Source organism: Cricetulus griseus, chromosome 5 (genome assembly GCF_003668045.3).
Source record: "Cricetulus griseus strain 17A/GY chromosome 5, alternate assembly CriGri-PICRH-1.0, whole genome shotgun sequence".
Lineage (NCBI taxonomy): Eukaryota > Metazoa > Chordata > Mammalia > Rodentia > Cricetidae > Cricetulus > Cricetulus griseus.
This window is the reverse complement of record NC_048598.1, coordinates 180,026,028-180,098,116: the sequence shown is the minus strand read 5'-3', so window position 1 is coordinate 180,098,116 and position 72,089 is coordinate 180,026,028. Positions and strand designations below refer to the sequence as shown.

General features: G+C 40.7%; 7 gene segments (V, D, J or C); all 7 read left to right on the top strand.

The window, feature by feature from the left end:
* The first annotated feature begins 586 nt into the window (after positions 1 to 586).
* LOC113838509 lies at positions 587 to 1,277 on the top strand. The segment is given in 2 exon segments: positions 587 to 659; positions 760 to 1,277. Coding segments are annotated over 2 exon segments (576 nt in total).
* A 6,687-nt stretch (positions 1,278 to 7,964) lies between these two features.
* LOC113831850 lies at positions 7,965 to 8,532 on the top strand. The segment is given in 2 exon segments: positions 7,965 to 8,010; positions 8,114 to 8,532. Coding segments are annotated over 2 exon segments (465 nt in total).
* Positions 8,533 to 16,379: 7,847 nt separating this feature from the next.
* Positions 16,380 to 16,946, top strand: LOC103158685. The segment is given in 2 exon segments: positions 16,380 to 16,425; positions 16,507 to 16,946. Coding segments are annotated over 2 exon segments (486 nt in total).
* Positions 16,947 to 21,886: 4,940 nt separating this feature from the next.
* On the top strand, positions 21,887 to 22,478 carry LOC103158682. The segment is given in 2 exon segments: positions 21,887 to 21,932; positions 22,015 to 22,478. Coding segments are annotated over 2 exon segments (510 nt in total).
* A 9,580-nt stretch (positions 22,479 to 32,058) lies between these two features.
* Positions 32,059 to 32,625, top strand: LOC103158650. The segment is given in 2 exon segments: positions 32,059 to 32,104; positions 32,186 to 32,625. Coding segments are annotated over 2 exon segments (486 nt in total).
* Positions 32,626 to 49,078: 16,453 nt separating this feature from the next.
* LOC113838507 lies at positions 49,079 to 57,435 on the top strand. The segment is given in 3 exon segments: positions 49,079 to 49,124; positions 49,229 to 49,539; positions 57,382 to 57,435. Coding segments are annotated over 3 exon segments (411 nt in total).
* Positions 57,436 to 57,478: 43 nt separating this feature from the next.
* Positions 57,479 to 58,045, top strand: LOC113838506. The segment is given in 2 exon segments: positions 57,479 to 57,524; positions 57,606 to 58,045. Coding segments are annotated over 2 exon segments (486 nt in total).
* Positions 58,046 to 72,089: the final 14,044 nt, after the last annotated feature.

Sequence of the window (72,089 nt, the reverse complement as noted above, 5' to 3'; positions counted from 1 at the left end):
GGCAGTGGGACCAGTATTTATCCCTAGTGCACAAAAGGGCTTTGGAAGTCCATTCCATATAGAGGAATAATCTCGGCCTAGATACATGGGGGAGGGCCTAGGTCCTGCCTCCAATGATGTGACAGACGTTGATGATCCCCCATGGGAGGATTCACCCTCCCTCGAGAGTGGATGGAGGGGGTGGGATGGAGGGGCTGATGGGGGAAATGGAAGGGAAGGTGGGAGAGAAAACTGGGATTGGTTTATAAAATATGGTTGATTTTAATTTAAATAAAAACCAATTAAAAATTGTTAGATAAAATATAAAAAGGAAAAGGAAGTCTATAAAGTGTGGTGAATCCTTAATATTGAAATGATGTTCACAGAGATAATTTACTCTGTTGTTTTCTGTATCTGTCACCAGTGTGACAGGTATCTTATAACTGCTCTGAGCAGTGCCCTGTTCCCAGGTCCATCTCCAGAGCCTGCTCTAGCAGGAAGACATGCAAATGTGGCTTCTCTCTGCCCATGAAAACCAGCCCAGCTCTGACCCTGCAGCTCTGGCAGAGGAGTCCAGCCCTGGATTCCCAGGTCCTCCTGTTCTGTGATCAGCACTGAACACATGCCACTCACCATGGACTTGGGGCTTATTTGGCTTTTCCTTGTCTTTACTTTAAAGGGTAATTAGTGGATAGGAGATACTATGTGTTGTGTAGACATTAAGAAGAGAAAAATTAGTTTCTGTGTCAGTTTTCTGATCAGAATTGTATGTGTTTGCAGGTGTCCAGTGTGAGGCACAGCTGGTGGAGTCTGGAGGAGGCCTAGTGCAGCCTGGAAAGTCCCTGAAACTCTCCTGTGCAGCCTCTGGATTCACCTTCAGTAGCTACTGGATGAACTGGGTTCGCCAGGCTCCAGGGAAGGGGCTGGAGTGGGTCGCACGTATTAATGAAAACAGTGGTACCATCAACTATGCCGACGCTGTGAAGGACCGATTCACCATCTCCAGAGACAATGCCAAGAACGCCCTGTACCTGCAAATGAACAATCTCAAGTCTGAGGACACAGCCTCCTATTACTGTGCAAGACGCACAATGAGTGAAGGCTTCTGTGAGCTCAGACAAAAAGTTCCCTGTAGGAAATGTGGTACCAGCAGGGGGCGCCGAGTACCAACAAAGCTCTGGGTTCCTGAAGAGCCTGTTCAGAGAGGCAAACACGGATGGACACTTCTGTGCCTTGGCTTCCTCTCCATATTTCACACAGGGATTCTCTCTACAGGTGTGGTGTGTAGTAATGCTTGAAGGGTCCTAATATTTATCAAACATCCATTTAACATTGTATGTGATTTTATTACTTATATATTATAGTTTTTCCCTTCTCCACTCTGCATCTACGCCTTTTTCTTCTCTCTTCTCTCTGATCGATTTTTCTGTCCACCCCTACAGGCCCCTTTGTTTTTTTGGCCTTCTCTCTCCCTCCCCCCTCTTTCTCTCTTGTATATACGTATTAGGTGTGTGTGTGTGTGTGTGTGTGTGTGTGTGTGTGTGTGTGTGTGTTGTGTTAACATATGATGCTCTGTAAAAACCTGCAACATATTTCTTGAGACAAGTTCTATAACTACCTGGAATTGACAACTGGCTACACTGGTGGCCAGTGAGTACTAGTGATTGTACTGTCCCCGTATCACTTAGATGCCATAACTTGTTGACTGCCAAACCCGGCTGTTTTGCAGTTATGAAGATCTAAGTTTTGAGTTCAGAACCCACTCAAGCAGTCCTGTGTGGCAAGATCTTGAACTGCAGAATCTGTTTCCACAGCCCCGTTACAGTTGCTTTTTAAATTTGTAAGGAGATCTGACCTGCACAAAGTGCAGACCGTCACACAAGGCAGACGTGATTACGTGTGGTGAGCAGCACCAGATCTTGAAGATCAAAACAACAAGAAGATTATTAGCCCTAGACTCAGGGCAGCTCAGAACCAGTGACAGTCTAGGGGACCATGTGCATCTCATTGTCTCTGTGATCACCACACTACCCACACAGAAACATAGACACATAGCTTAAACAGTGTACTTTTTAAAGTTCTCATCCAATGCTGCAATTTATTCCAATGGTCAAGTTCTTCTGTAGTATATATGAGACCTTGATTCAAATGGTAATATTTCAGACATAAGTATCTCATTTTGATTAATAAATACTGTGTTTGAAACATGACTACTTCACGTTGAAGGTCAGGACACTGTTTCTCTCATCAAAGAGTTCAATTCCATTTTGCTTCTCATGGAAACTCACTCTGTTACTTGTCGAAGTTTGGAGTCATCAGGACAACAGGAAGCTCAGGGAGCACTGAGTAGAGAGGTGACGTCGTCATGATGCTGACATCTACCGGCCTCCATCCTCCAACCGGGCTGCTTCATCTTGACGAATGATGTGGAAAGAAGAGACTGCATGAAGCCAACATCTCTAGTCACCAAAGAAATGGATATTAAACCCAAAAGGATAAGGTGCCTGTAACCAGTGATGTGAGTGCCATGTACCCAAAGAGGGAATCAAACCAAGGGTTGAGGGGATGGAGAAGGAGTTGGCTGTGCTGTGTAAAAATGGGTGTTTGCTAGTAAGACATCAGCAAGCACTGTGTGGGTCTCAGAAAATGACTCACACTAGGTGATGTGACCCATCAATCTCACATCGGGGTGAGTAGACTAAGGAAGCAGAGTGGGTGCAGGAAAGCAGGGTGAAACTCGAATTAATAAAAGACCCAGAGACTGATATTGAAGTTCAAACTTCAAGCTGAGGGTCACTGAAGCAAAGCAGCTACCCAATAGCTTCTTACCTCTACCTCAGGCTGAATGGGTTGATCCTGTCTCCATGAGCTTTCACCAAGCCTCAGACTAACCTCTGCTGAGCGTGGCTGGAAAAATGAATGCCTCTTATTGAGACACTGATTCTGTCTTATAAACTCCCCTAATGTTGGGATTAAGGTGTGAGCTTTAATTCTATTATAAACTAATTCACTTTTGTGTAGATCTGTGTGGCCTTGGAATAAAGGAGAACATTCTATCTCTTAAATCTGACTCCTAGGATTCAAGGTGTGTACCATCACCTGCGAGCATATGGCTGCTGGGACTAAAAGTTTCTGCTTGGTTTCTAAGGCTTGTAGCTGCCTTTGCTTTTCTTAATCATCAGGGAAGCTTTAATAAATCATACATTATATACCACTATAAAAGAGAAATATGGAAGGGAGAAAAAATGAGACATGGGCGTACGATGGGTCAGAGGGTCAAAGGAGAGAAAAAGGAAGCAGAGATAGGAAAGTGGGATGCATCCATGTAATCAAAGTATATTTCAAATGAGCATGGGTTTTGTTTGTAAGTAGAATGCATGACATAGATGAAAATACAATATTTTCATATAGCATTGGATGTTAATGTACATATACCTGTCTGTCCTTGTATGCGTGTCTTTGTGTAGAATTATCTCAGTTGCTGTATGACTATATAAGTTTGGGTTCAGTTAGCTTGATAAATGCAAATTTCTCAAAAATTATAAATAGTTTACATTACAAAGTTTATCAGAGCATTGTCTGACCAAGGGAGCTTCTGAGGGCTTAAGTGCCCAGGGAGACTGGGATTGAGGGTTTGATTTAAGGGTAAGACTCTCCCTTCCCTTGAACAAGTCTCTGCAGACATTCCAGCTCCCCATCCTGCCTAAGATCCCAGTGACTCTCAAACACCAGAGACTGAGGACACAGCTCAGCTGACCCTGCCTTCCACATTTCAGTGTGAGGCAGACACTGTGTTGCTCATAAGCACAGTCTGCTCTTATTTTTACCTTCTCATTCAGGTGTGTGGCGTTGAATAAAATAGCGAGATTCCAGAAAATTCTGTGACTCTACTTCACACTATACGTGAGAATGACATGCTGTCCAGACTCAGAGGGGTGTCAGCTGAGGGTGTAGATTTCCTATGCTGCTCCATAACCTCTTCCGTCTCTTTCTGTGTTTACTTTGATTTAACCTCCCTACCACAAAGTTCTTGAGATCCCTACTCAGTGTCTTAAATATCATTTCTGATCACTAAGAGCAACAAATCCGGCCCTGAATACACTTCTTGATTTTTCATATATGTGCAAACGCATTTAGGATATGATACCGTGTCCTAGCCTCATGGCATGAGCGTGGACTCACTGTAAATATTTCCATTTTTGCTTGACAGGCTTGCAGTATGTGACTGATAATATTTCTTCTATATCACAGGTGAGAAACTCAGAACTAGTGAAAACTTTCTGAGTATACCTTTTGATTTCCACTAATACGCAATAGGCAAATATCAGACACCTGAAAGGATAATTATAAAACTTGCCCTGTGCCTCCTTTTATCATCTCATGATTACCCATCCAGTAGTAGAGAAGCAACTGGGGATTTATTTGCATTTCCTGACACATGGAATTAGCAGCTCATAACCACCTATAAGGACAGATGCATTGAGTTTGTAACCATGAAATCTAAACTACCCACACAGAAATACATATTCATAATTAAAATAAAGCATTTCTGTAGTTTTTCATCTTCCAGCTCTGGTAGGTATTCAATTTATGAGTTCTTAGGTAATACAGATGAGGTCTGGATTCAAATGTTAATATTTCATAGCCATATTCCTCATATTTTGACTAATAAATACTGTTTTGTGATACTGCTATTCAGTTTAAAGATTATGAACATGTATTCCCTGATAAAGTGCATACCTGAGATCAGCAGGGTTCTCAGATACCCCAGGGAACACAAAGTTGAGAGGTGATGTTCTCATGAACAGACATCTTCTTGACCCCCATCCTCTGATTGGGCTCCTTCTTCTTGACCAACCCACATAGGTATTAAAGTTTTCATAAAACCAACATCTGTATCACCAGACAAATGGATATCTCCCAGGGCAGGGACTGTAGGATTCACCTTCATGTCCAGCTTCTAATCTGAGTGCTGTGGATCAAACTGAGACACTCATATTGGAATGCAGGCCCCATTCCACAAAGCCATCTCCTCCATCCTGAATTCTCTCAGTACACAGTGTACACATTAATAAAATTATTTTAACCTATAAAACAATACATTTTATACTCGTATCAATACTAAAGTTTACTTTAGTCACAGACACTCCTATATAAATTATATTGGCTTTTGATACAAGCACATACATTACATGTCATTGTATATAAAATATTGTGTTTTCTAAGAGTTTACAATGAAGATATAACATATAAAGGAAGCATTCATAACCCCACCTAGACTATACACTTATACACTCTACAGATTGTATTGAAAATAGGAACAAAAACAGTAATGAATATATTTGATCAAGTACTCTTTTAAAATATATATTCACAGTTTTCCATGGATCTTATTTGCTGAAATTGAGGTATTTTAGCTTTATGGGGACTCTTACCACACCCAAATAACTCCATTTGAAGGTAAATGCAACTCTATTTCCAAACATGACTCTGAAGTCCTGAGTGTGCTCTAAGACTGTGTTGCCCCCAGAGGCATATCAGTGAACATGAGGGAAACTTAGGCTCAATTACTTTGGGCTGGCATGACTGTAGAACTAGGGCTGGCTTTGGAGTTGCTGGATGTAGGTGATAAAAGAGAGAGGCTCCTTGAAGGTCAGACAAACAGCCATACTACACAAGAATTCATGTAATTGGGAGGTATAAAAGCACATTATTTTAAGAGAGAAAAACGCAGTTTCAATTATTGATTTTTAAACCAATTATTGCCAATATGAAAATGAATATCATGAAGCCAGTCTTCTAAATATCTTTAAAACTCAGCAAGTTATAGAATTGATCACATTGGTTGACAGGAAGGTTTTGGAAAAGATGAAGGAAGGGAAATAAGGATCAGAATATTTTGTGTGAAATAAAATATTTTCCAATTAATTATTTAATTTTTGAAATGCTCCATGAGGTGGTTGGTGGAATACACCCTTAATCTTATCACTACGAAGACAATGACAAGAAAATATCTCATAATTCTATATCAGTTTGGTATACATAGATAGTCCAGGTCAAGCAGGGTGACCCTGTAAAAAGATAGGAAGTAAGAGATTCAGTTCATCTACCTATGAATATCTCTTTCTTCCTGTTGATACGATGTTGTGTGTGTGTTTGTTCATGATAACATAGCCCACTAAATGAGTATACATGTGTCCAGGACATAAGTAAGCTAATGACTGATCAAACACTTAAGAATAAAAATCCTCCTATCAAATAGAAGAAAATTATACAAATGATTGCCATTAGTATGAATACTTTACCTTAGAAAATTGCTTATTCTTAGTGAATTTCTTTAGGGGACTCATGGAATAGAGAAACTCAAGGAACAAGGAAATATAGAATATTAACAAAAACATGTTCTAGAGTAACCAAAGACAAAAGTACTTGCTAAATAGACTCATGCCAAGTTCTTCAATATAATAAGATCAATGCGCATTAATATTTGTAATAATTCTTCCCAGATTTTTGTTACCACAATGAAAATATCAGATAACCCCAATATGAGACATACTGAGAATAACGACTGAAAAGTGTTCACGTAAAACTCAGAGCACCAGGCATTGGGGACCCTGCCCTCACAGTATAGGAGGCCATCATGTCTTGAACAGGATGGCTGGATCACTAATGCTCAGACCAGTCTCTACTTCTGCCACTCTGAGGACAAAGACTATGCACACACATAAATGGAGACAGATGTGGGGTTTCCCACCAAGCAGCAAACAGACATTCTCTGAGAGCTGACTGAACTGGTTGGCTCCATCTCTGCACTCACTTCCCCAGTGGAGTTTATTTCCAAGGCACAGAGCAAATTCTTCTCTTCTGTTGTCTCACACAGCATACTGAATACTGGGAAGGTGCATTCCTGCCATGTAGAGAATCCAGAATGAATTTGAGACTGTGTCTGTTGGGTTTTCTGATTTCTGTTATATAGGCTTTGGAAATAGAAAAGAAAAGGCAGGAAAAGACATCTTAAGTGAAGGAGAAGAGGAGCAGGGTACAGGGAAATAATGGAGTTTTGAAAGGAAAAGTTGGGTGTGTGAGAGAAACTAGATGGGTGTGTAGGAAGTGTGAGAACTGCGGAAACTAAAATTAATGTCATATAAATGCCAGAAATTTGTGTGCTGTTATAAAAATTTATGAGGTGTCCCCATCACGTTGACTATATGAATATGGAGAAATAAAAATTGGCCTAAGACAACATAAAGACAGTAATGCATTACCTAGTGTGAGGTAGAAAATGGAAAGGAGAGTGGGGATTATAAAGTGATCATAATGAAAACTTCAGGATATGAAAAAGTGAGTACAGCAAATATAAAAATGTCTTCATAGCAACCACTGAGAGGAAGAGAAGCAGTAAACAGGAATTCTCCATGTGTAGACGTCCTGAGGCCTTAGGACAGCATTCTGTCAGAAAAGCGTAAAATCCAGAAAGTCTCAAGTGTTCCTGTCGAAGGGAAGGATTTCTGTTAGAGGCAGCAATGAACCTGTCCACTCTCCACCTCAGGGAGAAGCCGTGTCCAACACAGACAGAGGGAGAGACTGAGCACATATCTAAAAACACAACTCTGGTTGGAGATTTTTAAATTCTCACTAATAATTAGGAGACATGACAGTGTGGAAACACAGTGTGTGCTGTGTGTTTGCTGCAAAAGAAACTAAATTAAGTGTGGTGAATTCTTCACATGGAAAGTGTGTGCACAGAGAAACGTTACTCTGTCAATTTCTGTATCTGTCATCAGTGCAACTGATTTCCTTTATCTGCTCTGATCTTCCCAGGTCTGTCTTTAGAGCCTCCTATACCAGGAAGACATGCAAATGAGGCTTCTCTGTGCCCATGAAAAACAGCCCTGCCCTGAACCTGCAGCTCTGACACAGGAGCCCAGCCCTGGATTCCCAGGTCCTCCGTTTCTGTGATCAGCACTGAACACAGGCCACTTGCCATGAACTCAGGACTCAAATTGGTTTTCTTTGACCTTATTCTAAAAGGTAACTTATGGAGACAAACTGCTGTGTGTTCTGTTCACATGAGAGAAAAGAAAAAAATTAGGTTCTGTGACAATTTTCTGACTAGAATTCTCTGTGTTTGCAGGTGTCCAGTGTGAGGTGCAGTTGATGGAGTCTGGTGGAGGCTTAGTACAGCCTGGAAAGTCCCTGAAACTCTCCTTTGAGGCCTCTGGATTCACCTTCAGTAGCTTTGAGATGGACTGGGTCCACCAGGCTCCAGGGAAGGGGCTGGAGTGGGTCGCATACATTAGTAGTGGTAGTAGTTATATCTATTATGCCAACGCTGTGAAGGGCCGATTCACCATCTCCAGAGACAATGCCAAGAACATACTGTTCCTACAAATGAACAGTGTGAAGTCTGAGGACACTGCCACATATTACTGTGCAAGAGACACAGTGAGTGAAAGCTGCTGTGAGCTCAGACACAAACCTCCCTGCAGGGTGCTCAGGACCAGCAGGGGGCGCGCAGAGCTCAGGTTGCTCTGGGTCAAGAACAACCTGTAGAGAAGGGTATAAAGTAATGGACTCCTCTGTGTCTGGGCTGCGGCTCCATGTCACAGTTGGGGATTCTTTCTACAGGCATGGTGTCCCAGAATCCTTGAAGGCTCCACAGGTTTATTTACTCAAATTTGAGTTATCTGTGGATGTGTGTGTCTATTATAACATTTCCCTCTGTTGCTGTCTCTCTCTATGTCTCTCCCTCCTTCCCTCCCTCCCTGCCTGCTTCTCTCTCTCCCTCCCTCTGTCCCACTCACAGATATATATAAATCCCTGTGTGTGTGTGTGTGTGTGTGTGTGTGTGTGTGTCTGTGTGTGTCTGTGTACATGTTGGTATGAGGTGACTTCCTCTATCACTCTGCTCCATGTGTTTTGAGATAAGTTTCATCACTGGCTCTGGAACGCACAACCTGCCTAGATTGGTTTCCCAGTGACACTGATGACACTGATATATATCTCAGAGGTGGCCTTACAGAGGACTCAACACAGGTCCTTGTTCTTGTGTGGTTAGAACTTGAACCACAGAGCAATCTCTACAGCCCCGTTATACATGTTTATTATGAAGTAAGTCTCTGATTTGAACAACAGACATAGATCACACAGGGCAGATGATTCTCTATGGGGTCCAGGATCAGATCCTGAAGAAACAAAGTACTCTTGAGATTGTAGAACCCTAGACTCATGGCAGAGATTCAGTAATATTCCTGTTAGAGAAGGACACATCACTGTTTTAGATGCTGCAATCGAAGCTCAGAGAACAAAAGCAAAAGTTTGCAAATGCACTTCCTGAAAACTGAAATGCTTCTAAAACAGGGAAAGCAACAAAGGGTGGAGAAATCCTAGGAGGAGGGCAGTGTACAGAGACCACACGCCCATGGAGAATTTTATTAGTTATTCTTTGGACCATGATAAAGTACCTGAAAGAATTTACTCATGAAGTCTGTTATTTGCTTTTGTTTTGCTGGAATAAGGTACCTTAGCCAAACCAATTTAAGGAACCAAAGGTTAATTTTAGCTTAGGGCTTCAAGGAAAAGTCTGTAATGGTGGGGAAGGAGGCGGTCAAAGAGCTTGAGGAGGAAGCTGAGAGCTAACATTGTAACCACATACAGGAGGCATCCAGAGGACCCGGAAGTGCAATAAGGCTATAAACTCTTAAAGATGCCTCTAGGGATGCATTTCTTCTACCAAGTCTGCACGTCCCAGAAGTTCCAAAACCTCTCACTTAAGGCACAAAAGAGAGGAGTCATTCGTTTGAGCTATGGTTTTTCCTTGCTCTAAGTCTCAGACCAGGTCATAGAGAGAAGTCAGGATGACAACCTGAAGCTCCCATGTACAGTCCTGAGGCCCTACACCTGCTAGGTAAGCCATGTCTGAAAACTTCTATATCATTCCAAAACTGTTCCTCAAACTTGGAACCAAGTGATAATGCTTATGAAACTCTGAGTGCTAAGAATAAGAATTCATATCCAACCCATAGCAGAGTGCAGTCCCCAAGTCAGGAATTTACACAATACTACCAAGTCACATAACCTTCCTAAAAAATGGTCAAAGACATGACTGAATCATTGCTCAATGAAGGCAACAAATGACAAATGAGAATGTGAAATGTTGTTCAACATCAAGCTGAATAGTTTTAATAATACATTTATAGAAAACTTTCTCCTAAATTTCGAGAAATACCCCGTGTGAGGATGATGATATTAGTCATACCTTTCTAGGGGAACAGAATCAGTGGGATGAAGATGTGGTAAAAGGGGCATTATTAAATTGGCTTACATGATATTGTCTCAGGCCTCATACAGAGATGCTAAGTATATAGCAGTTGCTCGTTTCACTAGACTGGATATTTCAGTACTCCTAATCTGATGCTGATGGTTTGAGGATTCTTCAAGAGCTCTTGGTATGCTGTCTATGTTGGAACCGCAGGCTGCTGATTTTTTTGTTTTGATTTATTATTTCAAATACAGTGCAAACTTGCTTCACATGTGAATCCCTTCTCCCTCTCCCTATCCTTCCCCAAACTCCCTCCTGCCCCCACCCAACCCCCTCCACTCCCCTGGTAGGTATGTCCCTTGATGGGGGCTCCCCAAAGTCCACCACATCATCCAGGGAGGGGCCTAGGCCCTCCCCCATATGTCCAGGCCAAGAGAGCATCCCCTCACTTGGGATGGGCTCTCAAAGTCCCTTCTTACACCAGGGATAAATACTGATCCATTACAGGGGCCGCATAGAGTGCTCAGGCCTCCTCATTGACTTCCATGTTCAGGAGTCTGGATCAGTCCTGTACTGGTCTCCCAGACAGCAGTATGGGGTCCATGTGCTCCCCCTTGTTCAGGTCACCTATTTCTGTTGGTTTCACCAGCCTGGTACCAACCCCTTTGATCTTCATTGCTCCCTCTCTGCAACTAAGTTCCAGAGTTCACTTCAGTGTATATCTGTGGGTGTCTGCCTCTGCTTTCATCAGCCACTGGGTGATGGCTCTAGCTTGGCATATAAAGTAGTCATCAGTCTCATTTTGGGAAAGGGCATTTAGGGTATCTTCTCCATCATTGCCTATATTGTCAGTTCCTGTCATCCTTGTAGATCTCTGGAAATCTCCATAGTGCCAAATCTCTCCTCGGACCTTTAATGGCTCCCTCTGATACAATATCTCTCATCATGCTCTCCTCTATTCTTGCCCCACTCAAAATTTCTGCTCCTCCATGTCCTCCTCTCCCCTCCCTTTCTTGCCCTCTCATTCTGCCAGCTCCCTCTCCCATACCCACAAGCTCCCAATTAGCTCAGGAGATCCTGCCCTTCCCATTCTCTGGAGTCCATGCATTTTTCCGTTAGAGTCCTTGTTTCCTTGTTCCTTTTGTGAAGAGGATTTTAGGCTGGTAATCCTTTTCTCTATGTCTAAAATTCATATATGAGTGAGTACATACCATGTTTGTTTTTTGTGACTGGGTTACCTCACTCAGGATGGTTTCTTCTAGTTCCATCCATTTGCCTGCAAATTTCTATATTCCTTTGCTGTTTTCTGCTGAGTAGTACTCCATTGTATTCATGTACCATATTTTCTCTATCCATTCTTCAGTTGAGGGGTATCTAGGTTGCTTCCAGGTTCTGGCTATTACAAACAATGCTGCTATGAACATGGTTGAACATATGTCTTGGTGTATGCACGGGCATTATTAGGGTATATGTCCAAGAGAGGAATTGCTGGATCTTGAGGTAGACTGATTCCCTTTTTTGTGAGCAACCACCACACTGATTTGCAAAGTGGTCTTACAGGATTGCACTCCCGCCAGCAATGGAGCAGTGTTCCTTTTTCTCCACATCCTCTCCAGCATAGATTGTCATTGGTGTTTTTTATTTTAGCCATTCTGGCCGGTGTAAGATGGTATCTCAGAGTTGTTTTAAGTTGCATTTCTCTGAGGGCCAAGGATTTTGAGCACTTTCTTAAGTGTCTTTCAGAAATTTCAGATTCTTTTGAGAATTCTCTATTTAGTTCTGCACCCCACTTTTTAATTTCATTGTTTTGGGTTTGGTGGCAAGCTTCTTGAGTTCTTTGTATATTTTGGAAATCAGTCCTCTGTCAGATGTGGGGTTGGTTAAGATCTTTTCCCAGGGTGTGGGCTGTCTTTTTGTCTTACTGACTGTATCCTTTGCCTTACAGAGCTTCCTAGTTTCAGGAGGTCCCATTTATTAATTGTAGAGCTCATTGTCTGTGCTACTAACATAATGTTCAGGAAGCAGTTTCCTGTACCAATTAGTTCAAGGTTATCTCCCACTTTCTATTCTAGATAATTCAGTATTACTGGATTTATGTTGAGATCTTTGATCCATTTAGACATTAGTTTTGTGCATGGTGACAGTTACGGATCTATCTGCAGTTGTCTGAATGTCTGAATCCAGTTTTACCAGCACCATTTGTTGAAGATTCTTTCTTTTTTCCATTGTATAGATTTCACTTCTTTGTCAAAAATCAGGTGTTCATGCATGTGTGGGTTAATATCAGGGTTTTCAATTCAGTACCATTGGTCTATCTGTCTATTTTTGTGCCAATACCATACTGTTTTCAGAACTAAAGCTCTATAGTAGAGCTTGAAATCAGACATGGTGATGCCTCCAGAAATACCTTAATTTTCCAGAGTTGTTTCAGCTGTACTTAGTTTTTTATTTTTCTATATAAAGTTGAGTATTGTTCTTTCAAGGTCTGTGAAGAATTGTGTTGGGATTTTGATGGGGATTGCATTGACACTGTAGATTACTTTTGGCAAGATTGCCAATTTTAATATGTTGATTGTACCTATCCAAGAGCATGGGAAATCTTTCCATGTTCTGGTATCTTATTTAATTTCTTTCTTTAAAGACTTAAAGTTCTTACTGTACAGGATTTTCACTTTTTTGGTTAGCATTACCACTTTATGTTCCTTGTGGATATTGTGAAGGGTGATGTTTCTCTGATGTTTTTCTCATCGCATTTATCATCTGTATATAGTAGGGCTACATGTTTTTGAATTATTTTGTATCCTGCTACTTTGCTGAAGGTGTTTATAAGCTGTAGGAAATCCCTGGTAGAATTTTTCGGGTCACTTATAGAGACTATCATATCATCTGCAAATATTGTAAGTTTCATTTCTCCTTTTCCAATTTGTATCCCTTTGATCCCCTTTTCTTGTCTTGTTACTCTAGCTAGAACTTCAAGTACAATATTGAAGAGATATGGAGAGTGTGGACAGCATTGTCTTGTTCCTGATTTTAGAGGAAACGCTTTGATTTTCTCTCCATTTAGTTTGATGTTGCCTGTTGGTTTGGTGTACATTGCTTTTATCATGTTTAGATATGTTCTTGTTATTCCTGTTCTCTCCAAGATCTTTATCATGAAGGGATATTGCATTTTGTCAAAGGCTTTTTCAGCATCTAGTGAGATGATCATGTGGTTTTTCTTTTGCGGTGTGTTTAAATGCTGTATTACATTGATGGATTTTTGTATGTTGAAACATCCTTGCATATCTGGGATAAAGCCTACTTGATCATGGTCGATGATTTTTCTGATGTGTTCTTGGATTCGATTCCCCAATATTTTGTTTAGTAGTTTTGCATCGATGTTCATGAGGCATATTGGTCTGTAGTTCTCTTTTTTAGTTGTATCTTTGTCTATCTTGGGTATCAAATTGATTGTAGCCTTACAAAAAAGAGTTTGGCAATGACCCTTCTGCTTCTGCTGTGTGGAACGATTATTAGAGTTGGTATTAGCTCTTGTTTGAATTTCTGGTAGAATGCTGCAGTGAAGCCATCTGACCCTTGACCTTTTTTTTGTTGGGAGGCTTTTGAGGACTGCTTCTATTTCATTATGCATTATAGTTAGATTTAAACTGTATATCTTTTCTTGGTTTAATAAGGTGGTGATATCTATCCAGAAAATTGTCCATTTTCTTTAGATTTTGAATTTTCTGGAATACAGGTTTTCAAAGTATGACCTGATGATTCTCTGGATTTTCTCAGTGTCTGTTATTATATCCCCTTTTCCTTTCTGATTTTGTTAATTAGTGTTCTCTCTCTCTTTCTCTCTCTGCTCTCTCTGTTGTCTCTCTCTCTCTCCCTCTCTCTCTCTCTCTCTCTCTCTCTCTCTCTCTCTCTGCCTTCTGGTTAGTTTGGATAGAGGTTGGTCTGTCTTGTTGACATTCTCAAAGAACCAACTCTTTGTTTCATTTATTTTTTGTAATTTTTTCCTAGTTTCTACTTTATTGCTTTCAGCCCTCAGTTTCTTTATTTCCTGGCATCTACTCCTCTATGGTGAGTTTGCTTCTTTTTGCTCTAAAGCTTTCTGTTGTTTTGTCAGTTCTCTATAGTGACTAGTCTCCAGTTTCTTCATGTGAGCACTTAGTGCTATGAACTTTCCTCTTAGCACTGCTTTCAGAATGTCCCATAAGTTTTCGTATGTTGTGTCCACATTCTCATTAAATTCTAGGAAGTCTTTCATTTCTTTCTTATTTCTTCCTCAACCCAGGAATGGTGCATTTGGGTGTTATTCAATTTCCACGAGTTTGTAGGTTTTGTCCAATTTGTATTGCTGCTGAATTCTAACTTTAAAGCATGGTGATCTGATAAGATACAAGGCATTATTTCAAGTTTTTGTATCTGTGGAGTTTTGCTTTTTTGCCAACTATGTGGCCAAGTCTAGAGAAGGTTCCATGTGGTGCTAGGAAGAAGGTATATTCTTTTGTGATTGCATGGAATGTTCTGTAGTTATATTTTATTCCCAAATGGGTCATAACTTCTGTTAGATCCTTTTTTCTTTGTTTAGTTTCTGTCTGGTGGTCCTGTCTAGTGGTGAAAGCAGGGTGTTGAAGTCTCCTACTGTAAGTATGTGGGTTTTTATGTGTGGTTTGAGCTTTAGTAATGTTTCTTTCACAAATGTGGGTGCCGTCGTATTTGGAACCTAGATGTTCAGGATTGAGATTTCATCTTGATGGACTTTTCCTGTGATGAGTATGAAATGCCCTTCTTCATCCCTTTGGCTGGCATGGGGGCTCCACAGGATGATCAGGGCACTCTCCACATTGAGAACACCCTGACACCTGTTCTTCTTATACAGAGATATGTTTCTACTTCAGCAAACTATCAAAGCTTTGAAAAAAGGCATTTATAGACTCTAATGGCCACCATTTGAGATTTCTTATCCATGTTTGTCTCACTGATAGACATGGGTGTATCTGATTATCCATTCATTCTGTCATTGAAAAGTCTCATGACATTTTAGGATTACTTTAACCCCAAATCTATAGCTCTGATAGTATTATAGTTTCCCTTTGACATTCACAACCTAATAGTCGTGTCACACAGCTGATGACTGCACAATTATTTCGTGGGACCCTAACATGGACAGTTAAACGCATCTGTGCATTGATTGGTTCTGATGTGTTCCATTGTTTCCTGTGGATATAGATATGATTTTTTCCATTGTTTCCAACGACAGGAATACAATTCTGGGCTCTGTATCTTACACGTAAAACATGGGTCTTCAGAGATGCCTAGCAGTGAAAACAGATGATTTCTGTTTAATTACTCTGAATTTATTTAATTACTATAAATCACCATAGACCATGAAGCATTTTAAATATGAAGAGAGAGAGATTTCTTATCTATTTCTGAGGTCCCTCTGGGAAGTATTAACTAATATAAAGACTGTGAGATTAGGCTTTGGAGAAGTATACACACCTAAAATATCACTCTCTGAAACCAAGACCCACAAATGTGGCACCATGGCCAGAGAGGGTTAAGCTGCAATCCAATTCCCTCATGTCTCTTTTCAGATAAACATTTAATATCAAGTATACTAAATGTTTGTGACTTGCTCCCTCACAAGCTGAATTTTCTAGATGAGTGGTAAGAATACCATTAACTCAAATGACACAAAGAGAAAAAAGAAAAGATTCCTACAATGTTATTATTCTGGTTTCCCACCACTAAGAACTAAAATACATCCTGTGACTAAATCTACTTGATTTTACAACAATATGCACTGAGGATGTGGTACTCTCTTTGCTTGCACAGTGTGCATGTGGACTCTCTTCATGCTTTCAATCCAAGTCCTGCACAGTGTGCATCACATAATTTCCTGTTTACAAGGAATTGAAATATCCACAAAGAAGTAGAAACTTTTCCAAATATTTCATCACACAGTATCTCTGAGAAGCATAAAGGAAATCTCAGACACCTGTAGGTGAAACTGGGAAACTTGACCCTTGCCCCCTTTTATCCTCTCAGGATCCTCCCCCAATGCAAAGCAGCCTCAGGCTCAGAATTAAAGCCCAGGCCTAGCTGAGCAGCCCCATTTCCTTCTCACTGGAACTTCCAGCAGAGCATGGCTGTCCTGGTGCTGCTTCTCTTCATGGTGACCTTTCCAAGCTGTAAGTGTTCAGAGTTTGAGGAGAGGGACTCAGGTATTTTGTTATGGGTTGTATGACTGATGGTGATTTGTTTGTCCCCAGGTGTCCTGTCTCAGGTGCAGCTGAAGGAGACAGGACCTGGCCTGGTGAAGCCCTTGGAGACCCTGTCTCTCACCTGCACTGTCTCTGGGTTCTCATTAACCAGCTATGGTGTACACTGGGTCCGCCAGCCTCCAGGAAATGGTCTGGAGTGGATGGGAGCAATATGGAGTGGTGGAAGTACTGATTATAATTCAAATCTCAAATCCCGAGTCACCATCACCAGGGACACCGCCAAGAGCCAAGTTTTCTTAAAACTGAACAGTCTGCAACATGACGACACAGCCATGTATTACTGTGCCAGAGACACAGTGAAGAAACTCCTATGTGAGCCTGCACAAAAACCTCCCTGCAGAGACATTCAGGACCATCAGGGGGCTCTGAGTTCCAACAGAGACTTCCTTGACTGGTATGGGGTTGCTTCAGAAGCTAGGGAACTCTGAACAATGCTTCATGAACATGTGTTTTTATGTCAGTCCCTGTGGTTTCCTCTTCCAGCCAAGGAAATCCTCTAGAGGCCCCTCTTCTGTCATATTCTATTAAACTTACTATTTCTTTACTCGTGAGAAAAACACAGAATTTACCACAGACCCTGTAAGCTGCAGATTAGCATCTTATCATCAAAGAGATTGAGATATAACTATAATTGTAATATATTATATCAAGTGTATAATTTTTTATTCAATATATGTGAATCTACACACATGAATATAAGTGTGCACCTGTGTGTGTCTATGTGAGTGTTCATGTTGGTGCATGAGTGAATGCATGAGTGTGTGTGCATATGTGTGCGTGTGTGTACATGTGTGTGCATGAGTGTGTGTGCATGAGTGTGCATGTGTGTGCATGAGTATGTGCATGAGTGTGTGTTTGAGCGTGTGCATGTGTGTGTGCATGTGTATGCATGAGTGTGTATTAATGTGTTTCTGCATGTGTGTGTGCATGAGTGTGTGCATGTGTGTGTGCATGTGCATGTGTGTGTGCATGTGTGTGTGCATGTGCATGTGTGTGTCCATATGTGTGTCTATGTGAGTGTTCATGTGTGTGCATGTTTATGTATTAATGTGTGTGTGTGTGTGTGTGCATGTGTTTGTGTGTGCATGTATTTGTGTGTGTGTGTGTGTGTGTGTGTGTGTGTGTGTGGTCATGTGTGTGTGTGTGTTAATGTGTTTGTGTGTGTGTATAACTTGATTTACTTACATTTCAAAATGAGTCTGAAATGGATCTTCATAAGAAAACTTGGGACTTCTGAGTAATCTCTAGTTTATCCTCTTTTATTATGAATGAGATGGAGAAACCACAAGTCCATGAAATATTATTGACTTTCAAAGACACATTGGAAACTGAAATATCCATAGATTATTTGTTCTAAAGTTAGAGGTACCAGTAAAACTGTTTAATTGGTTATAATTTTTACAGATTGCATTTTTATACACTTTCATCCTTGTAAAAATAAGATGGCACTTCAAACTCCCAAGTCATGATGCCTCTGAAGTTGTGTCCTGCACAACCAATCTACAGATTCTCAGGCTCAGTGTGCACATGCCAGCTGGTGTCAGCTCCAGTCCTGGTTCCATCTCCCCTTGGTCCTTCCCATAGGCTACTGAGTTCTGTGATTTTCAATTATTGCTTTTGCTACCCAAAAAGGCTCCAGAGTTCCTGCTCTGGAAGTCTCTGTTGCTGCTGACTGGAACAAACTGGTGTCTTCTGTGTGAGCTGAGAAGTTTCATTCAGAGGAGCAGTGTGGGCTGTGGGCTCCAGGTTAATGGATGATGGACTTGTGGCACTGTAAAAAGGAAAAGAGAGTCTGTATATGTGAGGCTGAGGCTGCTCTGAAACATCTTGCAGTGACACCAATAGTATGTGAGGAAAAATTGGAGACAAAACTGACTATGCTCTTAGAATTCTGACAAAAGTTCACATGACAGTGACATGAACAACTCCACAGGATCCTGAACACACAGGATCCACTATCATGTTACCCAGGGTGAGGGTGAGCATCAGCCTAAATGGATGCTTCTGAAATGGGCAGGGAAAAGTGTTTAATCAATTTTTTATACCTGAAACACATCAGAACAAAGGCCTCTCAGATCTAATCTCAAGGATTTCTCTTTTGACCAAGAAAATACAAAGTTATCTGGGAGAGTCTGACAATATGAATTAAATGACTTCACCTATCTTCATTTAGGTAAATAAATTATTGAACAAATAGGAAAAGGTGAAGATTTCCCCCTCAAGTAGAACAGAAGTAACAACAATGTATGGAGAGGCCCTTGAAATTATCCTCTCTTCAGTATATGCTGTGATTACTTCTAGAGAATTATAAAGAAAAAGGATGCCCAGGTGACACATTGTATATTACCCAACACCAGAATAACTGTCCTTACAGCATGAGCCCTGAAAAACTTGGTACAAGAGTGGTATGTGTTCCTGTAAAGTTTCCCCCAATTCTTCTTGATGAGATATTGTCTCATTAGAGTAAAGTAACAGCTAAGCAAAAGTGAGTGGATAGTTTATACATCCTGTGTAGGATTATCTGTAAGTGGATTTTTTTAAAGCTAAAGAAAGACCCCACCAGTTCTTAGGCAGATGGGAAGATGGTGACAGATAAAGTGGCCAACTCAGTCACTTATAATTAGCAGTCTCCCTTAATCATTTGGTTTCTGAATTTATTACTTCAAACATCACTATACTGCTTTTACTATTTTTCTTTACTCTTGAGTACCTCAATATTGACACTATAAAAGGACACTTATGTCATATTATTCTATCCAACATCCCTCACATCTTCCAACCTGGAGCTCTACCTACCTCATACTTATTTAAGCAGACTTAGGGCTGCCCATATGGGCATGTGGGTGGAGCCAAGGACTGCAACATAGGAAACCTACCATTGACTCAACCCTCAAAAATGGAATGGATCTATTTTTTTCTTCAGAACAATACATTTTCAACTATTCCAGTGTGCAGTAAAGACAGGCCCTGCTTCTGAGGATCTCTTCCCATCACTGACTCCAGTGTGCAGTGAAGACAGGCCCTGCTCCAAGGGATCTCATCCCAAAAGAGGAAGGAAGCCAGCATGGACAAATCATGCTCTCATCTGATGATTGGAGTATAAGTGGCCTCCCTGCTGCAATAGGGCCTCATCAGGATGATCAGGGCACTCTCCACCATGTGAGAACACCCTGTCACTTGTTCTTCTCATGAAGAGACAGTTTCCACCTCATCAGATTATCAAAGCTTTGAAAAAAGCTGTTTATAGACTCCAATGGCCACCATTTGAGATTCTTCACCATATTTGTCTCACTGATAGACATGGGTGAATCTGATTAGCCACTCATTTTGTCAGTGAAAAGTCTCAGGACTGGTAGTATTATTTCATCCCCAAATCCATACCTCTGATATTCTTATGGTTTCCATTGGACATACACAGCCTAAAACCTGTGTCTCACAGCTGAGATCAGCACAATTATTTCATGGGACCCTAGCATTGACAGTTCAATACATCTGTGCATTGGTTGATTTCTTCCATTGCTTGCGGAGAAAAGCACGGTGATATTTTTCCAATGTTTCCAATTACTGGAAGACAATTCTGTGCTCTGTGTCTTACACATAAAACCTGTAGTCTGCAGAGCTACCCAATAGTGAAAACTGACAGTGACGTTAGTCTTGAGTCAGAGTTAATAAATCAATAAGAAAATACATCTTAAAACTATATAGAGATGTTTATGATCTGTCTCTTTGGTTCCTCTGGGAAGGGTTGAATAACTCAGAGCCTGTGGGAACGAGTCTTTGGAGCAGGATAATCTGCTAAACTATCACATTCTGAAATCATGATCCACAAACATGGTATGTTGGCCTGAAGCTGGTGAAGCCACAATTCAATGACCTTGGGTCTCCACCCATATAAACATTGAAATTCAAGTCTACTAAATGTTTGAGAGTTGCTTTCTCACAAGATTAATCTTCTGGATGAATGATAAATTTAAGATTAACTCAACTGACAATAAGAGAAATGATTTCTACTGGTTCTTTATTCTTTTTTTCACCATTTAAAAAATACATTTTCTTAGTTCCTTACCATTTTCATACAACCTAATTTCTGATAATCACCCCTCCCTCCCCTCTCTCCTCTAAACCCACTTTCCCCTCTTATCCAGCCCCACTTTGTGTATTTTTTGTGGGGGAGACACTATCTGACAACAGACGTTCTAGTCTTTTAGCTCCTCAACATCTTCTGAGATGTTTCCTGGATCTTAGGAGAAGGCTTTGTCCTGTAGATGTGCACTGGAGCTGGTCACCTCTCGGTTAGTTGTTCTCTGTATTTAACCACTGTGGCTTTCTGTGATGGTTTCTGTCTATTGCAGAAAGAAGCTTCTCTGAGGAAGAAAGGGAGATCCACCAATCTGTGTGTATAAGGATAAGAACTTGGAATGCAGTTAGGAACGATACTGGTTAAGGGATGTGTCAGTAGAAGGTTCTCTTCTCGGTTCTATGGCCTTGCCACCCATAAGTAGTTGGCTAGGTTTACAGTACCAGGTTTGAATTCCTCATATTGAGCCCTAAGTCTAATTAGGTAGTTGTTGGTTACCTCCAGGATATAAACACTACTATTGTGCCTTTCAAAATATCTTGTGGTTCTGGTCATTGTTGTAGTTCATAGGTATTACTGATGGATAAGACTGTTGAATTCTTTTTTTTTCTTTTTCTTTTTTTTATTTTTTTCAGATATTTTTATTTGAATTAGAAACAGGATTGTTTTACATGACAATCCCAGTTCCCTTCTCCCTCTCATCCTCGCCTACCACCCTCCCCCAACTAAAACCCTACCTATCACATATCCTTTCTACTCCCCCTGGATGTGAGGCCTTCCATAGGGTGTCATCAGAGTCTAACGTATCCTTTGGGATAGGGTCTAGGCCCACCCCTGTTAGTTCTTTATTCTTATATCCCACCACTAAGGGCTGACATACACCACGTGACTGAATCCAAATTGCATCGAAAATCTTGTATTTAAATTTACAAGGATGTGCACTGAGGGTGTGGTACCCTTTTATCCTTTCAGAGCATGAATGTGGCCTCCCTTAATGTTTTGTATTCAAGGCCTGCACAGTGGGAATCATACAATTTCCTGTTTACATGGATTTATAAATTCAGACAAATACCAGGAAAATGTTCCTGGTTTTTTGTTTGTTACAAACTATTCTAGCAATCAGAAGGCAAACATCAGACAACTGAAGGGAGGATTGTAAACCTTGCCCTGAGTCTCCTTTTATCCACTCAGGATCCTCCCCCAATGCAAAGCAGCCTTAGGCTCAGGCTTGAAAGCCCAAGGCCTAGCTGAGCACCCCCATCTCCTTCTCACTGGAGCCTCCAGCAGAGCATGGCTGTCCTGGTGCTGCTCCTCTGCCTGGTGACCTTTCCAAGCTGTAAGTGTCCAGGATTTCAGGAGAGGGACCCAGGCATGTCATTGTGGGATGTATGACTGATGGTGATGTTGTTTGTCCCCAGGTGTCCTGTCCCAGTTGAAGTTAGAGGAGTCAGGAACAGGCCTGGTGCAGCCCTCAGAGACCCTGTCTCTCACCTGCACTGTCACTGGGTTCTTATTGACTGGCTATGGAGTACACTGGTTCCGCCAGGCTCCAGGAAAGGGTCTGGAGTGGATCGGAGGGACATGGAGTGGTGGAGGCGTATATTATAGCTCCATTCTCAAATCCAGAATCACTATCAGCAGAGACACCTCCAAGAGCCAGGTTTTCTTAAAACTGAACAATCTACAAACTGAGGACACAGCCACCTATTACTGTGCCAGATACACAGTGAGGGAACTCCAATGTGAGACTGTACAAAAATCTCACTACAGAAACGCTCAGGAGCAGCAGGGGGTGCTGAGGACAAGCAAACACTCCATGGACAACTGGAGTCACTTAAGACAGAAGCTAGGAAATTTTGGACTATTTGATCATGTGTTTTAATGTTATAACCCATGGTTTCCTTTCTACAGAGAGAATTCTCTAGAGGACCCTCTCTGGTATCATGTTCTAATAAAATTCCTTTTTGTTCACTAACTAGGAAAATGTCTTGTTTGTTCCATTAGTTGGTTGATTGGTTGACTGTTTTTTCTTCTTTCATTATTATTATTACTTTTTATCACAGAGCCTCTAAGCTATCCATTTGCTTTTTGGTATATGATAGAATGATATATAATTTTATGCATGTATTTATACATATACCCTTATATGTATGCAAATGAATTTATATTCTTTAGTTAAACAGGATTCTGCACTTATGACACTTGCTGTGTGTAAATTCAGTAGACCTTGGCAATTATGAGACAACTGTAATTCATCCTCTTTTTTATACATGTGATGGAGAAAGCACACCTTCCCTAAGTCAATGTTACTTTCTTTAAAAGCCTCGGGAACCTTTATCCAAACTTACCAAATGGCTGAGAATGAACATGCAAATTAACCAAATCAGGAATGAAAAGGGGGACATAACAACAGGCACAGAGGAAATCCAGAGAATCATCAGGTCATACTGCGAAAAACTGTACTCCGAAAAGTTTGAAAATGTAAAGAAAACGGACAATTTTCTGGACATACTTCACTTACCAAAATTAAATCAAGAACAGATAAGCAACTTAAATAGACCTATAACCCCTAATGAAATTGAAGCAGTCATAGAAGTATCCCAACTAAAAAAGGCCCAAGACCAGATGGCTACAGTGCAGAATTCTACCAGTAATTCAAGGAGCAGCTAATACCAATTCTCCTCCAAGTATTCCACACAATAGAAGCAGGATGGTCATTGCCAAACTCTTTTTTATGAGGCTTCAATAACCTTGATACCAAAGCCACACAAAGACACAACTCAGAAAAAGAACTTCAGACAAATATCCCTCATGAACATTGATGCAAAAATACTCAAGAAAATACTGGCAAATTGAATCCAAAACCTATCAAAGAAATCATCCACCATGATCAAGTTGGCTTCATCCCAGGAATGCAAGGAAGGTTCAACATAAAAAAATCAATCAATGTAATCCACCATATAAACAGACTGATGAAAAAACCACATGATCATCTCACTAAATGCTGAAAAAGCCTTTGACAAAATCCAACACCCCTTTATGATAAAGTTCTTGGGGAGATCAGGGATAACAGGAACATACCTTAACATAATAAAAGCAATATACAGCAAGCCAACAGCCAACATCAAATTAAATGGAGAGAAACTCAATGCAATTCCTCTAAAATCAGGGACAAGACATGGCTGTCCACTCTCCATACCTCTTCAATATTGTCCTTGAAATTCTAGCTAGAGCAATAAGACAACAGAAGGAGATCAAGGGGATACCATTTGGAAAGGAAGAAGTCATACTTTCACTATTGACAGATGATATGATAGTCTACATAAGTGACCTGAAAAACTCTACCAGGGAACTCCTACAACTGATAAACACCTTAAGGAAAGTGGCAGAATACAAGATTAACTCAAAAAATCTGTAACGATGATAAATTCGTAGAGAAACAAATCAGAGAAACATCACCCTTTATAATTGTCACAAACGACCTTAGGGTAGCATTAAACAAAAAAGTGAAAGACCTGTACCATAAGAATTTGGAGTCTTTAAGAAGATACCAGAAAATGGAAGGATGTCACATGTTCTTGCATAGGTAGGATCAACATTTTAAAAATGGCAATCTTGCCAAAAGCAATCTACAGATACAATGCAATGTCCATCAAAATTCCAACACAATTCTTCACATATCTTGAAAGAACAATTCTCAACTTTATATGGAAATACAAAAGACCCAGGATAGCCAAAACAACCCTGTACAATAAAGGAACTTCTGGAGGTATCACCATTCCTGACTTCAAACACTATTATAGAGATATAGTCCTGAAAACATCTTGGTATTGGCTCAAAAATAGACAGATACACCAATGGAATAGAGTTGAAAACCTCGATATTAACCCACACACTTAAGAACACCTGATTTTTGACAAAGAAGCGAAATGTATACTGTTACGATAAATCTTTCCACCAAAAGCCGCTGAGCCCTACTGCCACGTGTATGCTTTATGCCAGCTGCCTGCCTGAGTTAGGCCCAAATAAATACACAGAAACTTGTATTAGGTACAATGCTGCTTGGCCAATGACTAGGATTCTCATCTGTTAGCTCAGTCTCAATTATCATACATCTATATATTTTATAAGACTTATCTAATTGGACGCCTTATTGGCATCCCTCGTTGCCGTTGGCTCACATCCTGCCGCTGGAGGAGACAAACGGGAAAAAGGGACCCTTCCTGTTTCTCCTTTGATTAAATATGAATCTCCTTGCTATGTCACTTCCTGCCTGGATCACTACTTCTCTACTACATTTCCCAGAATCCTCTTTGTCTCCTAGTTCCGTCTAACTTGCTGTCTCATTGGACAAACAGTATTTTATTCAACAATCATTAAGATAAACATACACAGTAGTACATTCCCCATCACTATACAATGGAATAAAGAAAGCATCTTCAACAAATGGAGCTGGCATAACTGGATGCTGGCATGTAGAAGACTGTAGATAGATCCATGTCTATCACCAAGCACAAAACATAAGTCCAAATGGATCAAAGACCTCAACATAAATCCAGCCACACTGAACCTATTAGAAGACAAAGTAGGAAATACCCTTGAATTACTTGGTACAAGAGACTGATTCCTTAACATAACACCAGTAGCACAGACACTGAGATCAACAATTGATAAATGGGAGTTCCTGAAACTGAGAAGCTTCTGTAAGGCAAAATATACAAAGAACTCAAGAAGCTAGTCTCCAAAACACCAAACAATCCAAATAATAAGTGGGTACAGAACTAAATAGACAATTCTCAATAGAGGAATCTAAAATGGCTGAAAGGCACATAAGAAAGTGTTCAACATCCTTAGCCATCAGGGAAATGCAACTCAAAACAACTCTGAGATACCATCTTACTCCTGTTAGAATGGCTAAAATCAAAAACACCAATGACAGTTTATGCTGTAGAGGATGTGGAGAAAGGGGAACACTCCTCCACTGCTGGTGGGAGTGCCAACTTGTACAGCCACTTTGGAAATCAGTATGTCGACTCCTCGGGAAAATGGGAATCAGTCTACCACAAGATCGAGCAAGTCCACTCTTAGGCATATACCCAAAAGAAGCACATTCATACAACAAGGACATCTGTTCAACTATGTTCATAGCAACATTATTTGTAATAGCCAGAACCTGAAAACAACCTAGACACGCCCCAACTGAAGAATGGATAGAGAAAATGTGGTACATTTACACAATGGAGTACTACTCAGCAGAAAACAACAATGGGATTTTGAAATTTACAGGAAAATGGATGGAACTAGAAGAAACCATTCTGAGCTAGGTAACCCAATGACAAAAAGACTAACGTGGTATGTCCTCACTCATATGTGGATTTTAGACAAAGAATAAAGGATTACCAGCCTACAATCCACACTGCCAGAGAAGCTAGTAAACAAGGAGGACCCTAAGAGAGACATACATGATCCCCTGGAGAAGGGGAAAGGGACAAGATCTCCTGAGCAAATTGGGAGCAAGGGAGGAGGGCCAGGGAGCCAAGAGAATGAGGAGGGGAGAAGAAGAGGTGTGAGGAGGACATGAGGGAGCAGAAAGGTTGAGTCAGGGGAAAAATAGAAGAAAACAAGAATGGAGATATCATAATAGAGGGAGACATTTTAGGTTTACAGAGAAATCAGGCACTAGGGAAAGGTCTGGAGATCTTCAAAGATGACACCAACTAACAGTCTAAGCAACAGAGGAGAGGCTACCTTAAATGCCCTCCCCTGATAATGAGATTGATGACTGATTTATATGCCGTTCTATAGCCTTCATCCAGCAGCTGGTGGAAATAGAAGCGATACCCACAACTAGTCATTGAACTGAACTGGAATCCACTTGCAGAGAAGACCGAGTGATGGGTAAAGGGGTCCAGACCAGGCTGGTGAAACCCACAGAAACAGCTGACCTGAACAACAGGGAGCTCTTGGTCCCCAGACTGATATCTGGGAAACCAGCATAGGACTGATTCAGACCCCAGGAACATGGGTTTCAGTGAGGAAACCTCGGAAATCTATGGGACCTCCTGTAGTAGTTCAGTACTTATCCCTAGCATAGGAATGGATTTGGGAGCCCAATCCACATACAAGGATACTCCCTGAACCAAGACAAATGGGGGTGGGCCTAGGCCCTATCCCAAAGGATATGATAGACTCTGATGATGCCCTATAGAAGGCCTCACCGTCCCTGGGGAGCAGAAAGGATATGTGATAGGTAGGGGTTTTAGTTGTGGGCAGAGTATAGGGGAGGAGGGGAGGGAGGGTGAACTGGAATTGACATGTAAAACAATCTTGTTTATCATTAAAAAATAAAAAGTAAAAAGGACCCACTGGCAGTTTACAGAGGGTCAGGGTGAGCATCACTCTACACAGCTGCTGCGTAAAAGGAATTGTCAAAGGAGAACTTATAAATGAGGTTTTTGGATAAATATGTCAGAACAACACCTAAATGTTCTCATTCACAAGGGTTACAGTTGTGACAGAACATATGTAACATGCTACTGAGATTCTAACACTGTTCATTCAAAGACAAGGTAATGTCCGTACCGAGATAAGTATAGTGGTGATCAAAAAAGTTACAGCAAATATCCACCTTTGAAGTCGAAGGGCAGTACTAACAAAGTATGCAGATCCCCTGACATCATCTTCTGTTAAATATATCCTGTGATTAATTCTATAGAGTTATACAGAAAATCTTCCATGGGGAGTTAACATGCATGCAGAGTCCTGGCAGACGCCACCTCAGCAGTGCGATGAACATCATCGGAACAGGAATGATTGAGGCTTTTATTGCTATTATTATTCTCTCATAAAGTACATCCTAACTGCAGTTCTCGTCCTTCCTCTCCTCCCCTCTCCTCTCAGATCCAAGAGTAAGTGTTCTCATGCCATGTGACCCAACAGAACATGAAGAGAGCAGCAAGTACTCCTGTGACGTTAATCCCCTAATTATGTCTACCCATGAGGACTATCACCTCAGTGTGGAAGATCAGCAAAACAGATGCAATCGGCTATTGTATAAACTGTGGAGAGGTTTCTCTTTGAATGTGTTTTAAACAAATATTGAAGGACACCCTCCAGTCCAAATTGGTCCTGAAGGTGTCCAAGGAAGTAGTTGATCCCAACTCAGTAAGAGAAGAGGTCAAATGAAACTAAAAGGTGCCTGGTGGCCTCAAATCACTTATGTTTTTATCTCACTTTGCAATCAGATAATTTCTCGTCTTACTGTTCATCTCTTTGAGTCCTTTATAGAATTTTATAAACCAGGTACATAGCAGTTAAAAAATATTGAGGCATATAAGATTACAATTAATGAGTAGTAACCCTGAAAGTTACTTAATCACAGACTCATGTTATATTTATAAAACTAACAGTATTATGAATAATAATGTAATAAACAATTTTTACAGTCATAAAGTCCAAATACAGCAATTAAATGGTACTCTCATAGTGTAAAACAAAAACATGTTATTGAGTTGACATTTATCCAGAAACCTCAATGGAGATCAGGTGTTTTGGACTTCACTCGATAAGAGTGCCCTTTGTTCTCATGGTCTCTGGCTCTCATTGATGGAATGCTCTCCAGGTTCCTCCAGCTTGCTGTGATAATGAGGTCATTGTTTACAAAGCTGCAGCAAACTTGAGAAGGAAGGTTACCATTGCTCATCCAGGTGCTGGAGAAGCAGTGCAGTTGTTCAGAGAGTTTACTGTTCATGCAGGGAAGCAGATTCAGTTCCAGGCACCTACATTGGGCTTCTCATATCCACATGTAAGGAAAGAGTAGTAAAAATCTCTTTTTGATCCCCATGAGCACTGTCCTATCCCGACAGAAACATATCCACGTGATTTAAAATGAAATAGTTCTTTACATTTTCCCCATGCAGTGCTGGGTGTTAGCCTAATTGGAGCATTCTCATGAAGCAGACATGAGACCTAAGTTCAAATGGTAATATTTTAAAAATAGATTTGTTTTGATTAACAATTATAGTGTTAAACATCAATAATGCATGTTAAAGGTTAGGACGCAGTGTCATGCAAGGAATCTGTCTCATTTTTCTTCTCCAGGCTCTAACTTGCAGCAGGCCTTTGTCTTCAAAAATGGGGAATATCTTGTAGGCAGCATATTTTTGTAGCCCACTGTCTTCAAAATCTGCAGACACTCTTCGCATGTTAATCAAATTATACTTTGAGATAGTTGAAAAATAAAAAGACATTGACATTGCAACCTTTACATGCCAGGGACCTTCCAAAAGCCCCATGGTTGTGGGAGGCCCAGGTATGACCCCTGTATCTACACAACATCCTTCAACAAAAGTTAATCCTGAAACATCCATCCACTGTCCAGCTATCCACTTGGGTTCTTTGGCTGGTCCCTCTTCATTCAGGAGTTCCCAGATTTCACATGGAGATAAACAGGGACCCTCCAGGTGTCCCATATAGTTTGGAAACAAATAATGTTGCACCTTTGAATCCTAGCACAATCCCCTAAGGGATATCCAGAAACTGAACAGCCACTTAACCATGGTTTCTGTGACTGTTCTCACAGCCCCTGCTTTCACGGGTCTCTAAATCTCTGCTGTCTACCTTCAAGGGACTCTCCAGTTACCTCGTCTGGCTCGGAGTTCCACGTAGAGAATTTCCACCTCCGCCTGTTCCCTCATCTTTACATGTTTCCCCACCCCCCCATCAGCTATCTAGTCCCCTGCACGTCTTCAGGTTCATCTCCATTCCCAATACGCCAGTGTCATGCTAGCTACCTGAATTTCACTTCCTTCAGCCATTGTGTGGATCGTGCCTTCTCTGCAGGATTGGATTTTACAGGTGACATGCTTGTTTTATTACTATGACACTGCATTGCACATTAGGACAATGTATGAAATGTCTTCAAAAACCATATTTAGTTTATTATATTTTGGTTGCTTTCCTACCAACTCTATCCAGTTATTCCCTATTTAACAGTCTCCCTTAAGGATTTGCTTTCTGGATTTATTGTTGTATCAAACCATTCAGTCGTTCAAATTTTGCTATTTTTCTTTTTTCTGGAGGGTCTCCTCTATGTATGCATTTAGTCATATTGTCTCATCCAACTCCTCCCATGCTCTATGATGATAGTTGTGATATTCACTAATCTGATTATAGGGGAAGCCCAGTTCAGGCGCCTAGCCAAAATCCAGGAATTCAGTCCAAGAGGGGGGAGGAGGGAATGCATGAACAAGGGAGGTCAAGATCATGATGGAGCTATCTACAGAGACAGCTGAACTAAGCTCATGGAAACTCATGAGGTCTAGACCTAAAGAAGTGGTGCCTCCATGGGAAAAGATTGGGCCCTCCAATTGTGGGAGAAAGTTGTGAAGCTTGGGCCATCTGTGGTGCCCCTGGCAATGGGACCATGATCTTTCCTGGTATATGAGCTAGTTTGTGTGATTCCATCCCCTTTAAGAAGATTGCATGCTCAGACTTCACACACAGTAGAAGTGCTTGGTCCTGCCTCAACTTAATGTGCTACACTTTGCAGATTCCCGATGGGAGACCTTACAAGTTGGAAGGAGGTGTGGGCTGTGGGGGGAGGTAAGAGAGGCAGGAGTAGGGATAGGAGGGAGAACTTTGGTTGGAATATAAAATGAAATTTTAAAAAATGGAAAAATATATGTGAAATTGTTCTATTTCAGTGTTGCAAAAATGCCACTGTAGGCTTGCCAGAGACCAATCTGGTGCAGACATTTTTTCCAACTGAGGTTTCCAGTTCCCAGATGGTCATAGCTTGTGCTACATGGACACAATTGTAAACATCAAACAAATACACACATTTGTACTGTATTCTAACATGACCATTACATGCCTGTCCATGTGTCCACAAGACACAAGTAAATGTATGACTGAGCAAGCCCTTCAGTACAAGGATTTACCTCTCAAATGGAAGATAATTACAAATAGTGTGCCACTCTGTCCTGAGGGCATTCCCTTCGAAGGTGACTTGTCTTAGTGACTTCCTTCTGGAGAGTTTCATGGAGAAGGGAACACCACAAGCATGAGAACACAGTATATGGGCACACATTATGTCTGAAAAAAAGTTCCAACAAAACAAAAGTAGGGGATCTCATATCACTTCTACAAGATGGGTTGAAAAATGTCAAATGTCATCTTCTTTCCCTAGATTTCATAACCACAAAGAAAATTCAGACAAACCCAAGATACGACACAGTAATTATAATGCCTAAAAACACTCTTCTAATCCTCAGAGGAACATGAACAGAGGTGGACAGCACTCATGGTGGACAGTGTCCTTCAGAAATCACAAAGGATGGCTGTCACCGCAAAGGCAAGACCTGTCTCCACCACTGCCACTCACAGTACACATTACCCAATGAACAGGTCTTTCTGAGCTATTCTCTTCCCTTCCCTGGTGATTTACATAAATAAGGCTTGGAGAAAATCCCACAATCCCTTGTTCTCTATGGTTATCTTCACCACAAAGTACCAGTTCCCATTGTTTGAGCATGCCCTGGTCTTCATTTCTTGTCAATCCTTAGGGTTCCCTGTCTTTTTATGGCTTCATTTAACATAACACTCAAGCCTGATTGCATGCTGCTTCTTTTCATCATGTGACATGAACATCTAACAATCCAAACACAATAATCATATTTAGGAACCGGGTATTGTAATGTGCTCTAAGCAGTAATGAGACAAGGGGAGAAATATAAAAGTACATAAAACAGACAGATAGACAGACAAAAGGCAGGTAGTAAGAATGATCTCTAGGTATGGTGTCCATCAGTGGGCCTGTAAATACCCAGAGACCACTGACATGGCAGGAAAATGGTGCCTTAGGTCTCCTCACAGATAAAAATTTAAATCACATGCACTAAACGTTTGTGAGTTGCTTCCTCACAAGTTGGATTTTCTAAGTGAGTGAGAAGCAAAAGATTGACTCCACTAAGAAAAAAGGATTTGAAGTAGTTCCTTAATAGGTATTTCTCTTGACTAAGAGCCCAAAGCGGTGACTAAATTCATATGACAAAATTCCATTAAGAACACTGTGCTGGAATTTCCAAAAACACACAATGCTTTGAAGATGTCATATTCTCTTTTGTTTGCAGAGCTATTCTCTTTTGTTTGCAGAGCATGGATGTGGACTAATTTAATATTTTGACATCCAGCGTTTGGACAGGGTGGATCATACAATTTCCTCTTTACATGGAGCTGGAAACACTCATAGTACCAGAAAATGTTCCTGATTGTTTTATCAGAGCTCCTCTGACAAGCACAAGGCACATCATTCACCTGAGGAAAGAGAGGAAACCTTGCCCTGTGCCTCCTTTTATCCTCTCAGGATCCTCCTTCAATGCAAAGCAGCCTCAGGCTCAGGCTGAAAGCTCAGGTCTAGCTGAGCAGCCCCATCTCCTTCTCACTGGAGCCTCCAACAGAGCATGGCTGTCCTGGTGCTGCTCCTATCCCTGGTGACCTTTCCAAGCTGTAAGTGTCCAGGGTTTCAGGAGAGAGACTCAGGCATGTTGTTATGCGATGTATGACTGATGGGGATTTGTTTGTCCCCAGGTGTCCTGTCCCAGGTGCAGCTGAAGGAATCAGGACCTGGCCTGGTGAAGCCCTCAGAGACTCTGTCTCTCACCTGCACTGTCTCTGGGATCTCATTAACCAGCTATGATGTGCACTGGGTCCGCCAGCCTCCAGGAAAGGGTCTGGAGTGGATGGGAGTAGTGTGGGCTAGTGGAAGCACCAAGTATAATTCAGCTCTCCAATCCCGAGTCAGCATTAGCAGGGAAACCTCCAAGAGCCAAGTTTTCCTAAAACTGAACAGTCTGCAACATGAGGACACAGCCATGTATTACTGTGCTGGAGGCACAGTGAAGAAAATCCCTTGTGAGCCTGCACAAAATCCTCACTGCAGAGACCCTCAGGACCAGCAGGGGGTGCTGAGGTCCAACAGAGACTTCCATGACTGGTATGGGGTTGCTTCAGAAGGTAGGGAACTCTGAACAATGCTTCATGAACATGTGTTTTTATGTCAGCCCCTGTGGTTTCCTCTCCCAGCCAAGGAAATCCTCTAGAGGCCCCTCTACTGTCTACTGTTTAATATGCTATTAAACTTATTATTTCTTTACTCGTGAGAAAAACACAGAATTTCCCACAGACCCTGTAAGCTGCAGATTAGCTTCTTATCATCCAAGAGATGGACATATAACTATAATTGTAATATATTATATCAAGCATATAATTTCATTAGTTCAATATTTGTGAATCTACACACATGAATATAAGTGTGCACCTGTGTGTGTCTATGTGAGTGTTCATGTTGGTACATGAGTGAGTGCATGAGTGTGTGTGCATGAGTGTATGTTAATGTATGTGCCTGAGTGTATAAGTGTGTGTACATGTCTGATTGCATGAGTGTGTGCATGTGTGTGTGCATGTGGGTGGATGAGTGTGTGTGCATTTGTGTGTGCATGTATGTGTGCATGAGTGTGTGTGTGCATGTATATGTCCATGTGTGTGTGCATGATTGTGTGCATGTGTGTGCATGAGTGTGTGCATGTGTGTGTCCATAATTGGGTGTTGGATTTTGTCAAAGACCTTTTTTCCTCTGATGAGATGATCATGTGATTTGCCTTATAGTCTGTATAGGAGGCTGATTACAGTTTATTGATTTTTATATGTTGAGATGATCATGTGATTTCCTTTCAGTCTGTATAGGAGGTTGATTACAGTTTATTGATTTTTATATGTTGAATTATCCCTGAGTCTCAATGAGGCCGACTTTGTCATGGTGGATGATGTTCTTGATGTACATTGGGTTAGAATTGCAAGGGCTTATTAATAATATGTGCAGCTATGTACATAAAAGAAATTGGTCTGTAATTTTCATTTTAGCTTCCAATGTATCAGCTTTCTGTGTCAGGTTAATTGGGAACTCATACAAATATTAGGCAGTGATTTTATTTTCAGTTACTAGTTTGCAGATTCTTTTGACAAACATTAAAAACACTTCTTTGAAGATCAGGTCAAACTGTGTACTGAATCCACCTGGCCCTGATACTTCTTTGACGTGGTCTGTGTGTTGGCTTTAATTATTGCCTCTATTTCTCCAGGTGTTATGCTCTGTTTATGTTGCTTAACTAATCATGATTTAACTTTGGTAAGGGGGATATGCCAAGACATTTATCCATTTCTTTTAAGTTTTTCAGTTTGTTAGATTAGAGATTTTTTATTCTTATGGTTCTCTGTGTCTCCTCAGTATCAGTTGTAATGTCCCACTTTTCATCTTTAATTTTACTGATTTGGACCTCACCACTCCATCCTTTAGTTAACTGGCTTAAGGATTCACAAATCTTATTTCATCCAAGAACCAACACTTCCTTTTACTGGTTCTTTATATTGTTGTGTTTTGGTGTGTGTGTTTGCATTTTGCTGATGTCAGCCCTGAATTTGGTTATTTCTTGTCATCTAATCCTTTACAGGTAAGCCATTAAGTTGCTAAAATGCAATCCCTGCAAAATTTCTGTGTAGGCACTCAGTGTTATGAATTGCTTCTTAGATCAGCCTTCCTGGTGTCCCATACATGTGTTGTGTGTCTATTTTCAATCCATTATAAAAAGACTTTTATTTCCTTTTTAATTTATATCTTGACCAATTTTTCATTTGGTAGTGAACAGTGTGGTCTCCATGAGTTTGTATATTCCCTGTTTTTGTAGTTGGGCTGTTCTCCCCCAAGAGAAGGAACCTAGGATGAGCTCTTTATGGATTTGATATTTTATTAAACAACACAGGCCTGTGTGTGGGCGTTCACTTTTATGACAGCAAGTCTTCGGGCAGAACTGAATCCATAAACAGGGTGTTTTGAGAAATTTCTATTTACACCGTTTACATGGCTGTTGACAACAATGACAGGCAATGAACAATTTCCAAAAATTTCGCCTAGCTGTGTTACCATGATATCACTATGTCATCAGGGAGGGGAGCAAAATGCCTGTGGTTACTGAAGCAAAATAATGGCAGGTGAATTAAGGTTTCTTAAATACTATACCTAAGGGTTAGAGTGACCTCAATTTTAGCCCAAGGCTGAGTCAGGAATTAGCTAACATGTTTGGTCACTTCATTTCCTATTTGTCTTGGGCATACTTCTTCATCTGAGTTAGCATTCATCTTCCATTTCTTGATTATTTAAGAACTGATATTTATAAATGAGGATAACTTTGCATAAAATAGCAAGACAGAGAAAAATACACACCATCTTTATCCAGGTAAAATTGGATAACATGAAGTAAGTCCTTTAGTCAGATCAAAGCCTCTGTCATTGATAGTCATGTAAGCTGTCTTTTTAGCTGGGAATACAATTATTTTCATAGTCTGAGCTATGAAAACTATCCTTGTATTATTTCTAGTTGCCAAAATTGTACAATTAAGAAAAAATCATCTCCCTGAATATCCACAGATATATGTTTGCTCAGGAAGTATAAACCACACTACCAATGGGCTGGGGAAAGAACCCCACAGCTCTGCTTTATAGGAAACATGCCATTCTGCTGGATGTTTTCAACCTGTGGATTATTATGAAGATGATTTCCTCTTAACCTGTGCTTTTTAAATGCCTGAAGCAATGATTTTATACAATAATAGTGTTAGTTTAAATAGAATGTTAATGATTAAGGTTTTTTTTTAAACAAATGCAGTGAGGATTATGGTAGAGGCTAGTTTAATGGGAAAATTTATATAGGTAAAGTTAGGATATAGTGTCTTTCCCCATCCCTGATGAAGAAGGGACTTGCTAGGGTAAAAAACTAAGAACAAGGAAGGGTCACACATCCAGGACTGATTTTTATATGCCCAAAACTCAGGATTAATTGGAAGACAAGAGGAGACATACCTCACAGTGTACAGGAGGACCAAATGCAGCCTGACCTCAGTCCCTCTCTGAGTATTTGAAAAGAACACTCTACATGCAAATTAACCTCAGGCTCTAGAGTTAAATCTTACTGTTTCCTGTGGAAGGTCACAGGTCTCTGCCTTGATGAAGATGAGGTCTCTGAGGAAGGCAGGTCTTGGTCTGGAAGATGAGACTGCTGGGGTATCTCCTGTGCCTGATAAGACTCCAGAAAGAGAGTGTCTCGAATATCATTCATGGGATCTTGGAGAGGTTATGACTGCAGGTTATTGACAGACAACAATTTTATCCTCAGGCATTCTCTCCCAGGTTCAGCTGAAGTAGACAGGCCTTGATGTCATCAAGCCCTCAGAATTGCTGTCCCTCACCTGCACGGTCTTGGATTCTCCATCACATCTAATGGTTACTGCTGGCACTGGATTCATAAGCATCCAGGGAAGGGGCTAGAGTGGATTGGGTGAATATGTTATGAAGTTACTGCTTATAACAGTCCACCCTTCAAAGCCTGCAGCGACATCTGCAGGAATACATCCATGAGCAAATTCTCTATCCAGCTGAACTCTGTGTCTGCTGAGGACACCACCACATACAACTGTTCCAGGGAACAAGCACCACAGTGAGGGGACTCCAGTGCCAGTGCAGACATAAACTTCCTGAAGCAGCACTGAGAAACCAGCTGGGGACACACAGGATGCACTAAATATAGTTTCAGTCCAGGAGTAGGAACACAGATAGGCTTAACACTCTCAGAAACTTGTGTCCTGCCAGCTCATCCCTTCACACTCTGTAAGAAGTTCTACAGACTTCTCCTGTGTCTTCACACTTAGAATGTTTCTGTATCGAAGTCCAACATCTTTTGGGGGGGTGGTTTCGAGACAGGGTTTCTCTGTAGCTTTGGGGGTTGTCCTGAAACTAGCTCTTGAAGACTCACAGAGATCCGCCTGCCTCTGGCTCCCGAGTGCTGGGATTAAAGTTGTGTGCCACCAACACCTGGCAAAGTCAAACGTGTTATTCTTCATTTCAGACTAACCTTAACAGGAATGATCCATCAAAGCTTTGTTTTCAACGAGGCTTGTTAAACCATGATATTTGCTTTTCACAATGTTTGAGGACAACTTTCATTGCCAGGATTGAGGGAGATGTTTGTACTAGCATCAGTGTTTTTACAGAACATCGATGGTGCCAAACATTTGACAATAACACCAGTTCCTCAACAAGTAACACACTGATCATAAATGTCATCAGGAAGGAAGATGGGAAATAGTTACAAAAAGTCCTAAACTGGCTTGGAATCTGTACACGTGAATACCTTCAGAATGCATTTCTGTTGCATGTGTGCTATAATCAAATACTCAGTATATATTTGAAACCACACACACACACACACACACACACACACACACACACACACACACAGCTGCCACAGGTAAGAGGTGTACATTTATTCTCCTATCAGCTACTTCTTTGCATATGGATAGTAGATTCATGGCTTGTTCTAGGAAAGAAAGAGATGCTCTTGACAATATCAAACCCTGAAAGGTAGACAAGGCCATGTCTCTGTGGAAGCTGGGCATCATCACTATTTCTAGCATCAAGGCCATTGAAGGCAAGCTCTGCCCAGAGCTAACCGTATTCCCACAGCGCTATGAAGGGATTCAGGGTATGAGATGGCCTGGAGCATACCGATGCTCGCAAAAGGCAGCTTGCATGCCTCCCTGGGTTTCTGACAGTTTGACTTGGGGTTCCTAAGAATCGCATAACATACCACTGGGCTCTTGGTTGCCTACTTGGTCAGAGCCGGCAGCCCTATGCATTGAAGTTCCAGTCTGTTCAAGAATGAGTATCGGCTTGCAGAGAGAAACAATCAACTTTAGGAAAATTTACAAGTAAGGAAAAACCACCCGTTCCCCAAATTAAATTTATCTTTCATAAGCATGAAAGTGACTTATCCACTGTTTTAGGCTCATAATGTATTTGCCTTTCTTCAATGGTTGTTTTGTTCCTTGGTTTTTCTTTCCTCTCTGTTCTCCTGGCCTGGGGTCTCAGGATCTAGCCTGACCTCTGGAAAAGGAGATGTGTTCTTCTACAGTTATAGACCAGGATACAGAGCCTGTGGGGGTGTCAGGCTGGCTCATAAGGCAATACTGACAAAAAATAGGATATAGTTGATTATCATTCTTGACAGTGCCCATATTTAAATCTTTGTAAAAACTGGTTTCCATCTCAAGTAATGATTCATTGTCAGGTATTCATGTGCACACTCAGTTGGTAAAGGTCCAGGTCACTGGTGTACAAACCCGTGTTAACATCACCTACCACCCATGTTTCAACAGTCACCAGCCATTCCCATAGAAAATTTCATCACATATTTTTCAGAGTTTTGTGATTTTTTTTGGTGGTTTCGTTGCTTAAATTGGCTCCCAAGAACACTCCTATGACATTCTCTGCAGCCACTCACTGTAAAAAGTGTTGGTTGTGTCTGATGTATGAGTTACAGGAGCATCATTCAGAGAAGAAATAGGCTCTGTGTTAACATAGCAACAATTTGCCTACCTGAAAATAAGAAAGGAGAACCTGCTAGTCTGGAACTGAGCCTTCTTGAAAACTATTTCTTGTCCCACTTTGTCCTGCTGCTCTTCTCTGCCCCAAGTAAGCACACAGATGATATATTAATTATAAAACTGTCAGGCAATGGCTAGGGCTTCTTATTGGCTAGCTCTCTCTTAATCATTAACCCATTTCTATGAATCTATGTATTTCCACGTAGTTTTAGCTTGCCAGAGTATGCCCAGAGCTGTTGTTACTCCTTTGTGGTCTACATGATGTTTCTCGTAGGGCTTCTCTGCCTACCTTTCCCAGAATTCTCCTCATCTCATAGTCCTGCCTATCTTCCTGTATCTATTGGCCAGACAGTGTTTTATCCATCACCCTGTAATGTATTACAGTAACTCCAATTGTGTATGAGAAGGATTTTGAGACAAAGTTGGTTAGATCATTAGATTCCTGAGATAATGACAAATAAATGCAGCTCAATGAATAGCACTGAATTTGCTGTTATTTTACCAGTGTCAGCTTGAGGACCAACCTATGTGGTTACAAGTGAAGCAAGATTAGCACAGTCAGCAATTATGCTGGTGCATTTTAGACACCAAGGAAGCAGAAGATTAATTTTTCAATATGTTTCAAAAATAGTGTGAGAAGAGTTTATGGATGAGTAATTTTGATTGAGAATGGCATCAGCTTTATCTACTATGAATAATTATGCAAACAAGCTGCTTTGTTTTGAATAAGAGTGGTCCCCATTGGATCATATATTTGAATTCTTACTCATCAGGAAATGACTCTACTTGAGAAGGATTAGGAGATGTAACCTTGGTGCACAAAGTGTGACCTTGCTGGAGGAAGTGTGTCACTGAGGATGGGCTTTAAGGTTTCAAAATCCCAATCCAGGCCCAGAGTCTCTCTCTTCCTGTTGCTGTCAGATATGGATATAGAATCTTAGCTATTTCTCTAGCTCTATGTCTGTCTGCACACAGCTTTTCTCCCCATTGTGATGATAATGGACTAAACCTCTACAATTCTAAGCAATCTGTATTTTACAAGTGCGGCTGTGGTCATAGTAGCAGTTCACAGAAAGTAGATTACTGACTAAGACAGAGGACCTGTAACAAAGGTATAAGTCCTCTAGATACAAAAATGATCAGGGACTAACGAGAATGAACACCCCAAGTTTTCCTAGGAGCTACGTTTTAGCACAGTATAATTCAATGCTGTTAGTACTTCTGTAGTTCACAAACGTCCCAAAAGGAGATAACAGAATGCAAATGGTTGAATGCCTCATATTTACCAAAAAAAATGTAAAAACAATCTCCTCTTATCTTAACAGGAAACTTGTAACTTACCTTTCACCAAATGCTTCAACTCATATATCTCCAGGGATGACATTTTTCGGCTTTTCCACAGGAATTTCTTTTATCCTATAGTTCTAAATGCAATAAGAACACACAAGGAGAGGGGCCCGGATGCTTCTCCTCTCACACCAGATGACACTCACAGCATGTCTGACTACCACAATTCTAGCAATTCTATTCATGGCTTGAATCAACCCAGCTCAGATATAGGCTGCAAGTTTGTGCTGTGCTTGCTCCCAGGATGACCTTCCACTCCAGGTCCAGAATTGCGTCTCTTGACAGAGAAAAGTCTGCAGAATGGATGAGAGAACTCACCTTAAAAGACAATCACTTCTGATTTCATTCATGAGCCAAGTCAGATGAAGAAACCCAAGTCTGAAAGTGGGGAGAAGGAGGAGTTTCCACCCGAGGAGGGTTCCTTCCCTCAGACCCTAGTGTCCCTGTCTCTGTGCATTTTAGTGGGGTAGACCATGGACCCAAATCTCCCAGAATGTGTTGCAAATGAGGTTTTCATGTGGAGCAATACAAGGCTGCTCCCTGGGGTAATTAATATAAATCTAATCTCTTAACAGGGATTAATGATTAACTGGACACCAACCTCATGGATGCTACTCAATGATAGGAATAATCTATTTCCCTGCACTACCGGGCTTGATACATGACTGTTCATAATACCAGAATACCACTTGAGTCCTTCAGCAGGCAAATGGATGAATAAATCATTGTGTTGCTTGTTCCCAATGAAATACAGTGTTTGGAACAGTAAAGGAGGATATTTCTATTTCCGAGAACTTGAAGGACCTAGATGACATTTTCCTAGGTAAAGGCAGACATCATTCAGAGGTACCATTCTAGTTTATGCTGACAACAACATCACTAGCACACGGATGTCAACTGTTTATACCAGGTGCACATATTTTATGTTCTTGGTGTGTCATTTATGTCTTTTCTAAAAGACACATTCTTATTCCATGGCCCAAACCCCATTGGCCGTGTGGTATATGTGCTTGATGGTAGAGCATGTACTCTTTGCTGCTACTCTATGGGTCTAACTATACAAAAACCACATTTTTTGAGATTTACAACTTCAGAACCTATCTTAATCCCAGTAACATAACACCTTATTGTAGGGAGACACCATAACCACACCTCTTAAGGTCTGGCTACAGGTGTGCCCGACCACTCCTATCAGGGTGTGGTCACGGGGATGTCAGGATGACATGGCAGAGATTTAAAGGGACAGACAAGGCACATGGGAGCTCTCTCGCTTTGCTGCTTTGGCGCGCTCTGGCTTGCTGTTGGCTGGCGTTTATCTATTAAAAGTTATCCTAACCTTAAGGATTTTGTATCCGTTATTCACCTCATTACCTTATGCTTTTCTCTTTTCATAAGAAGGCCTTGGCTGTTTGAGGGATTTTGTGCTTTCCTAAAACTTTTAGGAATCATTTCTGTGATATATGTGATTATTTATGTTGATTTTCCACTCAATAGGACTTTGAATTACCCAGGATATAAGCCTCTGGATATGTCAGTGAGAGATCAACTTAACCATTTATTGACTTGAGAAGGCACACCGTAAAGGTGACTAACACATCCCCTGGGCTTGGTTCCTGCAAGGAAAGGAGAAAATGCGCTAAGTAACCATGTCTTCGTCTCTGCTTCCTCGCTGTGGTGGAGGTGTGCACAGCTGCGTCCAGCTCCTATCCCGATGAACCGATTCACCCTGAATCTGAAAACTGAAAAAAGCTTCCTGTCTTTAAATGGCATTTTTCCTATCACAGCATAGAAAGAGTTTTCAGATCCTTTCAGGCAATCTGAGTTCTAAATTAAATCCTATCTTTCTATCTAGAATAATGATTCTTTTTTGTGTGCTGGGGATTCCCAATTATAATTCATTTTCACAGCTGATTTTAAGAAAAATGATGAAGGGATTTATGATCTTGAACATTGTTCATTTCATGTTATTGATAAGGCTATGAAATTAGTATTAAATGCATTAACACTACAAACAACATATAAATCCCTTGTGTCCTCTGCTATTTATTTCTTTTTATTTCTCCTCTTCATTTCTAGTTGCCACACCTCAGCCATAACACCTGGGACAGAGACACCACTACATGCAGTGAGGCCTAATGAAATAAATGATCCAAATGTGGTTTTGCTACCCATGTTTTACTGCACTTTGTGCTTAGGGAGTACCGTAAACATTTTTCTACAACCCATACAGGCCTTAGATTCTATTTTGCTGTTGATGTTTGAGCAGATTAACTTTCAAGATTGTTCCCTTTGAGTGTGTTATGCAAATAGTTTACAACTTTCACAATCATCAAGATCAAACTTTCATTTAATTTTGTATTCTTTAAGAATTGTGCCATGCCCCACTAACATAGTTGCTAAGACTTGATATATTAAATTTCTAATATGGTGCCATTTGTGAAGTTAATCCTTAATTCCTCTCTTCCAGTCCTACTTGATGAGAAGACTGAACTTCCCTGATCAGAATTAGACCTTGGCCAATGATGCGTCTTTGAAAGCGAACATGAGCCAATGGCTCCTACTTGTGGAGAGAGGTGCTGAATTTACCATCCTTCATTACTTAGATCTACTCTGTGCACTTTCATGTGTAAAAGCCGGTGTTTCAGAAACCATATAGAGTTAAATTGCAAAGACTGTAGGAGACTGTCCTTCGGGAATATAATACAGCTTAATTGGTACTGTGTGTCTCCACAATATAATTAGGCTAATTAGTACTGTGTTTCTCCACAATATAACTAGGCTAATTGGTACTGTGTGTCTCCACAATATAACTAGGCTGTCACACTTGGGTGTAAATTGCATCAGAAATAAATTCATGATTGACACACACACATGGGCCCAATAATATTTACAATTAAATTGGTTGTAAATCACAATACTTTTAAGAATTCATAGTAGCCCTTATATATTTGCTTTTCTTTAAAATGTAAAAGAAGCTTGTTTCTAATGTAAAATTGGTCTAATTACAATTATAAAAATAAAAAGTTATATTTTTTCTGGCTAATATTCAAAAGCATGTACACTATTATTAAAGGAATTACTAAAAAAGTGTCCATTCTTTTTAAATCCACTGATTTTGCAAAGAATTAAGGTAAGTATAATTTAACATATTCATAATTTAGAATATATGATAGAACATATTTAACAAAAGTTCCTTAAAGTACCATTGTTATAAAAAAGAATTATCATATGTCTCATTAGACACTGTTTACAATATTCTTGAAACATATAACTGTCCTTTAGTAGAAGCTAAAATTATGTCAAAAATAATATACTAATAATAAACATAACTTTTACAATTTTTAATTAGACACTGTATTTAATAACTGGTCCCTCATATTTTAAACTGTATTTTATAATTATATAAGCCTGTATGTATCCATAATAAATTATTGAATCTTTATTAGGTTATAAAATTTATTGAAAAAAATACCAGTATACTGGCTAAACAAAATTACCTTTTTTCAAATAAGTTGCCTCACTTTCTACCTTTTTACAGCCTTTATAATATTCGACATTCCTACAATTCTTTAAGTATATCATGTCCATTTCAGATTCTCCTGTTGAGAAATCTTGGTTTAAATATGTACCAGCTTTCTAGCAATTATTTGGTAGTTTGATGTCTAGTTTCTTGAGCTCTTTGTATATTTTGGAGATCAGCCTTCTGTTGAATGTGGGGTTGGTGAAGATCTTTTCCCATTCTGTGGGCTGCCATCTTGTCTTATATACTATGTCCTTTCCTTACAGAACAATTTCAGTTTCAGGAGGTCCCATTTATTGTTGATCTCATTGTCTGTGCTATTGGCGTTATATTCAGGAAGTAGTCTCTTATGTAAATTCATTTGCGGGTACTTCCCAATTTCTTTTCTATCAGCTAAATTGGATTTCTGTTGAGGTCTTTGACCCACTTGGACTTGAGTTTTGCGCAAAATAGCGAGATTCCAGAAAATTCTGTGACTCTACTTCACACTATACGTAGGAATGACATGCTGTCCAGACTCAGAGGGATGTCAGCAGCTGAGGGTGTGGATTTCCTATGCTGCTCCTTGACCTCTTCCGTCTCTTTCTGTGTTTGCTTTGATTTAACCTCCCTACCACAAAGTTCTTGAGATCCCTACTCAGTTTGTTAATTATCATTTCTGATCACTAAGAGCAACAAATCCGGTCCTGAATTCACTTCTTGATTTTTGAGATATGTGCAAACGCATTTAGGATATGATACCGTGTTCCAGCCTCATGGCATGAGCATGGACTCACTGTAAAGATTCCCATTTTTGCTTGACAGGTTTGCACTATGTGACTGATAATATTTCTTCTATATCACACATGAGAAACTCAGATAGAACTAGCGAAAACTTTCTGAGTATACATTTTCATTTCCACTAATACGCAATGGGCAAATGTCAGACACCTGAAAGGATAATTATAAAACTTGCCCTGTGCGTCCTTTTATCATCTCAGGATCCTCCCCCAATGCAAAGCCGCCTCAGGCACAGGCTGAAAGCCAAGGCCTAGATGAGCAGCCTCATCTCCTTCTCACTGGAGCCTCCAGAAGAGCATGGCTGTCCTGATGCTGCTCCTATGCCTGGTGAACTTTCCAAGCTTTAAGTGTGCAGATTTTCAGGAGAGGGAACCAGGCAGGTCATTATAGATTGTATGACTGATCGTGATTGGTTTGTCTCAGGTGTCCTGTCACAGGTACAGCTGAAGGAGTCAGGATCTGGCCTCATAACCCTCACAGATCCAGTCTCTCCCCTGCACTGCCTCTTGGTTCTCATTAACTGCCTATGGTGTAAACTGTGTTCACCAGCCTCTAGGAGAGGTTCTGGAGTGGATGGGAGTAACGTGCAGTGGTGGAGGCACTGATTCAAACTCAGCTCTCAAGTCCCATTCCCAATCACCAGGGACACATCCAAGAGGCAAGTTGTTTTTTTTTTTTTTTAAACTGAACAATCTGCAAACCGAGGACACAGCCTTGAATATCTGTACCAGAAACACACAGTGAGGAACTCCAGTGTGGGCCTGCTAGAAACGTCCCTACAGTGACACTCACGACCAGCAGGGGGCCCAGTGGTCCTAGGAGTACTCCCAGGACAAGTCTGGGGTGTTTTCAGAATCTAGGAAATTCTGGACTATGCTGCATGAGCATGTGTTTTTATGTCAAAACCTGTGGTTTCCTCTTCCATCCATGGAAATCCTCTAGAGACCTCTCTTCTGCCATATTCTACTCAATTTCTGTGTTCACACACTAGAACACAAGTTTTACCCACAATACATCTGAGATAACCAATTGCTGCTCATTATCCCATTCTATGGCACATTTTTTATACATACCACATAAGTGTGTACATATGTTTATACATTTCCATATATACATGGAAATTTCAAAAGGAGTCGGTATTTTTTACATTTGCTGACAGTGTAAGTTGAGTAAGGAGGTTTGGGATTTTGAAAACTCTTTTCTTCATCCATTTCACTTTTGGATATGTGGTAGAGAATCCACAGCTTCTCTAAATTGGTATCATTTTGCCAAGTCGCCATGGAAACCAAAATTCCAATAGTGTCCTTCTTCTACACCAGAAAATTCCATAAAAGGATAGAGCTGATTATCCTGTTTGACAGATTCTATTTTACACGTGTGTATCTTGGTAAAAATTAGCTTTCAATAAAGTCCTAAGGAATTAGCCCACAACATATCGAATGACCAGTCTGTCTTTTGGTGTTAACTCATAAAATTCTACTACCTCCATATATGTAGACCAGTAGAGGTTCTTATTAACTGTGGTCAACAGTCATAAACACAGTATTTGGATAATCCCTCTCATGTAACTAAGTAATCTTCACAATTACACTGTCCAAATCAGGGACACTCTGCCATAATTTTAATTTCCCTGACATCCAATTCTTAGAGTACACTTGATAATAGGTCCTTGTGTTCTCTTGGTGCCTGGCTGTCATTTACAAAATATCCTGCAGGTTCATTCAGCTCTATTAGTGTGTAGACTCTTGAGAACATGATTACCCATTCAACACTAAAGAAGCACCTGGGGATTTATGTTCATTTCCTGACACATGAAATAGCAGCTCATAACCACCTGTAAGCACAGATGCACTGACTTTGTAACCATTAAATCTAAACTACCCACACAGATATACATACACATAATTGAAATAAAGTGTTTCTGTAATTTTTACCCTTCCAGCTCTGGTACATATTCACATTTATGAGTTCTAGGTGATATAGATGAGGCCTGGATTCAAATGTTAATATTTCTTAGCCATATTCCTCATATATTGACTAATAAATACTGTTTTGTGATACTGCTAATCCCTGTTAAAGATTATTAACACGTTACTCCCTGTTAAAGTGCATCCATGAGATCAGCAGGGTTCTCAGATACTCCAGGGAACACAAAGTTGAGAGGTGATGTCCTCATAAACAGACATGTTCTTGTACCACATCCTCTGATTGGAAACCTTCTTCATGACCAACGTACATAGGTAGAAATGTTTTCATAAAACCAACATCTGTATCACCAGACAAATGGATATCTCCCAGGGCAGGGACTGTAGGATTCACCTTCATGTCCAGCTTCTAATCTGAGTGCTGTGGATCAAACTGAGACACTCATACTGGGAAGCAGGCCCCATTCCACAAAGCCATCTCCTCCATCCTGAATTCTCTCAGTACACAGTGTACACATTAATAAAAGTATTTTAACCTATAAAACAATACATTTTATACTCATATTAATACTAAAGTTTATTTAGTCAGATTCATTCCTACATAAATTATATTGGCTTTTGATACAAGCACATACATTACATGTCATTGTATATAAAATATTGTGTTTTCTAAGAGTTTACAACGAAGATATAACATATAAAGGAAGCATTCATAACCCTACCTAGACTATACACTTATACACTCTACAGATTGTATTGAAAATGGGAACAAAATTAGTGATGAATAAATTTGATCAAGTACTCTTTTGAAATATATATTCAGAATGCTCCATGGAGGTTATTTGCTGAGATTGAGGTATTTTAGCTTTATGGGGACACTTACCACACCCATATAACTCCATGTGAAGGTAAATGCACCTCTATTTCCAAAGATGACTCTGAAGTCCTGAGTGTGCCTAAGACTCTATTGCACCCAGAGGCATATCAGTGAACATGAGGGAAACTTAGGCTCAATTACTTTGGGCTGGCATGACTGTAGAACTAGGGCTGGCTTTGGAGTTGCTGGATGTAGGTGAAAAAAGAGAGAGGCTCCTTGAAGGTCAGACAAACAGCCATACTACACAAGAATTCATGACCTAGGTAGGTATAAAAGCAAATGATTTTAAAAGACAAAAACGCAGTTTCAATTATTGATTTTTAAACCAATTATTGCGAAGATAAAAATGAATATCATGAAGCCAATCTTCTAAATATCTTTAAAACTCAGCAAGTTATAGAAGTGATCACATTGGTTGACTGGAATGTTCTAGGAAAAGATGAAGGAAGTGAAATAATGATCAGAATATTTTGTGTGAAATAAAATATTTTCCGATTAATTATTTAATTTTTGAAATGCTCCATGAGGTGGTTGGTGGTGTACACCCTTAATCTTGTCACTAGGAAGACAATGAGAAGAAAATATCTCATAATTCTATATCAGTTTATTATACATAGATAGTCCAGGTCAAGCAGGGTGTCCCTGTAAAAAGACAGGAAGTAAGAGATTCAGTTCATCTACCTATGAATATCTCTTTCTTCCTGTTGATATGATGTGTGTGTTTGTTATGATAACATAGCCCACTAAATGAATATACATGTGTCAGGACATAAGTAAGCTAATGACTGATCAAACACTTAAGAAAAAACCCTCCTATCAAATAGAAGAAAATTATAAAAATGATTGCCTTTAGTATGAATTCTTTACCTTAGAAAATTGCTTATTCTTAGTGAATTTCTTTAGTGGACTCATGGAATAGAAAAACTCAAGGAACAAGGAAATATGGAATATTAATAAAAACAAATTCTAGAGTAACCAAAGACAAAAGTACTTGCTAAATAGACTCATGCCAAGTTCTTCAATATAGTAAGAGCAATGTGCATTCATATTTGTAATAATTCTTCCCAGATTTTTTTACCACAATGAAAATATCATATAACCCCAATATGAGATATACTGAGAATAACGACTGAAAAATGTTCACGTAAAACTCAGAGCACCAGGCATGGGGGACACTGCCCTCACAGTATAGGAAGCCATCTTTGCTTGAATGAGATGGCTGGATCACTAATGCTCACACCAGTCTCTACCTCTGCCACTCTGAGGACAAAGATCATGCACGCACATAAATGGACACAGATGTGGGGTCTCCCCACCAAGCAGCAAACAGACATTCTCTGAGAGCTGGCTGAACTGCTTGGCTCCATCTCTGCACTCACTTCCCCAGTGGATTTTATTTCCAAGGCACAGAGCAAATTCTTCTCATCTGTGGTCTCACACAGCATACTGAGACGGAGAAGGTGCATTCCTGCCATGTAGAGAATCCAGAATGAATTTGAGACTGTGTCTGTTGGGTTTTCTGATTTCTGTTATGTAGGCTTTGGAACTTGAAAGGAAAAGGCAGGATAAGTCATCTTAGTGAAGGAGAAGAGGAGCAGGCTACAGGGAAATACTGGAGTTTTCAAAGGAAAAGTTGGGTGTGTGAGAGAAAGTAGACAGGTGTGTAGGAAGTGTGAGAATTGGGGAAACAAAAATTAATGTCATATAAATGCCATATATTTGTGTGTTGTTATAAAAATTATGAGGTGTCCCCATCACGTTGACTATATGAACATGGAGAAATAAAAATTGGCCTAAGACAACATAAAGACAGTAATGCATTAATAGTGTGAGTTAGAAAATGGAAAGGAGAGTGGGGATTATAAAGTGATCATAAGGAAAACTTCAGGAAGTGAATTAGTGAGTACAGAAAATATAAAAATGTCTTCATAAACCATTGAGAGGAAGAGAAGCCGTAAACAGGAATTCTCCATGTGTAGACTTCCTGTGTCCTTAGGACAGCATTCTGTCAGAAAAGAGTAAAATCCAGAAAGTCTCAAGTGTTCCTGTCGAAGGGAAGGAGTTCTGTTAGAGGCAGCAATGAACCTGTCCACTCTCCACCTCAGGGAGAAGCCGTGTCCAACACAGACAGAGGGAGAGACTGAGCACATATCTAAAAACACAACACTGGTTGCAGCTTTTCAAATTCTCACTAAGAATTAGGAGACATGACAGTGTGCAAACACAGTGTGTGCTGTGAGTTTGCTGAAAAAGGAACTAAATTAAGTGTGGTGAATTCTTCACATGGAAAATGTGTGCACAGAGAAACGTTACTCTGTCAATTTCTGTATCTGTCATCAATGCAACTGATTTCATATATCTGCTCTGATCTTCCCAGTCCATCTTTAGAGCCTCTTATATCAGGAAGACATGCAAATGAGGCTTCTCTGTGCCCATGAAAAACAGCCCTGCCCTGAACCTGCAGCACTGACACAGGAGCCCAGCCCGAGATTCTCAGGTCCTCCCAATCTGTGACCAGCACTGAACACAGGCCACTTGCCATGAACTCAGGACTCAAATTGGTTTTCTTTGTCCTTATTCTAAAAGGTAACTTATGGAGACAAACTGCTGTGTGTTCAGTTCACAAGAGAGAAAAGAAAAAAAATTAGGTTCTGTGAGAGTTTTCTGACTAGAATTCTCTGTGTTTGCAGGTGTCCAGTGTGAGGTGCAGCTGGTGGAGTCTGGGGGAGGCTTAGTACAGCCTGGAAAGTCCCTGAAACTCTCCTGTGAGGCCTCTGGATTCACCTTCAGTAGCTATAGTATGGACTGGGTCCGCCAGGCTCCAGGAAAAGGGCTGGAGTGGGTCGCATACATTAGTGGTGGTAGTAGTTATATCTATTATGCCGACGCTGTGAAGGGCCGATTCACCATCTCCAGAGACAACGCCAAGAACTTACTGTTCCTACAAATGAACAGTATGAAGTCTGAGGACACTGCCACATATTACTGTGCAAGACACACAGTGAGTGAAAGTTGCTGAGAGCTCAGACACAAACCTCCCTGCAGGATGCTCAGAACCAGCAGGGGGCGCGCTGAGCTCAGTTTGCTCTGGGTCAAGAAGAACCTGTAGAGAAGGGTATAAAGGACTGGACTCCTCTGTGTCTGGGCTGCTGCTCCATGTCACAGTCGGGGATTCTTTCTACAGGCGTGGTGTACCAGAATCCTTGAAGGGTCCACAGGTTTATTTACTCAACTTTCAGTTATCTGTGGATGTGTGTGTCTATTATAACATTTCCATCTGTTGCTGTCTCTCTCTGTCTCTCCCTCCCTCCCTGTCAGCTTGCCTCTCTCTCCCCCTCCCTCTGTCCCACTCACAGATATATATAAATCCGTGTGTGTGTGTGTGTGTGTGTGTGTGTGTGTGTGTGTTTGTGTGTGTGTGTGTGTGTGTCTGTGTGTGTGTGTGTGTTGTGTACATGTTGGTATGAGGTGACTTCCTCTATCACTCTGCTCCATGTGTTTTGAGATAAGTTTCATCACTGGCTCTGGATCGCACAACCTGCCTAGATTGGTTGCTCAGTAGTGAAGCTGATGACACTGATATATATCTCAGAGGTGGCCTTACAGAGGACTCAACACAGGTCCTTGCTCTTGTGTGGTTAGAACTTGAACCACAGAGCAATCTCTACAGCCCCATTATACATGTTTATCATGAAGTAAGTCTCTGATTTGAACAACAGACATAGAATCACACAGGGCAGATGATTCTCTATGGGGTCCAGGATCAGATCCTGAAGAAACAAAGTACTCTTGAGATTGCAGAACCCTAGACTCAGGGCAGAGATTCAGTAATATTCCTGTTAGAGAAGCACATGTCACTGTTTTAGATGTTGCACTCGAAGCTCAGAGTACAAAAGCAAAAGTTTGCAAATGCCCTTCCTGAAAACTGAAATGCTTCTAAAACAGGGAAAGCAACAAAGTGTGGAGAAATCCTAAGAGGAGGGAAGTGTACAGAGACCACACACGCCCATGGAGAATTTTATTAGTGATTCTTTGGACCATGATAAAATACCTGAAAGAGTTTACTCATGGAGTCTGTTATTTCTTTTCTTTTGCTGGAATAAGGTACCTTAACCAAACCAATTTATAGGACCAAAGGTTAATTTTAGCTTAGGGCTTCAAGGGAAAAGTCTGTAACGATGGGGAAGGAGGCGGTCAAGGAGCTTGAGGAGGAAGCTGAGAGCTAACATTGTAACCACATACAGGAGGCATCCAGAGGACCCGGAAGTGCAATAAGGCTATAAAATCTTGAAGATGCCTCTAGGGATGCATTTCTTCAACCAAGTCTCCATGTCCCAGACATTCACAAACTCTCACTCTAGCCACAAAAGAGAGGAGTCATTCATTTGAGCTATGGTTTTTCCTTGCTCTAAGGCTCAGACCAGGTCATAGAGAGAAGTCAGGATGGCAACCTGAAGCCCCCATGTGTAGTCCTGAGGCCCTACACCTGCTAGGTAAGCCATGTCTGAAAACTTCAATGCCATTCCAAAACTGTTCCTCAAACTTGGAACCAAGTGATAATGCTTATGAAACTCTTGAGTGCTAAGAATAAGAACTCATATCCAACCCATAGCACAGTGCAGTCCCCAAGTCAGGGATTTACACCACAGTACCAAGTCACATAACCTTCCTAAAAAATAGTCAAAGACCTGACTGAATCATTGCTCAATGAAGGCAACAAATGACAAATGAGAATGTGAAAAGTTGTTCCACATCAAGCTGAATAGTTTTAATAATACATTTATAGGAAACTTTACCCTAGATTTCTAGAAATACCCCATGTGAGAATGATGATATTAGCCATTCCTTTCTAGGGGAACAGAATCAGTGGTTGAAAATGTGTTAAAAGGGGCATTATTAAATTGGCTTACATGATATGGTCTCAGGCCTCATACAGAGATGCTAAGGATATAGCAGTTGCTCGTTTCACTAGACTGGATATTTCAGTACTCCTAATCTGATGCTGATGGTCTGGAAGATTCTTCAAGAGCTCTTGGTATGCTGTCTATGTTGGAAGCCCAGGCTGCTGATTTTTTTGTTTTGATTTATTATTTCAAATACGGAGCAAACTTGCTTCACATGTAATCCCTTCTCCCTCTCCCTATCCTCCCCCCAAAATCCCTCCTGCCCCTCCCAACCCCCTCCACTCCCCTGGTAGGTATGTCCCTTGATGGGTGCTCCCCAAAGTCCACCACATCATCCAGGGAGGGGCCTAGGCCCTCCCCCATGTGTCCAGGACAAGAGAGCATCCCCTCACGTGGGATGGGCTCTCAAAGTCCCTTCTTACACCAGGGATAAATACTGATCCACTACCAGGGGCCGCATAGAATGCTGAGGCCTCCTCATTGACTTCCATGTTCAGGAGTCTGGATCAGTCCTGTACTGGTCTCCCAGACAGCAGTATGGGGACCATGTGCTCCCCCTTTTCAGGCCACCTATTTCTGTTGGTTTCACCAGCCTGGTACCAACCCCTTTGATCCTCATTGCTCCCTCTCTGCAACTAAGTTCCAGAGTTCACCTCAGTGTATATCTGTGGGTGTCTGCCTCTGCTTTCATCAGCCACTGGGTGATGGCTCTAGCTTGGCATATAAAGTAGTCATCAGTCTCATTTTGGGAAAGGGCATGTAGGGTGTCCTCTTCATAATTGCCTAGATTGTCAGTTCCTATCATCCTTGTAGATCTCTGGAAATCTCCATAGTGCCAAATCTATCCTCAGACCTTTAATGGCTCCCTCTGATACAATATCTCTCATCATGCTCTCCTCTATTCTTCCCCTATCAATATTTCTGCTCCTCCATGTCCTCCTCTCCCCTCCCTTTCTCCCCCTCTCATCCTGCCAGCTCCCTCTCCCATACCCACAAGCTCCCAATTAGCTCAGGAGATCCTGCCCTTCCCATTCTCTGGGGTCCATGCATTTTTCCGTTAGAGTCCTTGTTTCCTTGTTCCTTTTGTGAAGAGGCTGGTAATCCTTTTCTCTATGTCTAAAATTCATATATCAGTGAGTACATACCATGTTTGTTTTTTTGTGACTGGATTACCTCACACAGGATGGTTTCTTCTAGTTCCATCCATTTGCCTGCAATTTTCTATATTCCTTTGCTTTTTTTCTGCTGAGTAGTACTCCATTGTATTCATGTACCACATTTTCTCTATCCATTCTTCAGTTGTGGGGCATCTAGTATCTAGGTTGCTTCCAGGTTCTGGCTATTACAAACAATGCTGCTATGAACATGGTTGAACGTATCTCCTTGGTGTATGCACATGCATTATTAGTGTATATGCCCAAGAGAGGAACTGCTGGATCTTGAGATAGACTGATTCCCATTTTTGTGAGCAACCGCCAGACTGATTTGGAAAGTGGTCTTACAGGATTACACTCCCACCAGCAATGGAGCAGTATTCCTTTTTCTCCACATACGCTCCAGCATAGATTGTCATTGGTGTTTTTTATTTTAGCCATTCTGGACGGTGAAAGATGGTATCTCAGAGTTTTTTTAAGTTGCATTTCTCTGATGGCCAAGGATTGAGCACTTTCTTAAGTGTCTTCCAGAAATTTCAGATTCTTTTGTTGAGAATTCTCTATTCTTCACCCCACTTTTTATTTTCATTGTTTGGTGTTTGGTGGCAAGCTTCTTGAGTTCTTTGTATATTTTGGAAATCAGCCTTCTGTCAGATGTGGGGTTGGTTATGATCTTTTCCCAGGCTGTGGGCTGTCTTTTTGTCTTACTGACTGTATCCTTTGCCTTACAGAAGCTTCCTAGTTTCAGGAGGTCCCATTTATTAATTGTGGAGCTCATTGTCTGTGCTACTAATGTAATGTTCAGGAAGCAGTTTCCTGTACCAATTAGTTCAAGGGTATCTCCCACTTTCTCTTCTAGATGATTCAGTTTAGCTGGATTTATATTGAGATCTTTGATCCATTTGGACATTAGTTTTGTGCATGGTGACAGATACGGACCTATCTGCAGTTGTCTGAATGTCTGAATCCATTTGTTGAAGATTCTTTCTTTTTTCATTGTATACATTTCACTTCTTTTTCAAAAATCAGGTGTTCATGCATGTGTGGGTGAATATCAGGGTTTTCAATTCAGTACCATTGGTCTATCTGTCTTTTTTTGTGCCAATACCAAGCTGTTTTCAGAACTAAGGCTCTATAGTAGAGCTTAAAGTCAGACATGGTGATGCCTCCAGAAGTACTTTAATTGTCCAGAGTTGTTTCGGCTGTACTGGGTTTTTTATTTTTTATATAAAGTTGAGTATTGTTCTTTCAAGGTCTGTGAAGAATTGTGTTGTGATTTTGATGGGGATTGCATTGAATCTGTAGAATACTTTCGGCAAGATTGCCAATTTTAATATGTTGATTGTACCTATCCAAGAGCATGGGAAATCTTTCCATGATCTGGTATCTTATTTAATTTCTTTCTTTAAAGACTTAAAGTTCTTACTGTACAGGATTTTCACTTTTTTGGTTAGCATTACCACTTTATGTTCCTTGTGGATATTTTGAAGGGTGATGGTTCTCTGATTTTTTCTCATCTCATTTATCATCTGTATATAGTAGGGCTATAGGTTTTTGAATTATTATGTATCCTGCTACTTTGCTGAAGGTGTTTATAAGCTGTAGGAAATCCCTGGTAGAATTTTTCGGGTCACTTAATAGAGACTATCATATCATCTGCAAATATTGTAAGTTTGATTTCTCCTTTTCCAATTTGTATCACTTTGATCCCCTTTCTTGTTTGTTGCTCTAGATAGAACATCAAGTACAATATTGAAGAGATAGGGAGAGTGTGGGCAGCCTTGACTTGTTCATGATTTTAGAGGAAACGCTTTGATTTTCTCTCCATTTAGTTTGATGTTGGCTGTTGGTTTGGTGTACATTGCTTGTATCATGTTTAGATATGTTCTTGTTATTCCTGTTCTCTCCAAGATCTTTATCATGAAAGGATGTTGCATTTGGTGAAAGGCTTTTTCAGCATCTAGTGAGATGATCATGTGGTTTTTCTTTTGCGGTTTGTTTAAATGCTGTATTACATTGATGGATTTTTTTTATTTTGAACCATCCTTGCATATTTGGGATGAAGCCTACTTGATCATGGTCGATGATTTTTCTGATGTGTTCTTGGATTCGATTCACCAATATTTTGTTTATTAGTTTTGCACAGATGTTCGTGAGGGATATTGGCCTGTAGTTCTCTTTTTTAGTTGTATCTTTGTCTACCTTGGGTATCAAATTGATTGCTGGCTCGCAAAAAGAGTTTGGCAAAGACCCTTCTGCTTCTGCTGTGTGAAACAATTTGAGGAGTACTGGTATTAGCTCTTGTTTGAATTTCCAGTAGAATTCTGCAGTGAAGCCATCTGACCCTTGACCTTTTTTTGTTGGGAGGTTTTTGATGACTGCTTCTATTTCATCATGCATTATAGGTAGATTTAAACTGTTTATCTTTTCTTGGTTTAATAAGGTGGTGATATCTATCCAGAAAATTGTCCAGTTTCTTTAGATTTTGATTTTTCTGGAATACAGGTTTTTAAAATATGACCTGATGTTTCTCTGGATTTCCTCAGTGTCTGTTAGTATATCCCCTTTTCCTTTCTGATTTTGTTAATTAATGTTCTCTCTCTCTCTCGCTGGCTCTATCTCTATCTCTACCTCTATCTCTATCTCTCTATCTCTCTCTGCCTTTTGGTTAGTTTGGATAGAGGTTGGTCTGTCTTGTTGACATTCTCAAAGAACCAACTCTTTGTTTCATTTATTTTTTGTAATTTTTTCCTAGGTTCTACTTTATTGATTTCAGCCCTCAGTTTCTTTATTTCCTGGCATCTACTCCTCTGTGGTGAGTTTGCTTCTTTTTGCTCTAAAGCTTTCTGTTGTTCTGTCAGTTCTCTATAGTGACTAGGCTCCGGGTTCTTCATGTGAGCACTAGTGCTATGAACTTTCCTCTTAGCACTGCTTTCAGAATGTCCTATAGGTTTGCGTATATTGTGTCCACATTCTCATTAAATTCTAGGAAGTCTTCCATTTCTTTCTTATTTCTTCCACAACCCAGGAATGGTGCATTTGGGTGTTATTCAATTTCCACGAGTTTGTAGTTTTTATCCAATTTGTATTGCTGTTGAATTGTAACTCTAAAGCATGGTGATCTGATAAGATACAGGGCATTATTTCAAGTTTTTGTATCTGTGGAGTTTTGCTCTTTTGCCAACTATGTGGCCAATTTTAGAAAAGTTCCATGTGGTGCTAGGAAGAAGTTATATTCTTTTGTGTTTGCATGGAATGTTCTGTAGTTATATTTAATCCCAAGTGGGTCATAACTTCTGTTAGATCCTTTGTTTCTTTGTTTAGTTTCTGTTGGATGGTCCTGTCTAGTGGTGAAAGCAGGGTGTTGAAGTATCCTACTATAAGTGTGTGTGGTTTTATGTGTGGTTTGAGCTTTAGCAATGTTTCTTTTACAAATGTGGGTGCTTTCGTATTAAGGGCATAGATGTTCAGGATTGAGATTTCATCTTGATGGACTTTTCCTGTGATGAGTATGAAATGCCCTTCTTCATCCCTTTGGTTGGCATGGGGGCTCCACAGGATGATCAGGGCACTCTCCACATTGAGAACACCCTGTCACCTGTTCTTCTTATACAGAGATATGTTTCTACTTCAGCAAACTATCAAAGCTTTGAAAAAAAGGCATTTATAGACTCTAATGGCCACCATTTGAGATTTCTTATCCATGTTTGTCTCACTGATAGAAAGGGGTGTATCTGATTATCCATTCATTCTGCCATTTAAATGTCTCATGACTTTTTAGGATTACTTTAACTCCAAATCTATAGCTCTGATATTATTATAGTTTTCCTTTGACATTCACAACCTAATAGTCGTGTCACACAGCTGATGACAGCACAATTATTTCATGGGACCCTAACATGGACAGTTAAACACATCTGTGCATTGATTGGTTCTGATGTGTTCCATTGTTTCCTGTGGATAAAGATATGATTTTTTATATTGTTTCCAACTGCAGGAATACAATTCTGGGCTCTGTATCTCACAAGTAAAACATGGAGTCTTTAGAGCTGCCTAGCAGTGGAAACAGATGATTTCTGTTTATTTACTCTGAATTTATTTAATTACTATAAATCACCATAGACCATGAAGCAATTTATATATGAAGAGAGATTTCTTATCTATTTCTGAGGTCCCTCTGGGAAGTATTAACTAATATAAAGACTGTGAGATTAGGCTTTGGAGAAGTATACACACCTAAAATATCACTCTCTGAAATCATGTCACACAAACGTGGCACCATGGCCAGAGAGGGTAAAGCTGCAATCCAATTCCCTCATGTCTCTTTTCAGATAAACATTTAATATCAAGTATACTAAATGCTTGTGAGTTGCTCCCTCACAAGCTGAAATTTCTAAATGAGTGGTAAGAATAACATTAACTCAAATGACACTAAGAGAAAAGAGAAAAGATTCCTACTATGTTATTATTCTGGTTTCCCACCACTAAAGACTAAAGTACATCCTGTGACTAAATCTACTTGATTTTACAACAAGATGCACTGAGGATATGGTACTCTCTTTCCTTGCACAGTGTGCATGTGGACTCTCTTCATGATTTCAATCCAAGTCCTGCACAGTGTGCATCACATAATTTCCTGTTTACAAGGAATTGAAAAATCCACAAAGAAGTAGAAACTTTTCCAAATATTTCATCACACAGTTCCTCTGAGAAAAATAAAGCAAATCTCAGACACCTGTAGGTGAAACTGGGAACCTTGACCCTTGCCCCCTTTTATCCTCTCAGGATCCTCCCCCAATGCAAAGCAGCCTCAGGCTCAGGCTGAAAGCCCAGGCCTAGCTGATCAGCCCCATCTCCTTCTCACTGGAGCCTCCAGTAGAGCATGGCTGTCCTGGTGCTGCTCCTCTCCCTGGTGACCTTTCCAAGCTGTAAGTGTTCAGAGTTTGAGGAGAAGGACCCAGGCATGTTGTTATGGGATGTATGACTGATGGTGATTTGTTTGTCCCCAGGTGTCCTGTCCCAGGTGCAGCTGAAGGAATCAGGACCTAGCCTGGTGAAGCCCTCAGAGACCCTGTCTCTCACCTACACTGTCTCTGGGTTCTCATTAACCAGCTATGATGTAAACTGGGTCCGTCAGCCTCCAGGAAAGGGTCTGGAGTGGATAGGAGCAGTGTGGGCTGGTGGAGCTATAAAATACAATGCAGCTCTCCAATCCCGAGTCAGCATCAGCAGGGACACCTCCAAGAGCCAAGTTTTCTTAAAACTGAACAGTCTGCAACATGAGGACACAGCCATGTATTATTGTACCAGAGACACAGTGAAGAAACTCCTGTGTGAGGCTGCACAAAAAACTCCCTGCAGAGGCCCTCAGGACCAGCAGGGGGTGCTGAGGTCCAACAGAGACTTCCATGAGCAGTATGGGGTTGCTTCAGAAGCTAGGGAACTCTGAACAATGCTTCATGAACATGTGTTTATATGTCAGCCCCTGTGGTTTCCTCTCCCAGCCAAGGAAATACTCTAGAGGCCCCACAACTCTCTTATGTTATTAAACTTACTATTTCTTTACTCATGAGAAAAACACAGAATTTACCACAGACACTGTAAGCTGCAGATTAGCATCTTATTATCAGAGACTGAGATACAACTATAATTATAATATATTATATCAAGTGTATAATTTCATTTTTCAATATATTTTAAGGTACACACGTGGATAGATATATGTGTGCACCTGTGTGTGTCCATGTGTGTGCATGTATGTGTGCATGAATGTGTGTGCATGTTTGTGAATTTTTGTGCATATTTGTGTGAGTGTGTTTGCATGTGTGTGTGCATGAGTGTGTATTAATGTGTGTGCATGTATGTGTTAATGTGTGTGCATGAGTGTGTGTACAAGACTAAGTGTGCAAGAGTGTGTGTGCATGTGTGCATGTATGTATGAATATGTTTCCATGTGTGTGTCTGTGAGTGTTCTTGTGTGTATGCATGAGTGTGTGCATTTCAGTGCATGAGTGTGTGCATGGGTATGTGCATGTGTGTGCATGATTGTGCATGTGTGTGCATGTGTGTGCATCAGTGTGTGCATGTGTGTGAATTTGTGTGCACATATGTATGCATGAGTGTGTTTGCATGTGTGTGTATGAGTGTGTATTAATGTGTGTGCATGTGTGTTAAAGTGTGTGCATGAATGTGTGTGTGCAAGGTTGTCTGTGTATGAGTGTGTGTGCATGTGTTTGCATGTGTGTGTGCATGTATGTGAGCATATGTGTGCCCATGTATATGTGTGTGGATGTGTTTGTGTGTTAATGTGTTGTGTGTGTTTGTCCATGTGTGTGTAAGTGTGTGGATGAGTGTGTGCACAAGTGTGTGTGCATGAGTATGCACATGTGTGTGCACGTGTGTGTGCATGTATGTGTTAATGTGTGTGTGCACGTGTTTCTGTCTGCATGTATTTGTGCGTGTGTTCACGTGTCTCCATGTATTTGTGTATGTGTGTTCATGTGTGTTTGTGTTTATGTGTATATGTGTCTGTATGTGTGTGTGTGTGAGTATAAGTTGATTTACTTATATTTCAAAGGGAGTCTAACATGGATCTTCATAAGAAAATTTGGGACTTCTGAGTAATCTCTAGTTTATCCTGTTTTATTTTGAAATAGACGGAGAAACCACAAGTTCATGAAATATTATTGATTTCCAAAGACACATTGGAAACTGAAATATCCATAGATTATTTGTTCTAAAGTTAGAGGTACCAGTAAAACTGTATAATTGGTTATAATTTTTACAGATTCCATTTTTATACCTTGCATCATTGTAGAAATAAGATGGCACTTCAAACTCCCAAGTCATGATGCCTAAAAATTGTGTCCTGCACAACCAATCTACAGATTCTCCAGCTCAGTGTGCACGTGTCAGCTGGTGTCAGCTCCAGTCTTGGTTCCATCTCTCCTCGGTCCTTCCCATAGGCTACTGAGTTCTGTGATTTTCAATTATTGCTTTTGCTGCCCAAAAAGGCTCCAGAGTTCCTCCTCTGGAAGTCTCTGTTGCTGCTGACTAGAATGACTGGTGTCTCCTGTTTGAGCTGAGAAGTTTCATTCAGAGGAGAAGTGTGGGCTGTGGGCTCCAGGTTAATGGACTTGAGGCACTGTAAAAAGGAAAAGAGAGTCTGTATATGTGAGGCTGAGGCTTCTCTGGAAACTCTGGAAGTGACACCAATAGTATGTAAGGAAAATTTGGAGTCCAAACTGACTAAAATCTTAGAATTCTGACAACAGAACACAGGACAGTGACATGAACAACTCCACAGGATCCTGAACACACAGGATCCACTATCATGTTACCCAGGGTGAGGGTGAGCATCAGCCTACATGGATGCTCCTGAAATGAGCAAGGAAAAGTGTTTAATCAATTTTTTATACCTAAAACCTATCAGAACAAACTCCTCTCAGATCTAATCGCAAGGATTTCTCTTTTGACCAATTCTCAATTGAAAATACAAAGTTATCTGGGAGAGTCTGACATATGAATTAAATGACTTCACATATCTTCATTTAGGTAAATAAATTATTGAACAAATAGGAAAAGGTGAAGATTTCCCCCTCAAGTAGAACAGAAGTAACAACAATGTATGGAGAGGACATTGAAATTATTCTCTCTTCAGTATATGCTGTGATTACTTCTAGAGAATTATAAAGAAAAAGATGCCCAGGTGACACATGTGCATTACCCAACACCAGAATAACTCTCCTTACAGCATGAGCCCTGAAAAGTTGGTACAAGAGTGGTATGTGTTCCTGCAATGTTTCCCCATATCACTACTTGATGAGATGTCTCATTAGAGTAAAGTAACAGCTAAGCAAAAGTGAGTGGATAGTTTATACATCATGTGTAGGATTATCTGTAAGTGGATTTTTTAAAGTAAGTGAAAGACCCCACCAGTTCTTAGGTCGATGGGAAGATGGTGCCAGATAAAGTGACCAACTAAGTCACTTATAATTAGCAGTCTCCCTTAATCATTTGCTTTCTAAATTTATTGCTTCAAAAATCACTAAACTGCTTTTATTATTTTTCTTTACAATTCAGTATCTCCACATTTATACTATAAAAGTACACTATGTCATATTATTCTATCCAAAATCTGACACATCTTCCAAAATGGAGATCTACCTACCTCATACTTATTTAAGCAGACTTAGGGCTGCCCATATGGGCATGTGGGTGGAGCCAAGGACTGCAACATAGGAATCCTACCATTGGCTCCACCCTCAAAAATACAGTGGATCTGTTTCTTATTTAGAAAAATACATTTTCAAATGCTCCTCAGTAAGAAATAGAGCCAAGAAATCATCATGTCTGCCTATAACAGAGTTTTGGCATGCTTGACTCCAGTTAGGGTTATACAGGTGACAACAGCCATGATGAGTTCATGAATGTGATAGCCGTGTTGTGTCCAGAAGACAACATTTAACACCAGTCCTCCCTGTGCTCCACTCTATACTTTCTTCCCTCCTCCTCTTCCTCAGTGATCTCTGAGCCTTTAAGGAACTTGAATGACACTGGAAATCTGGTATCACACAGAATATTAGGACAGTGAAGGACAGTTCCTGCCATGTAGAGAATCCAGTTGGTGAATTGGAGACTATGTCTGTTGAGTGTTCTCTCTTTTGTTTTGTAGGCTTTGAAACTAGAATGGAAAAGGCAGGGTGAGACATCTTTTTTAAATATTTATTTTTATTTTATGTTGTCTTAAGGTTTTTATTGCTGCAACAAAATATCATGAACAAAGAACAAATTCGGGAGAAAACGGTTTATTTCACGTACATTTCTATATCATGTGTTTCCACTGGAGAAAGTCAGGACAGAATCTCAAGCAGGGCTGGAATATGGATGCAGGAGCTGATGCAGAATCCGTGGAGGGGGCCACTTCCTGACTTGCTTTCCATGGCTTGGTCAACCTGCTTTTTGATAGAACCCAGAGCCACTAGCCCAGGGATGGCACCACCCACCATGGACTGGGCCCTCTGTCATTGATCATTAAATAAGAAAATGCCTTTCAGCTGGATCTCATGGAGGCATTTCCTCAAGGGAGGCTCCTTCCTTTCTAATGACTCTAGCTTGTGTCAAGTTGACAAGCAAACCATCCACTACATACGTTTATGCATGTAGGGAAGACATCTTAAGTGAGGGACAAGAGGAGCAAAGCACAGGGTAATACTGGAGTTTTGAAAGGAAATAATGGCTATGTGAGAGAGATAGGAGATGGGTAGGTTGGAAGTGAGAGGATTGGGGAAGATAACACAATGAGGCATCAATGCCATAAGTTTTTATGTTGTTATAAAAATTTATGAAGTGTCCCCATCATGATGACTATATGAATAAGGAGAAATAAAAACTGGCCTAAGACGACATGGAGACAGTAATGCATTACCTGGTGTGAGGTAGAAAAAGGAAGGGCAGGGTGTGGATTATAAATTGATCACAAAGAGAACTTCAGGATGTGGAAAAGTGAGTACAGCAAATATAAAAATGTATCCACAGCAACCACTGAGAGAAAGAGAAACAGTAACGAAGAGTGCCTCACTTGCAGACTTCCTGTGGTCCTAGGACAGACTCTCTCAGAGAATAGGAAATTCCAGAAAGTCTCAAGTGTTACTGTCAAAGGGAAGGAATTCTGCTAGAGGCAGGTATGACGCTGTCCAAGATCTACCTCAGGGAGAAGCCGTGTCCAGCACAGACAGGAGAGACTGAGCACATATCTACAAACACAATCCTGGGTGGAGCTTTTTAATTTCTCACTAATAATTAGGAGACTTGACAGTGTGGAAACACAGTGTGTGCTGGGTGTATGCTGAAAAGGAACTAAATAAAGTGTGGTGAATTCTTCATATGGAAAATGTGTGCACAGAGATATGTTACTCTGTCTATTTCTGTATCTGTCATCAGTGCAACTGATTTCTTATATCTGCTCTGAGTTCGTCCCAGATGCAGAGCCTTCTCTAGCAGGAAGTCATGCAAATGAGGCTTCTCTGTGCCCATGTAAAGCCACCCTGCCCTTAACCTGCAGCTCTGAAACAGGAGCCCAGCCCTTGATTCCCAGGTCCCCCCATCCTGTGATCAGCACTGAACACAGGCCACTCACCATGGACTTTCGGCACATTTGACTTTTATTATTATTATTAGAAAAGTTAGTAGAAATTAGATGTGGTATGTTGTTATGACATAGGAAATAAGAAAAATTGTATTTGTGACAGTTTTCTGACCAGATTTCTCGGTCCTTGTAGGTGTCCAGTGTGAAGTACACCTAGTATAGTAAGGCCGAGGTACAGTGCTGTCTGGAAAGTCCCTGAAACTGTCCTGTGTGGCCTCTAGATTCAACTTCCCTAGCTATACCATGAACTGGTTCCACCAGGCTCCATGTAAGGGGCTGGAGTGGGTCACATACATTACCTATAATAGTGGTGACATTCTACGATGACAACACTGTGAGGGCCCGATTCACCACCTCCAGCTACAATGTCAAGAAAATTCTGTTCCTACAAATGAACAATCTCAAGCTTGAAGACTCCGCCACTTACTAGTGTGAAAGAGACACAGTGAGTGAAAACTACTGTGAGCTCAGATACAAATCTTCCTGCAGAGTTCTCAGAACCAGCAGGGGTAGCTGAGAGCACACAGAGCTCTCCTTACAGAAGAGCCTATTCAGAGAGGCTAACATGGCTGGAATCCTCTATGTCTGGGTTGCTTCTCCATATCACATGCAGGGATTCTCTCTATAGGTGTGGTGTGTAGTATTCCATGAAGGGTCCAAATTTCTATTGAAATACCTATTTTCCATTGTGATAATTTTTTTTGGATAAATGAGTAACATTTACTTTGGATCAGTGTCTTTTTAAATATCTATTCAAGAAAATACTGCTTGGGAGGTAGAGGAGCAGAAAACAGCAGTCTGAACATACTACTAAATTGTGTTTCCCTTCCTGTGAAACAAACCAATTTTTTTATTTTATTAGTTCTAGTTAGGGAGCAAGCTTATTTCAAGTCCCTTCTCCCTCTCCCTCCCCTCACCTCCAACCCTCCTCTCCCACCCCCAGCCCAGCACCCACCCCATCCACCCACCACACCCCAGGCAGGGTAGGACCCTCAATGGGGGCTCTACAAAGTCCACCAAGTCTTCCTATGCTGGTCCTGGGCCCTTCCCCATGTGTCCAGGGCCAGAGTGTAACCCTTCACGTGGGATGGGCTCTCAAAGTCCCTTCTTGCACCAGGGAAAAATACTAATCCACCACCAGAGGCTCCCTGGAGTGCAGAGGCCTCCTTATTGACATCCATGTTCAGGGGTCTGGATCAGTCTTGTACTGGCCTCCCTGACAGCATCTGGGGTCGATGTGCTCTCCCTTGTTCAGGTCAACTGTTCCTGTGGGTTTCTCCAACCTGATACAGACCCCTTCGTTCTTCATTCCTCCCTCTCTGCAACTAAATTCCCGACTTCGGCTCAGTGTATATCTGTGGATGTCTGTCTCTGCTTCCATCAGCCACTGGGTGAGGGCTCTAGAATGGCAAAAAGAGAAGTCATCAATCTCATTTTAGGGGAAGGGCTTTTGGGTAATCCTCTCCACCATTGCCTGGATTGTCAGATGGTGTCATCGTGATAATTGTTTTTTATTTATTCATTATATTATATCTCCATTCGTTTCTCTGCTTTATGCCTTTGTCTCCTCCCTTCCAGTCTCTCCTTCTATCTTCCTCTCTCCCCCCCAACCGCTTCTCTCCTTGACATTCTCTCTCCTTGTGTCTCTCCATGTATGTACATAAGTGTGTATATGTGTTTGTGTGTGTGTGTGTGTGTGTGTGTGTGTGTTGACATATGATGTTCTCTATCAATCTGCAACATATTTTGAGACAGTTCTATAACTGTGTGAAATTGACCACCTGGCTAGACTAGTTGGCCAGTGATTCCAAGTAATTATGGTGTTCCCATATCACTAAGATGGGATAATTTGCTGGCTGCCAAACCCAGCTTTTTTCACTCAGATCAAAGTTCTGAGTTTATATCCCACTCAATCAGTCCTGTGTAGCAAGAACTTGAATTGCAGAGCTAATTTTATAGTCCTGGTAAAGTTGCTGTTTTAAATGCAGAAGGAGATATGACCTGAACAAACTGCAGATCATCACACAGGGCAGAAGGGATTCTGTGTGGTGACCAGCATCCTATCCTGAAGAAGCAAAATAACCCAGACACTGTAAACACTAGACTCACAGCATCTTAAGAACCAATGTGAGTATAGAGAAGGCTGTGTCATCTGTTTGTGTCATGAGCACAACACCACCCACATATACACAACATAAGCATTAATTAAAATCCATCCAGTGCTGGGAGTAATGTGAGACCTTGATTCAAATCATAATACTTCAAATGTGAATTCCACACTTTGATTAACATATATTGTGTTTAAAACATCACTACTCCCTGATATGGGGTATGGTTGTATTTATCCATTCAAAATATTAGTCTCATTTTTTCTTCTCAAGAACAACTTGATCCCATTCTTACCTGAGATTTGAGTCTGCGGGTTAACAGAGAGCTCAGGAACAGAGGTGGGAGATAATATCTTCATGAACAGACAACGTCCTGCCCTCCATCTCTGACTGGGATCCTTCATTTTGTCAGAAGCATGTGAGAGGCAGAGGTTGCATAAGTCAACTTTCTCTAATCGCCAGAAAAATGGATATTTAAGCAAAAATGGTAAGTTGACTGTAACCAATGGTGTGAGTGCCCTTTACCAAAGAAAGACTGGAAAAAGGGTGTGTGTGGCTGGAGTGGAAGCATCCTCGTGCTGTGTTTATCAGAACACAGTTCAGGCATGGCACTGGCAGATATTGTGGAGGTCGCTCAAGAAGAACACAGACAAGACTGTGTGTCCAGCCATATAATTGTGTGTGAGCAGACAAAGGCATCAGAGAGGAAGTCAGGAAAGCAGGGGTGGATGAAAGAACAGGTGAAAGTGGCATGAGAGTGGAAGGGACAGAAGGGTCTTCAGGATGACAGGAAGAAGAGAGAGGTAGCTGGATGAATGAATGAGTCATAGTGCAGTACTATCACTCATGGTATTGTCATTTTAAGTAGAGTACGTAACAGACTGGAAAATGTTTTCAAATAGCATCAAGTGTAAATGCACATCTATCTGTCAGTCTTTGTATGTCTGTTCTTCTATAAGTTTGTCTCTTCATATATATATATATATGTGTGTGTGTGTGTGTGTGTGTGTGTGTGTGTGTGTGTGTGTGAGTCTGTGTCTCTATGTCTGTCTGTGTCCTTACTTAGGAGATGGATATTTTCTCACTAGATTACATTACACAGGTTACTTCAGCATTGTTTCATCACAGAGATCATATCAAAAACTTTAGAATAACATCTTCTAAGTCTTCACTCAAGGTTCAAAAAAGGAACCCCTAATAGCAAAGGAACCAAAATCTGAGGGATAAAAAGCATCTACTTACAACATCATCATTCTATACATGTCTCCTTATTATTCGTCTATTTCTCTCAGCCACAAAATGTTTCCAGTTTTATATATCATTACAACCAGCCATTTTCCAGCCCTAGTGGGGCTGGAATTCATTTGAACCATAAAAGACAGGTAAGGATCTTCATAGAGTAAGTCCTTATTGTCAGCTGACTTGTGGGATTGGATAATGAATGTCCAGGGAACTCCTTAAGGGGAAAGCAGGTTAGTTAAGAGATGAAATTGTCAGGGAAATCTAGAAAGGGGCACCAGTGTGCTACCCTAGACTTTTGAGTGGTTAGCTAAAAAGCTAAATGTTTGTGTTCAGTAAAAAATCACAAGTAATGCAAAGTTTGTCTCTTCACACAGTGGCTGTTTTTCTCCCAGCATGCGTAGGGAGCATCAGGTAACCAGACAACAGAGTGAGCAACAGAGGTATGCAAGCAAACAAGATTTGGACTGCTTTGTACACTTTCACTCTGGTTTCTGCTAGGAGAAGCTTTTAGCATCAATTGCTTAGGGCTCTAAGTCAAAGAAAGTATCTAAGTTTAATTTGCACAAGAAACAGAACCTGGCCCTTCAGGTGCTCTGTCCTCAGTGATCCTACAAGGCTTCAGTAAAGTTTACTCTCTCCTGAGCATGAGCCAATGGGTTGATTACCTTTGTAATTATCTTCCCAGGGAAAACTAAAGCAGCAAATCTCTAAGCTAAGCTCTTGGGTTCAAAAACTGGGATAAAAGTAAATGAAAGAAGTTTCAGAATCTTTTAGTGCTGGGTTAGTCTAGATTATTCTTCTCTATCTGACAGTGAGACAAATCCAGGGAATACTAAAATTTTCTATCCATATGGGCAGCTATAAATCAACAGCTCTGGGTGTGTAGTAATTCTATGTTCTTGAATATCTAGGAATGCATTAGTTGGAATGCTTTTTCTTGGATCCCAAACACTGACCAAATGCGTGTCAATAGGATAATTACAAGAAGACAGATATGGGCAATTACATAGGAGAGAGGAAAAACGACCTGACAATGGGAGACAATGCTGAATTTCTCTAATGGCAGTAGACATCACTGCTATCTCTGTTTTTGATACTAATGGATTGTTTTTCTTCAGGCATTTGCTGTCATACTGTCTGTGCCTTCTAGGATTGGAAGTCTGTCTTACACAAGACCACTGTGTCCCACTGCTTGAAACTCAGCAGATACTCAAGAAGTGTTGAGTTTGTTTTCAGCAGATACATGAAATGAAAAAATCATGAATGTTGCCATCCTCCACCTGTCAGAGACCTGCCTGTGTTTTGGAATATTTGTACACTGTGAAGGTGTGTTGCTATGACTGATGTAATGAAAAGCTGAATGGCCAATATCCAGGCAAGAGACACAGTTAGAACTTCTTTGCAAAAGGAAGAAGAGTATAATTGAGGCTCATAGGGTGCCAACCAGACTCAAATGAGGCAGACTCACAAATGGGATCTTTAATATCCTCATGGTAGAATGCATTTAATAAACTGTGGGTTAATATAAGTTATAAGAGCTAATTAGAATCAAGCCTAAGCTAAAGGCCTAGATATCATAACTGATAATGTATTTCCATGTTTCATTTGGGAGTGATCAACACAATGAAGTTCCATTTACATATGAATCCAGATTTGGGGACATATTTACACATAAAAACTTTGAAAGCTTAAAATATGTTCAAACTTTCCAACTTAAAGTCAGACACAGCTTTCTAAGACCACAGTCTATCAGGCAGGTCCTGTTGAGAGCTGCACCCACTGCAGCTGCCAGGGGGCTTGATCCAGAAGGTGCCATGTGCAGAGCTGCACAGCAGATTGAAAGCATGGCTCACATGGTCAGAAAATGTATCAGACACTTATAAAACACTCCATACACGGAAAAACTTTAAACAGATACAGTAAATATGCGTATATACCATAATAAGCAAGGTTTCCTTACTCTTTTGGAGGAGTGGATAGGGAATGGGGCTGTGGGGAGGCTTGGAGGTGCATGAGGACAGGGCATGGAGAACTGTGATTGGAACATAAAATAAAATTAAATTAAATAAATAAGAAGTTGAATAAAAAGAAAGGATAAATTAATATAAAAATAATAAGCTACAAAGAGATGAAAATACACTAGGTATTTGGATCTTTTATGATGCTTGGTTGACTTTGAATTTTTTAATGCCAATGTAAAAATAGATGCTGGGAGACATAGATTATGGAAATTGATAAAGAAAGCCAACCTACATAATTTTTAAATGTCTTAAAAAGTAAGTCAGAAAAATATGTTGCACTGAGGAAGAGGTTATGACTTTGTTTCCACTGGAAACAAAAGTTATGGTTTTCACTATGAGACACCATCTTACTGCTATCAGAATGGCTACAATCAATGACACCAATGACAGTCTATGCTGGAGAAGGTGTGGAGAAAAAGGAACACTCCTCCATTGCTAGTGGGAGTGAAAACTTGTAAAACCACTTTGGAAATCAGTATGGCAGTTTCTCAGAAAAATGGGTATCAGTCTAACTCAAGATGCAGCAATTCCTATCTTGGGCATATAGCCAAAGAATGCACATTCATTTAATAAGGACATATGTTCAACTGTGTTCATAGCAGCGTTTTTTGTAATATCACAAAAAGATAAACTTGGTATACACTCACTCATATACGATTTTTAGACATAGAGCAAAGTATTACCAGTCTAACATCCACACTGCCAGAGGAGCTATGAAATAAGGAGGTCCCCAAGAGAAAATTGCATAGTCCCTCAAAGAAGGGGAGGGGAACAAGAACCCCTGAGCAAAGTGGGAGCATGGCGGGGAGGAAGGAGGTGGGAAGGGAAGAAAAGGGGAAAACAAGAAGATTGAGACAGGGGAGGAATAGAGGAGGGCAATAAAGGAGGGCAATAATAGAGGGAGACAGTACATTTATGGAGAGAGGTCTGGCACAGGTGAAATGTTAGGGCATCCACAGGGATGACCCCATTAAGAAGCCAGGCAGTGGTGTAGTAGATTCCATTGATGCCCTTCCCCTATAATGAGATTGTTGTCTCCCTTGGTTACCATTCCTAGAGTCTTGATCCAGTAGCTGTTTGAAGCAGAAACAGGCACCCACAGCAAAGCACTGAACCATAATCCTGGAATCCAGTTGTGGAGAGGGAGGAGGGAGGAGCAATGAAGCCAAGATGGTGCTGCAGAAACCAGAAGAAACAGATGACCTGACCTACTGAGGGCATGGAGACCATATTCATAAAGCTGGGGAGACACCATTGACTGAACCAAGCCTTCTGAAAGTACGTTCCAGCTAGGAGGCTATTGAGTGCCATCAATGATGATCCATAGGAAGTAATGCTAAGATTTCTTTATTCAGATAAACACCAGCCCAAAGCAAGCCAGAGCATGCCCAGAGGCTGCAAGCTAGAGTGGAGAGAGGGAGAGAGAGAGAGAGAGAGAATGAGAGAGAGAGAGAGAGAGAGCAGCTCCATGTGTTCGTGGCCTCTTAAGAATTCTTTCTGAGTTATCTTGGCCCTCCCCTGAGCACGACCTCACGGGCGTGGCTAGGCACACCTGTAGGAGATACTAGGAGGCGGGGCTACAATGATTCCCTACAGAAGGACAGGACAGTCTATGGGTCCTCTAACAATGGAGCCATTCTTTATACCTAGAGCATAAATGGACATTGGAGCCCATTCCCTATGGAGGGATACTAATGCAGCCCAGATACAGCAAAGAGGGCCTAGGACCTAATAGATATGACAGACTTTGAAGGTCCCCTGTGGAGGGCCTCAGTATCCCCGTGGAGGAGTTGGGAGATGGATTGGGGGGGCTCATGGGGACCATGGGAGCATGGGAAGGTGAGGGAATAGGTGATGGATATGTAAATATGAGTAGTAATTAAAGAATTTAAATTAAAATTTTTTAAAGTTATTATTTTCTTGATAATTAATGAAGATCAGAATGGCTTGGGGTGACCACCTGAAAATATTGGTTACAAGCATGAATAAAACAAATAAAAAACTACATGTGACATGCATGCTCATCCCTCTACCTAGAAACAGCTCTGAGAATGGATGACACATGACATATCTTTTTGGGTACAGAGTCCCCATAACATATTTTTTTATTTTCCATCCTTTCATGCAGCATGGATAGAGGTTTTGTTATACAGCCCAATGGACTTATAAATTCAGCAGGTGCCTTTTACCTGCTCAAACATAGAACAAAATTCACCTTTAGCAGACTTGTACAAACTGCACATTCTATACTTATGTCAAAGCAGATATATATGCTACCTTTAAAAGTTTCTGTGTTTTCATAAAAAAAAGTAGCAGACACCAATAAAGAGTATCTCAGATGGTCCAGCCTCTCAGAGAGATATTTTTACAGTTGCCTCAAAATTTTGCATGCAGAACAGCTTCAGAGTTGCTATCTGAGATGGCCCAGCCTCACAGACTCTCCAGCCAAAATTGAGATGAGCTCTACACAGACCCATCACAAGAGAATAAACAAAAATGATACAGCCAGCTCTTCCATGACTTGACCATCATCCCAGGTTTCTCAGCATCCTGTAGGGGATGCCTGTGCTCAGAGACAACAGGAAGCCATCTAGTGAACACAACACCCACATTCTTAAGAAGTGAGATGGGAATTTTTGGGTCATTCATTGAGTTATGGGTGTCAGTCATCATTTAGTAGGGTTGGTTACAAGTTGTTATTGTTCATTGACTGGAAAAAAGCTGAACAAAGAAGAGTAAATTGAAGGGGTCTCATTATGAAGGGAAAATAGAGAATATAATAAAGAAATGGTTGGATTGAAGGGTGGATTGTTGAGTCTACTTTTGAACTAAAATAAAACTTCTAGTGTCAAATATTTTACATTGACATGGATATTTGTTTACTAATACAAATATAAGAATATTTCTGATATAAAATATATTTCTATTCTTGTTTAAGTTGTTGTACATCTGCACTTCATTTAATGATATAATATAAAATTGTAGGCATGCTAAATATTAATGAAAAGCCTTGGATATACTAATTGTATAAATTGGGGATATGAAAACAATCTAACAGTGCATAAAGACAGTTATTTATTTGTTGCCTGGTGGAAAGATGAAGAGGGCAGTGGAAGGAATTACAAGGAATCTAAGGCAGAAAGTCAGGAGGCAAAAAAGTGAATTTGTTGCAAATAGGAATTTGACTACAGAGCAAACACTGAGTAGCAGACAGACGGTGACAGGGGATCTCACATTTGCAACCTCCAAATGCCCCTGAGAACAATGCTCTCAGCCATGAGTAAATTTCTAGAAACACTCCCACTCCGGTGTTCTCGCCACAGAGAAGGAAATATGATAACCTGAGTTTCCATGACACAGAAGGAAATAAGAAAACCCATGTCCTTATCATAGAGAAGGAATTATGACAACCGCCGTAGGAAGGTCTGACCCTGCACAAGAACCTCATCAGGGAAGAGCCAGCACCACCCCAGACAGTGGGACAGATGGCGGTATTGTGTAGAAGAAAACTGTGTGTGGAGCCATTGCATTTCATGTTCACACTGAGGAGACATGCCTGTATATGCACACAGCATGCTCTGTTCACAGACACAGAGAGAACTATGTGCAACATGGTGAACCCTTAAAAAGGAAAAGCTGCATTGGGAACTGCCACACTGTGTCACTTCCTGTAACTGACATCATTGTCTTTGATGTCTCAGTTCTGCTCTGAGCACCGCCCAACTGCAGAGCCTGCAATAGCAGGAAGACATGCAAATAAGGCTTCTCTGTGCCCATGAAAACCTGCCCTGCCCTGACCCTGAAGTCTGGCAGAGGAGCCCAGCCCTGGATTCCCAGGTCCTCCCGTTCTGTGATCAGCACTGAACACAGGCCACACACCATGGACTTGGGGTTTATTTGGTTTTACCTTGTTTTTACTATAAAAGGTAATTAGTGGATAGGAGATACTATGGGTTTTGTAGACATAGGAAAGTA